Source organism: Rutilus rutilus, assembly GCF_951802725.1.
Source record: "Rutilus rutilus genome assembly, chromosome: 9".
In the NCBI taxonomy this organism is placed as follows: domain Eukaryota; kingdom Metazoa; phylum Chordata; class Actinopteri; order Cypriniformes; family Leuciscidae; genus Rutilus; species Rutilus rutilus.
In genome coordinates, this window is record NC_140223.1 from 22,364,167 (window position 1) to 22,425,944 (window position 61,778).

At 37.4% G+C, this 61,778-nt stretch overlaps 3 protein-coding genes and 1 long non-coding RNA gene across 7 annotated transcripts in view; 1 reads left to right on the plus strand and 3 right to left on the minus strand.

Annotated features, from left to right (window-relative positions):
* Positions 1 to 10,438, minus strand: part of ssh2a (slingshot protein phosphatase 2a) — a 27,231-nt gene extending 16,793 nt beyond the window's left edge. Inside the window, exons 1-2 of the mRNA XM_084420206.1 lie at positions 10,250 to 10,438; positions 5,326 to 5,369 (exon numbers count right to left, since the gene is read on the minus strand). Coding sequence (XP_084276332.1) covers positions 5,326 to 5,369; positions 10,250 to 10,312 — 107 coding nt within the window. The 5' untranslated portion in view covers positions 10,313 to 10,438. The remainder of the gene's footprint in view (positions 1 to 5,325; positions 5,370 to 10,249) is intronic.
* An 11,012-nt stretch (positions 10,439 to 21,450) lies between these two features.
* slc6a4a (solute carrier family 6 member 4a) lies at positions 21,451 to 37,068 on the minus strand. Of its 4 annotated transcripts, XM_084419510.1 has the most exons (15): positions 36,963 to 37,068; positions 35,596 to 35,616; positions 31,934 to 32,520; positions 31,150 to 31,284; positions 30,601 to 30,823; positions 28,204 to 28,342; positions 27,955 to 28,089; positions 27,685 to 27,788; positions 26,768 to 26,895; positions 26,457 to 26,569; positions 25,927 to 26,058; positions 25,667 to 25,766; positions 25,036 to 25,136; positions 24,318 to 24,485; positions 21,451 to 23,755 (listed from the first exon to the last, which is right to left on the minus strand). In XM_084419510.1, the coding sequence occupies exons 3-15, from the start codon at positions 32,310 to 32,312 to the stop codon at positions 23,672 to 23,674; spliced, it is 1,941 nt and encodes a 646-aa protein (XP_084275636.1). In that variant the 5' UTR covers positions 32,313 to 32,520; positions 35,596 to 35,616; positions 36,963 to 37,068; the 3' UTR covers positions 21,451 to 23,671. The 4 variants fall into 4 exon arrangements, with proteins under 4 accessions (XP_084275636.1, XP_084275635.1, XP_084275638.1 ...); XM_084419509.1 differs by lacking the exons at positions 35,596 to 35,616; positions 36,963 to 37,068 and adding an exon at positions 34,596 to 34,627; XM_084419512.1 differs by lacking the exons at positions 35,596 to 35,616; positions 36,963 to 37,068 and adding an exon at positions 34,474 to 34,492.
* LOC311297281 lies at positions 27,969 to 29,335 on the plus strand. The gene is made up of 3 exons (XR_014628793.1): positions 27,969 to 28,059; positions 28,232 to 28,359; positions 28,956 to 29,335. It is a non-coding gene; the product is annotated as an uncharacterized lncRNA (long non-coding RNA).
* A 3,093-nt stretch (positions 37,069 to 40,161) lies between the features above and the next one.
* Positions 40,162 to 59,576, minus strand: blmh (bleomycin hydrolase). Its single transcript, XM_084418164.1, has 12 exons — positions 59,448 to 59,576; positions 58,658 to 58,855; positions 57,750 to 57,859; positions 57,319 to 57,460; positions 57,034 to 57,122; positions 56,148 to 56,240; positions 47,153 to 47,308; positions 46,901 to 47,059; positions 45,845 to 45,912; positions 45,641 to 45,758; positions 44,364 to 44,433; positions 40,162 to 40,448 (listed from the first exon to the last, which is right to left on the minus strand). The coding sequence occupies exons 1-12, from the start codon at positions 59,455 to 59,457 to the stop codon at positions 40,300 to 40,302; spliced, it is 1,362 nt and encodes a 453-aa protein (XP_084274290.1). The 5' UTR covers positions 59,458 to 59,576; the 3' UTR covers positions 40,162 to 40,299.
* Between the last annotated feature and the right edge of the window lie 2,202 nt (positions 59,577 to 61,778).

Below are 61,778 nucleotides of genomic sequence, written 5' to 3' on the forward strand. Positions count from 1 at the left end.
TTAAAAAGGCACAACGAGACAAACACTGTAAATCTCTCATCCAAATATCCGAGTGAGTTCATATGCACGACAAGTTTTACATACCGTCATATTATTTGATTCAAGGATATTTTTCATCTTTGGAGACTTAAAAGCAAGGTAAGGTGTAAACTAAACACACACCACTGCGATTTCAAAGAAGATCTCACAATAAAAGCCTTATACGACTTAACATCATCAAGACATTTGCATGATGGCTTGAAAGAGGAACCTGGGTAGTTTGACACAGAACAGTAAGACAAGATGTCTGGGTTTGACAGATAGACATCAGTCAGTGCAGAGAAAGACTTTAGATCAACAAAATCGGACAGCTGGGAATCAATAATGAGATACTAGTTGATCGTTCACTTAAACCCATTAAGACTGCTTGTTTAGAGCTCGCTATTCTACATGTCTGAGTGAATTTTATGTAAACAGTAAACCTCTAAATCTAAGACAGAACTGGCACACACGTGAATGCATGACGTAGGTTCTACGTGCTTAAGGTTGATGGGATCAACACACCCATCTCCTTGCGTGAAAACACATCACATTCCGCGTTGCAATGCATTTGTTCTCGTGACGGTATAACATCTGAAGCCTTTTCACAAACATCTCCAGGCTGTTAACCACAGTCAGGGTTGAGTAAGCTGTGTTTATATCAGAGTTTTCCCATTTGACTCCCTTGGCTGGTAATTTGAGATGTTGCTGTTGTCATGTCGTGTTTACAAAATTTTGAGTCCGTGTTGTGCAACGGCTGCCGTCTTGCATGCAATGTCCTGGAAAAGGTCACTAGTGCTTCCAAGATAATGGATGCTCCCTTGATTACCCCCATTCCATGACCGCAGTGTTCTTAAGAGCCAGCTGTTTCCTGGAGCTGGGAACGTGTCTGATACCAATTCTTTACTACACTCTATAAAAAAATGGTCAGCCACATGGGAAATCCTGTGGGCGGTATGACCAAAATCTTATATTGCGGCATGAGTCATTTTATTACGGTGACAGGAAGTCACAATTCAGTTGTTGTTGCTGGAAATTCAACCCAGATTCTTAACAAATGAAAAAATAAATAATCTAAATGATTGTTTATTTTAATGATATATTAAATGATATGATATAAATATGTATGTGTGTGGGTGTGGGTGTGTGGGTGCGGGTGTGTAAAAGACAAAGATCCGATTATAAAATGAGAAGTCTGATATCAAGTGCAAAAACAGCTTCACATTGTGTAACACAAGTTAAAAACAAAACACAAAAATGCTAAATGTCTTTACTGTAACTTTTGATCAATTGAATGCGTTGAATAAAAGTGTTCATTTCTTTCCAAAAAAGACTTTTGTCTATTATTATTATAAATGTATATCTCAAAAAGTCTAAACATGAATACGTTTAAAATATCACTGGGTGAGATATGTTCAAAGCCACCGTAAATAAATATAAGCCAATAAATGCACACCTGTGACTAAACATCTATTGAATTCAAAATGTGCAAAGTTTTGATGAGTTTGAGGTTTTTTGAGGAACCAAAAACTGGCTCTTGGTCCTATCCTGATCCCACATCCCACTCACTTTTGCGGTTCTCTCTCCAACTGTACTATCTGAACAAAAATGGCAAATTATATAAATGAAGAATAAATAAATTACTCCCATTATAAACAAAGCTATCTACTATGAAAGCACTCGTTTGCAATGAATTACACCACAGATATACCACGTTATATAGTGTAGCAGAAGCACCGGTTGACGCATGATTACACGTGACCTTGTAAATAAACTAGGTGAAATGAGAGAAACTCAGGCATGAATAAACTTGCTCTGCCCAGCCCAGTGACAAACGGTCAGCCAACCGAATCCATATACACGTACTCATAAACATATATCTGTAAGTGGTCCAGAAAAACCTGTTCGGCCACACTGCTGCGACACCTTAATATCTCTGAAATTTTCTATTTTTCTATTCTGTTTCCTGGTGCCTGTATCTCCTGCTTTCTCTCTTAACCACCCCCTTCTCCAGCCCCAAGACTAATTTGAGTAGCTGGAATGAGGCCGGTGCACAAAGCAAATGTATTGCAGGCCTGCTAAGACCGAATAGTTCCATAAAAAACACACAATAACTGCACTGCAGGCCTGCTATGACTTAATAGTCCCATAAAAAGAACAATAAATGCAAACGCTGATGATGACAGTCTTGCTAATACATATAACTCAGACATACTGATTCTGAAATCTCTTTAGCAGCTACAACTTTTGTTGTAGATCTTATGTATTTTAATACATTTGATTTGTTTTAACCATGTTTTATTCATCAACCACATCCTTCTCTGACCACATTGGGTTTTACAAGCACCGAGTCCATTTTAAAATTCCTCCAAGATACACACCACATGTTGTAGTGATTGTGAGTCATTTTAGTTTCAAAAGTTGATAGGCCTAACCATTTCTGAGATGTGAAATTATGACAAGTCGTTGACAAAAGTCCATGTTGTTGTTTTTGTTTAAAGAAATTAATACATTTATTATGCATTAAATTAATCAAAAGTTACAGTAAAGACATGTACTGTAGCAGCACAATTGTTTTCAACATTAATAATAATAAGAGATCTTTCCTGAGCACCAAATCAGCAGAATGATGTCTGAAGGATCATGTCACACTAAGTAATGGCTGATGAATATTCAGCTTTGCCATCACATATCTTTTAAGATACAAAACAGTTGGAATAATATTTCATAATATTACAGTTTTTACTGTATTTTTGATCAAATAAATGTTATCTTAGAGAGCATAAGATACTTACCATATCTGCCATATCTTACTTACTTACTCACATACATACTTACCAATATCTTACCAACGAACCCCAAACTTTTGAAAGGTAGTGTACATGGAAGCAATACTGCTAAATTAAAAAGCAATTATTTTTGTGTTCCAGAGTGCACTGGAGATTCCCTCCTCATCTGTTGAAATCATACGTTATCATGCACAGCAAGATATATTTAATTCAGGCCAAATGTTATGTCATCGAGGGTCAGGTTGTTGCACGGTGCCAGTGGGAAAAGGCAAATGAAAACACACACACAGCGCTCAGAGATATGAGAATAACGCAAGGAAATGACATCATAGCCATCATAGGATTACCTAACATGCCGTGTAATTGAGGACATGTGTGGCACGGCATTGAAAGTGCCAAGTTTTGGGGTCCCATTCAAGCTTGACCTGGGGGTTCTAGTTTTTGTCTTGGATACTACACAAACAAAAGTCTGATGTCATGTAAGACCCTCCCAGACGATTCCAACTGGTGGTGGGAAGCCAAACAGCGTTGCATAACTAAGACTGAATAGTTATCATGCACCAGGATACTTATGATTCAAATTAGACTGGAGTCTGAATCCTGTCCAGACCTTCTAATGAAAGCCCTATGCTGCCAACCATGTAATGCAGTCCTCCACAAGTTTGTACTTTAATGTCCTATAGGCAGGCTCAGGCATAACCTTTAATAAACCTTTAATATACTATTATTCATTTAATATTTTATTATATATATTTAAAATGATGTAATATATTTTGATGGACGATAGAAGAGCTATGATTATTCATAATTGAATAACAAGTCTGGCATCAGTTCAAAAACAGCTTCACAGTATGTAATACCGTCAAAAGCAAAAAAAAAAGTCTAAACATGAATTAATTACAAATATGACTGCATGAGCTATGTTCAAAATATTTATAAATATAAGCTGATTAAGGCACACCTATGACTAAAAGTCAAATTTTTTTGACATTTTCCCCATTTCCCAATCACTAATTTTGGAGGAAATATATATATATACACAGTGCAATGCATAAGTTAATACACCCATGCTAAAGTTGACTAAAAAGAGGAATAAAAAATCATATTTTGGAAATTGAACTTAATGCCTTAATTAGCATTGAGAGCAATGCAAATCAAACTAGCTTTTAGGCTAACTGAAATAAAACCATGCCAATCTCTAGGTATGGTGAAGGCTATGTGATGATGTGGGGCTATTTTAATTCCTATTTTAAAGGCCAAGGGAACTTTATCAGGATGCATAGTATCCTGGATCCATGAAGTAACTGGCCTTTAAAAATAAAAATCTGCCTGCCTCTATGGGAATTTAACATAGGGGTGTACTAACTTATGCACCATGTATTTTAAGGAAGAACATTTATTTATTTACGATACATTATTCATTCACAAAGAAAGTTGGTGTCCTTAAAGGTTGGATTTTTCCTAATTTTTTAAATTAAGGCATTAAGTTCAATTTCCAAAATATGATTTTTTATTCCTCTTTTTAGTCAACTTTAGCATGGGTGTATTAACTTATGCATTGCACTCTATATATATATATATATATATATATATATATATATATATAGTTAATATATATAATGTTTAATATTATAAATATTATATAATATTATAGCTAAATATAATAAAATGTAGAACTCACCGACTACTACAAGTTTATTAGCTTATAGTATCATTATTATTTATATAAAATATTTAAATAATAATTTGTTTAAAACATTTAAATAATCAAAATAAAAACGCAAGTGGTGGGGAATGCGTAGAAGTTTTTTTTGGAATGATTCTGCAAAAAACAAATTGCGAGCTAGCCTATGTATAGGTTTTCATGTGAAGTCCGATTTAGCACAAACCACAACGGGGATGTTGTGAACAAGAGACGGATACAAAAGAAGCAAGTCTGATGTCACTTACATACGTGCGTACTCTAAAATACACAAATATTGCTGACCTCAGATCCAGCAAACTGATAATCATGCAAATATTTTACTGGCAAATACTGTAGTGTACTGGATTGCATAGTCACGTACATAAGGCAGTCAAAATTCAGGTCGTCATCTTCCTGCTTTCACTCTAATAATAATGAACTAATTTCAAATTTTCAGTTCCTTCCTTAGACACAGATATTTATTGTTACATCGTCTGAAATCACAGATCGGCCTCCACTATGACTTTAGTTCAATTTCTTCACTAGTCCTATCGTTTAGCCGAAACAGGCAGATCAAACAATGCAGTTACCCATTCTGAATATGACCCAACCAAACAATAATAAAAACTCAGGTTTGAATATTAGTCATGCACCGTTCAGAATACTCCCCCTGGTGGAGAGATACTGTATAAGATGGATCGAAACTAAAGTGAATGTTTTTCTCAAAAACAAAATGATGGTCCAGTCAAGTGTAGCTATATATGAGAGATAAATGTGGATTTTAGCATGCTGGTGGATGAACAGATGAGGTTAAATGCAGGCCTGTGGACGTACCTTCTGGGCTGAGAGCGCCGGTCATCGTCAGCACTGCCTGCCTCCTATAGGAAGAGAATGAGAGAAAAAGAGATACAATGGTCAGACCTGGAGTACACTCGAGCAGATTACAGTGGTCCAGCATGAAATCCAACCCACTCAACTTACAGTAATTGTACTCCTACCTGAACCTCTATCTGCAACGATAGGCTGATAAAGCGCTAATTTTTCCCATCAAACTTTAGCATCAGCCAACAAGTGACAGGAAACTACAGAAATTACATACAAATTATATTACCCAGTGTTAGAAATACAATGCTTCTCCACTTTTTAATAGATTTTGTATGCTTTTTCCTATAATTCATCAATAATTCATAATTATTTTCAAGTTTAGCAAAAACAAACTGTGACCTGCCGCATGAAAAGAAAGACACCAAGTTCCTATGATATGACTACTAGAAAATAATGTAAAAAATATAATAATAATAGTCATTGATATTCAATTCATATTACTTTTCAGATCATATCAATCACAAGCCCCATACGTTTAGCTACCAGCGGAGCTAACTAGTTAAAACAGCAAAAACGCCATTCTTGCAAAGGAACGATTGGAGCGCCGTCTTCTGTTCCTCTTTTAGATAAAAGGCCAAGTCTAACTCGTTCATTGTAGCGGCCAAAGCAGTTTCAAACAACTGGTGTTCATCCATAGCCATCTTGCAATGTTTACTAATGACTTTGACGCATAGGCGTAATTCTATGGGGGGACAGGGGGACACGTCCCCCCCAATATTCAAAGAAGGACAATTTGTCCCCCCCAATATTTGATCATACTGTATGATTATGCGGGCAATATCGATGTGATTGCAAATACGTCTTTCTTTCCAGCTCCGAAAATATAAAATCCCGGCCGGTCCATTTCCCAAATCCATTCGACTGGCCTTACACTATACATTAACAAAACCTATTTCTCCTGAAATCCATGTCATGTTTTCCCTATACCTTTAGTAGCTCGTGCACCGTCAGTGAGTTAGGAAAAACCAAACAGAAGAAGAATTAGGAGCGCGAAATCTGACAGACATTTGGCCATACCTGTCAACACTCCCGTTTTTCCCGGGTTTCTCCCGTTTTTTAGCCCTATCTCCCGGACCCCTCCCGGTTTGTTATTTCTCCCGGGAAACTCCCATAATTTGCATGGCCCAAACTGAGTAAAGCCTCTGTTTAGGCTATTAAGGAAATATAATTTTGGCAAAAGAAGAACTTTTATTTTAAATAAATGTTCATTTTAAATCAGCCTATGTCAGTGTGATATGTTACCATATTATCATGCTTAACACTAAGAATTTGAATAATTGTAATGTGATGATCAGATGCAGATATCTAAATCAGAGAATATCATAGGTTCGGGCGGTTTGCGGGTGGATTATTTATTTTTAACAGTGGATTCGGGTGACTCAAAGTGCACCAGATTAATGAATTTACCTTTAAAATGTACAAATTTTTCTTCCGGGGGAGCATGCCCCCGGAGCCCCCTAGAGGTACCAAGTACACTTAACAGCATGACTGTTGTATGCTGTTAAGTGTTCAGACTATGACTTTTATTTTATTTTGATTAAAAAAATGTGTGCATGCGCCAACACAAAAAAGTCCCACAGCTGTACCCCCCCCATGTGTGATTGACAATTTCGCCCTTGCTTTGACGTCACAGCGCTGTCGTCATATGTTTAGCGTCATATGTGATTGGTGCAGCTCGGATACAAGGGCATATTTAATGAGTATCATTACTCGACGCCAGAGTAACTCGCTGAGCAAATTCAACTTGTGCTCTCGCGAGAAGTCTGGATTTCCAGGGTACACCAATGCTGCATTTATTTGAACAAAAATTCAGTAAAACTGTGAAATATTATAATTTAAAAACAGTTTTCTTTTTTAACATATTTTAAAATCTTTATAGTTAACATGGTGTGAGAGGGCCTTTAAACTATATTCAGAATTATGTACTACCATACTTGTACTATTTTTCACTATGCAGTATATGTACACTGTGCAAAATATGAATTTATCGTGAGGCTTGACAATAAACAAACTATTTGAGGTTAATTAAATGTTATTTTTAAAACAGCACATTATTCATATAATTTTTGTAGTATGCAGGATGTTTCCTAAACAATATCAACCACAATTTGAACATTTGAACAAATGTAAATGTGATGCAAAGCTGAATTTCAGGATCATTACTCCAGTCTTCAATGTCACATGATCACTGTGTTGACATGTTGATTTGCTGCTCAAGTAACATTTCTTATTATTATCAAGGTTGAAAACAGTTGTGCTGCTTAATATTTTTGTGGAAACCATGATACATTTATTCCCCCAGTATTCTTTGATTAATAGAAAATTCAAAAGAACAGCATTTATCTGAAATAGAAATCTTAAACATGATACATGGCTTAACTGTCACTTTTGATCAATTTAATGCATACTTGCTTAATAAAAGTATTAATTTCTTAAAAAAAAAAATATATATATATATATATATATATATTACTGACCACAAACTTTTGAACAGTAGTGTAGATTAACTTAATTGTGAATACAATCAGGGCCATTATAAAGATGAGGATAGGCACTCAACACACATCATTACCCAGCAAAATAGAGGGGGATGTTTATTCAAAACACCTTCTCCATCTGCAGTCTCATTAAGAAAGATAATCTTTTGTCTACTATAATGACGCGTCAAGGCTGCTTATCAAGCGGCTCGCACATCCCCGTCTTCCAGTGATTGATATCTTGCTAAACTAAACCTTCTCACCCATACACACACACACACACACACACACACACACACTCACTCACTCAAGCAGACGTGTGATTACTGCAAAGCTTCAGGCTTCCTCTGCCAACAACGGCCTAGGCTATGTTTAATCCATGCTGCCTGTTTCAGTAATCCCAATCCCAGAGCACTTTCTCTCTGGGATCAGGCAACCCATGCTGCATACGGACATCACAACCCAGTGCTTCTTAACAGCACTGTTTACGGTAAATAAGAAGTAGTCAGGCACAATTCAGACTACAATAACCATATGCTAAATGCAAAAATATGCTTCACCAGCAAACAACAGTGTGACATACGCGGCACTGCAGGGCCATGAACTAAGGTGTCTGTGATTGCTTTAGTAATATGAGAATGTATGTACAACAATGTAACTCTTGACTTCCAATTTATTTCAATACATTTGAGAAAGTGGCTAATTTGCTTATCCAATACCAGCTCTCGGCAAGTAAAGTTTGCATGCGGACATGTATCACAACTGGCGTCAAGCATGGCGTACTAATAAGGCTCGGTGGGATAGGTTCACTGAGGACTTTGTCTGGAAAACCTTGAGGCATCTCACAAGATGACTCACATGGATGCCTCAATGGGGTCACATGACGGGCAGCTGGTAATGGGGGGGGGGGACCTATTATTTGATCAGACCGCCAACTTTTTTAAATGAAGCTTTTATTTATGAGATGATAACCAGATAGCACTCACTGAATTGAATGTGCAACTTATAATAAATATGGTCAAGCAACATGAAAGTAGCACAAGCAAAGTAATATTTTAAGTGTTTATTGTTGCATCTTATATTGTTTCAAATATGTACAATGTGAAGAAAAATATATATAATGTGCAGTACATACTGCGTACGTAACCAGTTTCAGATCAATCAGATTCTCTCATATTTAAATACTCATTCCAATTGAAAATGAAAAGGATGGATTGGGGTACAGGAACAGATTTCACAGTTTAAATATTGGAATTTCATGGTGAGAGTCTTACTGTCACTGAAAATGATTTCTTGTGGACCGTAAGACACAACAAATCATGACGTGAGCTTTACAGAACTAACCCACTTTTCATGCACCATCACCCCCTTGTCATCAACAAACGCATTCATCTCAAGTAAAGCTGTGTTGTCCAGATCTCATAATAGTGGCTAGACATATGGGCATATATGTTCAGAATAGTATACAACTATACTACGCTTAATATTTCTGCAGTATACAATGTGAATACATACACAAATAATTACAGCCACAGTTTTACCATCTCTTACTTTGACGCTTCATTTAGCATTTTTTTTAATGTGCATTAAAGCACATTAAAGAGAGAGTTGTCAACAGGCACAAGTAAAACATGAGAAAATCCATGATCAGTCTGTGCAACACAGGCAAACATTACAGATGTATGAGATATGCCTGCTGAAACACAAATCATGCACTGATGGTAATTTGTGAGAAAACATTCAGAGAAACTGGAAAGTGGTGTGAACACACAGGGCTGTCTGTGCTACTTTATCAAATTGCAACAGTTGTTGAGACAAATAGCCTAGTCACTGCACTACTGTATCAGGCCAAAGCTTCCACAAATTCACACAGATTCTAACCAGTATTTGTGACACCTAGATATAGTTTTTTTAACACAGTAACATACAAATGTTTGTGTGTGTCCTTTTGCCATATTTCAGGTATAACTAAAACATTTCCTCCAAAAACAGAATTTATAGTATTGATCTGTGTGTATAAATTGAATGCAACAGAATGACAGGGTAACGTACATAGATTGTCGCTGTACACGTACTACAGATCAGCAGCTAGCAACTAGCTCAACTAGCTCACAAAACTATAATAATAAAAAATACCGCTTTGCTCACTAATAGTTGGCCAACCTTAATGGAGTGTTGTTTTAGTGATTTTAAAATAACATTCAAAAATCAAACATGCAACTATACGAACGCTTGTACAGAACAAAGCGTGACCGGCTAGTTGCATGTCTACCACTGATAAGCTCAGTATAGTTCTACGCATGCGCAGTGAACACTCAAACTGCCGCTACAGCTCGGACATGGATAAAATCATTTAATAAGTAGAGAAAAACTGGTGAAATAGATAAGAAACTCACCGACACGCACGGACTGGAGGTTGTACTAGGGGTTGGCGACCGTTGAACGATGACCAGCGCCATTAAGGTCCAGGAACACAAGATGTAAAAGAAGGTAACGGCGAAACTCACATCATTTGGTGCCGTCGCACATAGGAAGATGTGCAACGTCTTTGAGCTCGCTCAGTTCTGTTCGCTCTGCGCATGCGCGATGCGTTCCAGCTGTCAAACCACTAACAGTACTAAACAGTAACTTAATAAGGCCTGAGGCGTCATACTGATCGCTCTCTAAATCCTTTAAATGATGCGTTGCCATGGAAATAACGTCATAGTTGAAAGGTTTGTGGATGCCAGCTGAATATAACTATTTGAAACAATTTTCTTCTCATTCTTTTATAATTGTTAAATGGGGAACAGGGAGTGTTGTAAAAATTGAGCAAGCTGTAGCATAATCGTCTAAACAAGCTTTAAAAGACAAAAAGATTAAATAAGAATGTAGCCTATAATGTGACGTAAATAAGCTTTATTTTGTTAGTTGAATTTGTTTCCAATTTTCCCAGTTTTGAGGCAAAGCGCTTAATTTAATGCTTTTTTATTTTTTCTATTTTAAATGTTTCAAATGAAATGTGGGGGGTGGCGTAGATGGTGGATGGCACAATACAGGCCTATTTTTTTATATATAATCTTATATAATCTTTATTTTCTTATAATTTTTTTTTATTCTTTCAATGCACCTGGTAGAATACGGTATTTCTATAGGCTACTTTTATTTAAAGTATTTCTGAACTACTTTACTTTACAGAAGACAAATATGTGAAATATTAAATCAAAGTTTGAGATATGCAGCTTAAATATACATTTTCCATTAACAGTAATAACCTAAAATAACCTAAACTTGTCATGTCCATATTACCGATCAGCTGCTCTACAACAGAATACCTTCATAATGAATGTGTGATCTCATTTCACAGCTTCATTTAAAACCTTTGGACACTTAAGCTATACATGATTACCTTCAATGCAACATTAAGGAAGCTGTGTTCAAGGTGACAGTAAACACTCCACACCTAGATGACTGATGCTAAGGTCATGTTTCAAAGGGAGCTGTAGTCTGTAGTCCCTAACCATCCTCATTAAGACAGAGAACCTGTTTCCCACAGTCACAACAACCTGATGACAAACACCACAGAATTAAGAGGATGGCAGTTTGCTGTCACAGTTTTCTGGGCTCTGAGCCTGAAGACAGAGCCTGGCAATTTCACAAATAAAGAATAAAAATAAAACCAGCTCTCGAAACACCACAAAGACTTGCCGTCGTCACAGATGAGTCAGCGTGACGCATCAACAATTTGTCCTTTTTCGAACTCTATGTCTCCCATTATGTTGTGTGGGTTGCAATATTTTATGTACAGCTGTGCTATTCCACCCTTCACACTCTGCTCTTACTGATGGAATGTAAAATCAGTAAAGACTGGCCACCATGGCCGAGAATATACAGTATAGGTGTGAACCGTCCAACACTATTCAATTCATTGTCCAACCCCTGTATAATCAAATATAGTAAAGAGTATGCATATTTGGCTTGCTGTCTGAAGGACCAATGAGTGGATTATCTGAACGTGCTCCTCCCGAACTTTGTTAATAATAAATAAATGATGTGATGAAGTGTGTAAGCAGTCAGAAAACAATGCAGCACAGAAAAAACACTATCATGTGGGAGTTTTAAACAACATTCTGAACATGGAGCATCCGTGAAACCCCTGGTTGAAACGAGTAAAGAATTCCACAGACAGACGGCAGCGGGTGGGAGTGCTCCCGTCACCCATGTGTCATGCATATGTACGGAGGAGGGTGCTATTTCCAGGGCCTTGATCATCAGTCTAGAGCTGATTGTTTTATCCACAGCTTTCTTTATTTTATTTAGAAAAACGAGCCTAATGCACACCAATTCAGCTGAGATTTTCACAGAATATTTTCATCTATGGTGGAGCGTATATAGGAAAATTTCATAAATCCGTTACGATTTATAGCTGGGCTACAGATTATTAAACCCACCCATTCAATCTGAGCTCCATCCCCCATTTCATCCCAGCAGATGTAACATCAGTATGCTGGTGTTTTAGAGAGCTTGTGGCAAAAGACCACAGCCAACAATCAATGCAGACTCATTCTGTCAGAGAAAACAAGCAGTCAGCCGGAGACACAACACATATCGATTAGAAATGAGACACCACATTAAGAAATTATTTTCCTGGGTGTTGTGACAGTGATTTATGGGTTCATTTCTCTGGGTTATTACTTTCAGTGGTCGAATGTCTTATTGGTTGTTTAATGCATTACTATTCCTCATATTTTCTCAATACAGTTAAAATCCCATACCATGATTTCTTTTATTATTAGTAGTATTATTGTCAAACAGTAAAAGAACAACCACAACAATACATAAGGAAATGAAGAAGCATTGTCTGCTACTTCATGATGTCTTTTATGCTCAAATGTTGTTTTGCCACATGGGCACGTCTCACATTTTGTCTGTTATCACATGCTGTCTGCATCTGTCAGTGACCGTATCTCTGTCTCCCCGTGTGGATTAGCAGGAAGAGCAGGGAAAATAAGATTGAGATTAGGGAACACTGACTATCAGGGTTTAAGACAGACAGACAACAGCAGTCATGGCTTTTAATTAAAGTTCGACTCAGAGGGCTTGGCTCGGTGACAGTGAAAGGGGGGATGAGAGGGCTGGAGTAAGAGAAATTGCTCCTTGGGGATTCGCAAAAATTCGAATACTCCCTTTCAGACGACAAAAAATATCTTAAATGAGTGAATGAAATTCAAATGAAGCAGAACTACTTCAGATGCAGTGGACATATTCACACTGGAGTTGCATCAAGAACCACTTCATTATTTTTGTGATATCAGTCCTCCTAGTGTTAAATCCTGTTTAATCTAATTTGAGATGTCTCATATAACAGCAGCATTTCTGATGCAATGGAATATGAAACATCATCAGGATGCACTCTCATCCTTTCCACAGAGCACTAGTCCTTCTAGTGGTGATATACTGGAATTGCAGCCTGTCTAAAGTCCTGCCATTAAACAGATAAGATTTCTTGAGTGTATTTGAGTTATAAAAACATTAAATCCACGTGATAGAGAATACAAAAGTCTCAAATATTGCAATTACAGTTAGGGAAAGCATATAAAGCTCTAATTTAATATCTTTAATGCATATTGTCAGCCCCCTTATTTTCTGGCCAATGTATTTCCATGATTTTCTGCTTGCTCCTGATTATTGCACATATTTGTTTAATATCATAATATTACAGAGGTTACAGGTTAGGATTTCCATTAGTACCAGAATTGAGAGATTTTCCACGATACTTATTTGTGTACAAAGCATCCAAAAATACAAAAACATCCTCTTAATTGATATCAACACAACACTTTAAGTTTTTCCATGACATTCAACATGTTATTAAACTTCCACGAGTTTGGAAACTTGCTTGGAAGTCACTTTTAATAAACCACTATTTAAAGGGGTAAAAAAAAATTCCCCCTATTAATGGTTGAACAGCTGTGGGTCCAACACAGAGATCCATAAAGTTCATGTTTCTTTTTCTGTCAGCAGCAGTCATGAAATCCTGTTAGAAGTCAGGGAGAGGTGTTCTTCACTCCTGTTTCTTCTCAAGCAGCGAGCTGTAGCGCCCGGGGGAGTGTAAACAACAGCCGCGAGGACGACTATCACAACGATGATCATCAAACTCAATCCCACCGTCAGACCTGTGAAGGCATTTACTCTTTTAATATTATAAGATAAGCTTTCAGAACCATATAGAGTGAATATAAGTTGTTAGAACGTTCATTCTAGTTAGAACGCAAAGCAACTGACACGCGAGGAGTCACGAGAATGACAAACGACAAAGATGTGCCCACGTCTCTGATTATCTTTTTTTTTTTTTTTTTTTTTTTTATGACAACAAAGCACGGTGTGTGCTTTTCTTTACCTATATGTTGTTGTCCGATGACATTCGCAATTCGGTCCATGATTTTTTTCAGGAGATTTCACGATCCAGTTCGATGGATCCAAGAAAACTCTTGTTCTAAAGACACGCAGACACGTGACTGTTGACACAAGACACAGTTGGTCGTCACGTGATTGTTAAAGTTTAGCTACAGATTCGATTCAGATTGAGCAAAATGATACAATTAGATTGCAAGCTTTGTACTTTGTAATCATTTGTTATGTATTTATTTTTTGGTACTTTTTTATATTTTAATTATTTCTGTAAACGTCATCAGCAGGAGTGCAGACGTAAAGATAGATGGCAGCACTGTATGAATTTTGTTAATGAGTTTGATTGATTGCTCTGACATAGTAGAAATCTCATCAGATCGTCTTTAAAAAAATGTTAAAAAATAATAATTGTCCAGTTTATTTTTTAAGCCGTTTTTTCTTCTAAAATTTTTCCCTAAATGATCAACTATAATTTTCACTGTTTAGGATAATCTGTAATGTGAGCCCTCCACTGGAACTCTTGCACATCATCTTGTGAAGGAAGAAGATAATCCATTTCACTTGTCAGAATGAAATTAGATAGATAGATAGATAGATAGATAGATAGATAGATAGATAGATAGATAGATAGATAGATAGATAGATAGATAGATAGACATTTGAGTTCGGAAGATTAACGAAAGTTTTACGGGTTTGGAACGACATGATGTTGAGTGATTAATGACTATAGAAGTTTTATTTTTGGGTGAACTAACCCTTTAACATGAAAAAGGTAATAGGTAACAAGTACTAATATTAAATGTAGGCCTATGGCCATTCCCAGGATATAAATTGTTAATATCAAGAATTATAGTTTTTACTAGTTGAAATTCAATTGTTAATATCAAGAATTATAGTTTTTACTAGTTAAAATTCAATTGTTGATATCAATAATGAACATTTTTACTAGTTGAAATGTAATTTCTGATATCAAAAATAGTTATTTTTACTAGTAGAAATCTAATTCCTGATATCAATAACTATAATTTGAACTAGTGAAAACTGAATTGTTGATATCAAGGATTCATATCCTGGAAATGAATAAAAGTTAAAACGGCTTGCCATATGCCATAGTAGGCCTAGTATGTATGATGTATCTATCAAACAAACCTCTTGCACTCTGCAATCTCCATGAGATGGCGCCACCTCCTAGATGATGATAGTGCAACAGTTGTGAAATGCTGACCTGTAGTAGTAATTGCAAACTAACTAAAGGTATGTTCTAAAATTTATATTGATTTATAACTTAATCATCATATTTTCCAATTTATCCAGATTGTTCAGTGATATTTGAACTAATCCGAGACCTGATATTTTAACCTGAGTTCACCATCATCTCCCACCCTTTCATTTGTTGCCATATGTGTCTTTACTCTCAACACCTCAGTCTATAAAGGTGGATGGAAGTTAAAGTTCTGAGCCTTCTGAAAACAATTATAATACAGTGTATTGAGAATCGAGAGGGAAAGAAGGAGGTAGACGTGTGTGTGTGTGTGTGTGTGTGTGTGTGTGTGTGTGTGTGTGTGTGTGTGTGTGTGTGTGTGTGTGTGTGTGTGTATTTGTTGAGATAAGGAGGCATTCTTTGCGCACAAAATGAGTTCATTAGGCAGTTGCTTTTGATAAAGGGGCAGCAACTGGGGAGGAATGAAAGGTTTCATTTCCTGTCTTAGCAAGGCAATATCACCCAGATCTGTTAGTGGCAGGGCAAAAGCTGGGTGACAGACAGGAGAATAGAGGAAGAGGAGGAGAGAAATACCAGGATTCAAGGAGCTAATACAAACAGAGAGAGAAAAAAAACTGACTTATATGCAGAAAATACACACAGTTCACAGATCAAAGATAGGTTTCTATAAAAGGAAATATTGCAAATGTTTATAGGCCTATAACATGAAACATTAAAGTCACCATGAAATCAAAATTGGCAATTCTTATTTTTATGGAATATTGCAGGATTTATAATAATTTTTTTTATCCGTGCGGTGCACATTTTTTAAATTAATGTGCTCTTGTAATCTTTAATCAAATAACTTCCCCTCCCCCTTACAGTGTTTACTGGCGCGAGGGCGGGACAACCTGTCACTCACATGACATCACATTCATAGCACTAATGTTACATAATAAGCTTGTTCGACTTCATGCAGCTCTGCGCAGACCGATCGGTGGCTGAGTGATTTGAATGCATGCCGTGCATTAGAAATTTTGCCCGACTTTATACTTACTGTCTATGCTTTATACAGCGCCGACGCCAAGTGACTGTGTCAAAAAAATCAAAGTACCGCGAGAGCGATTCGAGAGCAGCCGGCTGATTCATTTCTCCAGAGGAGCTGCACGAGCTCTGATGACGACACAACTGTTCCACGATTGGCAACGGTCACGTGGGTTCCGTGTTTATTCGAAGTTCGAGCATCTTCAGTTCCACTAAGATAGATAGATCGCTCTAGATATGATAATGCGCACAGATCTGTTTTTCATAACAGTAAATTCTCTTTTCATGTAGTCGCGATGTTATATTGTGTCATGTTTATGACAATAAAACTGATTAAAAAAAACACAGACCCCACTACATTGGTATTTAAATAGTATATAGGCTTGTGTTGAACTTTTATTCTTGTACAAACAGACGCTGTTGCAGACAAAATTAAGTATTAAGACAATTAAGACAAAAAGTATTAAATGGAAACGTATTTGAAACGTGCGTATTTGACAAATATTGCATTAATTTCACTTCAGCTGTGGTAAAGTATGCAAACACCACGTGAGCGGTCTACGGGAAGCAGAAAGTGTCCGACTTCACGTCTCCGTTTGCAGCTCTTCCCCGCCTGCACGCGGCAACTGAACTCTCGCCGTTCGGTTACATCCGCAGCCGATGTCGAACACACCTTTTATTTTTTTTTAAGAACTTCCGTTTCAGGCCGTACACAAAAAGTCACATAACACAGACATAAAATGAGTTACAATCATTAAACACATGTTTAATGTGAAATGTCTGCTGTTTTTAATTTAAAAACAGTTTCAATATATTCATTCACCCACTACATGCAATCTGATTTCACTAATTAAACCTACATGTTGCTCTGACATTCTCTTGTGTTTCTTGTTTGCTGTTTATTTGTTGCACATTTGTAGCCTGTTTGGCACATGAGGCTATAACTGCCTGCCTGTGATGTTTATGAGGTATGATGTGATCTCACCATTAAATATTCCATGGCAACTTCGGCTTTCATATTCTGCCAACATTTGTAAGGGTCACTAACACACACAAAATAAAACAAGTATAAGTGGTTTAGAATGCAACCATTAAAACCAGCATCATAAATGTAACACGCATTTGCTGCCATTCGTTAAACAGGTTACAACACTTTGGCTACGTTTACACGTGGCCGGTTATTTTCATAAACGGACATTTCACCCTCTCCGTTTTCAGAAAAGTGTTCGTTTACACAAACCCGTGTATATGCCGTCAAGAGCATGCCAAACCTGTAGGTGGCAGTGTAACGAGAAGCTCAAGCCCATGTTAGCCAATCAGAATCCCGAAAATATAGGTCGCACCTTTGACGCAGTGCAAGTTCTGTCGCATACAGTGCCTAAAACTCAGTTTTTCTCAGTTTACATGCAAACGTGCAAAGAGAGTTTTCCAAAATCTCCACTCTGGCCGGAGTTTTTAGAAAGAATCGTTTTCAGAGGCGAATTCTCCGTTTGCGTGTAAACGAGGGGCACAACCGAAGGGAAATGTCTTGTACGTAAAATAACCATGTACGTGTAAACGGGCCTTTGTCTTGCGTAGAACATTTTTGAATAAATCTTTGATGACTGAATAAGTGAAATTCACCTTTATTCCACAAGGTGGCAATGTCTGATACACAATAATGAAGTGACGTTTCACTCATAGTTACAGCAGGCAGAAACAAAAGAATAGGAAGTATCATCAGCAAAACTTGAAATGGCTCAGCGATTTACTGCAGAGCAAGTACTGAACGCAATCAAATGTTAGTGTCACTGTCACTTGATGGTGGATCTGGTGAAGAAGCTGTCAGCGATCAAAATATTAATTCGTTACATTTTAATGTGTTGAAAATGATAGTTTTGAGAATATGTTTGAGTCAGATGCTGAATGTAGGCCTACCTGGAAATGAGCTCTGACGAGGACAGTGATGATGGTATAAAACATTTGCTCAAACTGAACCTGTCCAAGCTCCAAAAGGTAACAAAATATGATTTATTTTATTCTTCTGTAATAGTCTAATATCAGGAGAGTTTTACATTATTGCGGCAGGTAGAGAATAGAGATCCATCCGTGTTAGATATAGATGTCGTTGTCGCTAAAGACCCGAATATGTAATTGCTAATGATTGGCGAAACATTCATGCTATAACATTAAAAGCGATAGGTTTATATTTATTTTTGTTTTGAATTGCTTTTAAGTTTTGTCAACATTCCATCCATAATGATCGATAACTAAAAATATCTGTTGCTACGGTTACATTCTCAGGTGAACGCGATTTCTATTTGTTGTTTTTTTCTGTCAGTATGTAAATGTAAATAGTAAATTTACTGGTAGGTAAAAACTCTTGCAGTTGAACATGCTCCCTGCTTTTAATGGTTAAGTGACCTGTGGTTAAGTGACCACAAGAGAACAGTGATGATGGGTTAAGGGGTTAACAGATGATGGGTTAACAGTGATTAACACTTAAGGGGTTAAGTGACCTGTGACAAGTGTAGTCAGTATAAAACTGAGGAAAGTAACTTTTTTGAGCTAATATCAGTAAGAAAGGTCAAAATGATAGGCTTACAAAATCACAGAACAAAAACATTAAAGCAAAAATATGAGCAGAGTGGGTGTGTGAGAGCAGCCGGACAGATAAAGAGATGGTGTGATCGTTGCAGGGGAGAGAGGGAGATGTGACGGCGTTTAATATAGATCCTCCAGTCTGATAAAACTGACAGGAGGTTCCCATTCCCAGAAGCTACTCATAGGAAATTGCCAGAATGAAAAACAGAGAGAGAAAAAGAGAGAGAAGGGTTACGTGACTGACATCCCTCATTACTCTGTATTTCTTCGCTCTCTCTCTCTCTTTTATTTAGAATTCTCTAGAATTTGTTACTTTGAAAGTATTCACATATGGTTTTTGTCAAAAAACATGCTTGATATGGTTGTAGAACTTGTGAAAGCTGTAACTCAACAACACTGTGTGTATGTATCTGAGTTCAGTTTGTGTGAAAGCAGAGGAGTATTTATTCAGTCTCTGGGGTCAGAGGCCCAGGCTTCACATACAATGTATAAATTAGTCCCTGATGACAGAAACTCATTCTGTCATTCAGAATTTGAGATGCATGTGACTCTCAGTGAACCCGAAAACAGAAATTTGAATCACGAGTTCTTGCCCAGTATCGTTCAAGAGTCTCAATGCAGTTCATAAATTATCATGAATTATATAATCATTTTACAAAAAAAAAGAAAAAAAAATATATATTTTTTTCTATTTGAATATATTTACAGAATAATTACTCCAGTCTTCCTGATCCTTCAGAAATCATTTGAATATAATATTGGTGCACAAGTACATTTCTCATTATTATCAATGTTGAAAACAGTTGTGCTGCTTTATATTTTGTGGAAACATGATTTTGTTTGACCATAGAATTTCCTGATGAACAGAAAGTTCAACAGAATAATATATATTTGAAATAGAAATAGTTTGTAACATTATAAATGTCATACTGTAACTTTCGATCAATTGAACGTGTCATTGATGAAATATATAACAAAACAAATGAGTAACTATTAATTTTCATAAATTATTATTATTATGAAAGATAAATAAATCTGAATGGACCCTATTAACTTGGTAATCTTTAATAGTATGTTTAAAGTTTATTAACACATGTAGTCCTTTAAGAATAATATAACCATTTAAAACACACCAAAATGAAGTAATTTCAGCATACAACATATTTGTACTCCGGTATGAAAATTTGATTTATCATTTAAGACGTTAATGCAGCCGGATTATTTCTATTGGTTTGATAATGTATCTCTTAAAGCAGAAAATGATCTTGTGGTTCACTTTGTGGAGTGTCTCCTTCAGGGAATTAGGAAGATGACTGATAGCCCATGTCAGTACGAGGAGAAGCTCTGAGTCCTCTGTGACTTGTGGTGGAGAGTAGAAGCGTGTGTATATGTGTGTAATCTGCTCCTTAGAATGTCTGTGAGCAAAACCTAATTTATCTGTGTCCAAACCCACCTGATAACAGGCTCTTAGGGTGGAGTGTGGGATAAGTGGGTTTTCCAAAGATGGGATAGAGTGAATCATGAATTAGCTCAAGTTAGACGTGATTCAGATGCAATCGATTTAATGAGTTATCTTGTTTGTTTTTTTCATGACCACTACTGTTGGAAAGTGTGGGGGTCAGTTTTTGAATTCTCTTATGGCTGCATTTATTTATTCAGAAATACAGTAAAAAAATAATATTGTGAAATTAGGTTAAAATAAAAATGTATTAATTAAATGTAAAATATTCCTGTGATGGCGAAGCTGAATTGTCAGCATCATTATTCCAGTCTTCAGTGTCACATGATCCTTTTGAAATCATTCTAACATTATGATTTGATGCATAAGAATTTTTTTTTATTATTATTATGTTGAAAACAGTTGTGATGTTTAATATTTATTTTTATTCTTTGATCAATAAAGTTCAAAAGGACAGCATTTTTTTTAAAATTGTAACATTTTGTAAACATTATTAATGCCTTTACTGTCACTTTTGACCATTTTAAATGTATAAATTTTTTTTAAAAAACATCTTACTGACCCCGAACTTTTGAACTGTATTTTTATGATTTACTGGTTAAATATTTAAAAAGAAAAGACAAATAGAAGAATTTTTTTTTTTTTTTTACATTTTAAAAGAAATGGTTAAACAAATGATTTGACTTTTTTCACTTTGTTAGAAAACATTAAAAAATGTACCATGATAATTCCATGCATGCTTGCAGTACCTTAAAGAAAATAACATTACATATGAATATGGTAATTATTCAGTACCATGTAACTTCTTGTACATTTTCTTCTGTGTAAGCAACAAATTCTTTGAAGTAAAAATACACGATAGGAACGGCAGTCAAATACCTCCACATTTGTATTATAAACACAATAAAGACACACATCCATTATACATATACCTTTATTTTATATCTCTTAATAATTCATATATGTCTTTGTCCTATACATATTTTCTCTTAACAGTCTTGGAGACATACATAGATCATAGTTAGTACTATAGATTTTCAATACTTTGATAGACAGAATATTAAATTCTGTTGAGAAAGAAGAGGAAAAGTCAGCACTGGACTGAAGCACACACACATACACACACACACACACCCACCCACACACACAGATGCACAATATAGACTCACGTCTACGGCATGCACACACACACACACTGACGGAACTGACCGTGACTTATTACTTTTCTACCTCAATGTACAGCTCAAACATGTCAGTTCGACAGAGAAATCGACGTCCTCACATTTTTCCCACTCTACGAAATCAACGAGTAACAGAACGTCGGACCGCACAAACAGCAAGACTCACAAATTACACATGCATGATGCACATACTTAGATGTCCAGTCACATGTTTCTTTTCTCATGAAAAAAAAAAGTCTGAATCAAGGCTGAAGCGTCTGAAACAAGCACATTAGTTTTTGGTTTCTGCTACTTTGTGTAACTCACATAAAGAAATATGTAAAAAAAAAGAAGAAATGCTCAGAGCCCTCTGTTGATATTGAGGAGCATGCTAGTGGTCGATCAATATGGGTTTTTCAATAAACGAGTCTTAAGACTTATACATTTGATTTCCCCAGGCCTGAATATTTGGTCCCATCCTTGTAAATGCTACATGTAAATGGAAACTGGAATAGGCAGACAAAGAGTTCCAGTTGTAAATAAACAAAATAAGCATTATGTGAATGAAATGCGCCACAAATAAATACACATATGTCTAACAGTTGATACATATCCACAAAAAGTAGGCTAAACACTTAATAACTGTTTCATACTGTATACGGGATTGGTGGACAAAGACACACACATAAACACTCACTCAAACACACAAACACACCTGTGCAAAAAAGAAACAAATACATCTGGACCTAAATAAAAATGATTTGGGCTCTTGCTTCTCTCATTTAAAACCTACAACCGTAACCTACATTTACCCTTACCACACCTGAAATGAAAAATAAAATTAACATATTTTTTTTTAAGTAAGAAAAAAAAGACAAAATATCCATGATTAGTGATGACCAAAACCAAAAACAGATTCATTGAAGTCATACTTACTGTACAAATTCCTCTAATAACAAAGAATATGGCCTTATGTAAATGTGTGTACATGTAAAATATACCTGAAATTGGTCACAAAACCATAATATAGCAATCTTTATGTATTTAGTTAGTATTTAAAAAACAAATTATTGTAGAAAAACAATATATATATATATGTATGTTATATCTTCATAAAGTAAATTGAACCTTTTGTGCGTCCATTCCTGTTCCTATCCCAAACTTCACTGAACAGATATACCAGCATTCAAAAGTTTGGGAACAGTAAGATTTTTTTTATGTTCACGAAGGCTGCATTTATTTACTAAAAAAAAAAAAACATTGTGAAATATTATTACAATTTAAAATAACTGTTTTCTATTTTAATGAATTGTAAAAATGCTGAATTTTCAGCATAATTACTGCAGTCTTCAGTGTCACATGATCCTTCAGAAAATCATTCTAATATGATGATTTGATGCTCAAAAAACATTTCTTATTATTATCTATGTTGAAAAAAAAAAACAGTTGTGCTGCACAGTATTTTTGTGGAAACCGTGATATACTTTTCCCAGGATTCTATGATGAATAGAAAGATAAAAACAGCATTTATATGAAACAATGTAAAAGTATTTACTGTCACCTTTGATGCGTTTAATGCATCCTTGCTAAATAAAAGTAGTAATTATCTTTAAAAAACAAACAAAAAAAGCAATTCTTACTGACCCCAAACTTTTGAATGGTAGTGTACATATAGTCATGAGCCACACACACACATATTTTTATATATATATATATATAAAAAATGAACAATGGAAGGACAAAAACACAATCTCAAGAACTTTCCACGTCGGTCAGTAACTCATATGAGCGATGACTGGTAACACATGGACGGCAAGAATACAATAAACAACGGCTGTATTCGGAGGCCTGGCCCCACCGTCACACAATACAGGTAGCAGACTCCTCTGGGGTGAGGTGTGAAGGGAGGTCGGCCGGGGCCCTTACAGGAGCCACGGGCCCGCCGCGTTTGTGCTACATGTCCAGCAGAGGACGATATGTGTCACACGGCATTGGTGATGACAATTGTGTCTCTCTGGGGGCCGCTGGACCCAGAAGCCTCAGGGGTAATGCTTTTTAACAGACGCTATGGGGGTAAGCAGTGAGAGTGGCACAAAGGTTTTACATCATGAACTGTGAAAACATTCAAGCAATGGAAAAAACTACAGCAAGTGAAGACAGTTACAGCTCAACTTCAAAGAAATGTCTTCGAGACTGCTTATAAATTAAAGGATTGCACAATGCACTAAGTGATGCGTTGCAATTCTTTAGCAGTTAAATAGTGAACAGCTGTGGGCTAAAACTCTCCTCTGTGAGAGACATAATTACTCACCCAAAACCTGACATGCTAAAAGCACTGGTAGTTATATCACAGGAGCAACAAAGATTAACCTTGTGTCATTTTTCACCATCTGCCAAACACACATCCTGTGACTAAACACACACTATTAAAGTCACTGTATGGATGCATGTAGTGACTGACAGCCATGAGGCCCTTTGATGTCTATCTTCACGCCTCAAACAAAGAAAGTTTACAGATGCATTGCGGCATAATTGTGTTTGTGCTGCTGTAATGTGTTTAAATGTTACCTGATCAGACCAGATACAGTCATGTACGTGTTTTGATGTTTTAGTCTGTCTAGGCTCACCTGTTTGAAGGTTCCTTTGGTGGTGATCAGATAGTAGACCATGTAGGAAGGCACACAGATGAAGGAGGAGACTCCAATGCAGTAGCCGAGCACTGTGGTCCAGAAAGGGTAGAGGTAGTCAAACAGCTTCACCTCGGGAGGGAATGCCAGGAAACTCACAATAATGAACTACAGGCATGAAACAATGAGGAAAAAAGGAAAAAAAAACTGTGTTTGTTTTTATTTCAAAACTGTATTTGCATATCTGACATGCTGGGACCTGTCTGTCATTTACCCACTGTCATGTTGGTCCAAACCTGTATGACTTACCTTCTTTTTTTTTCTTTTTTTTTTTAAGTCATAAGTTTATTTTGGACCTCATTGACTTTCATTGTAAGGGCAAAAACAGTTCCTTAACAACAAAGTTCCAACAAATCCTTAACAACAACTAAAAAATCTTAATTTGTGTTCTGCAGAAGAAAGTCATACATGTTTGGAATGACATGAGGGTGAGTAAATAATGACAGAATTTGGGCCAACAATCTATTTTAATGTATTTGTAAGTGAATGCAGTCCTTTCTGGACTGGATTTACATAGCCCAAGCAGCATAGCACATGCCAAAATTATGGGTATGATGAAACCTAGGGAATGCATAAACTGATACAATGTATTCATTGAAAGCAATATAAGTTGCTTAGGCAAGTCACCAGATGCATAAATGTTCTGTAATGGACTGACCAATAGGAAGCAGGGACAGATGGCTACCCAGCAGACCCTCCAGAAAATACCAGGGGCAAAGCCAAGCATCAGCTGCACGTCGTTGCAGAAACGTGTCGTCCCTGCAAGTATTTCACAAACACACTTAGTGCACATTGCCTGAAGCGACATATCGGATTACGAAACTATTGAGGTGCATGATAACATTTTGGGACTTATAAATGGTAGGTGGATGAGAAAGAACAGATGGACAACAGCAGAGAATAAAGTGATAGAATGACTAAACAGTTTTATAGTTTGACATTACGACTTCTCTCCCTGTAGCAGTGACTAAAATGAGATTTTCATAGACTCTCATAGGAAAGGGTACACAGTCCAAAAATAAGAAATACAAATGACACAAGCTAGGAGGTTTAACAGCAATGCTCAGACAGTCTTGAAGAGTTCTGAGGGAGTTGAGGAACTGTAATACAAAAATTGTTACATGTCAAAAGTATACCTTTTCTGGCTCCAGCTTAAAAGCCTCTAGGGATGATCTTGTCTAGACAATTCATTAAGAAACTACGTAAGAGTTTGTTCGCACTTAGTTGCGTCAAACTGACACTGAATTAGAGGGGTGTTTTGAATGATTTAGCTGGAATCCAATACTTACCATAGAACCAGGAAACAGCAATGACCTCGAGGAAGACTACGGTGATAACAGCAGGGCCCGTGGCATACTCCTCAAATAGTTTAACAACAAACGCACCTCCCTAAAAAAACACATTCCGCCAGTATTAAAAGGAATAATGAATGTGCACACTTCGGAAAATGACATGTTGTTTTGGCAAAATTCCAAATTTGGTCTCTGGACAATGTTTAAAGACCTCCAATGCAAAACAAGATTTTTGTTAGCTGTGCTGTTAGACTCACGTAGGTGAGAGTCGAGAGGGCGCCCAAATAACAGACACACACCAGGCCGAGAACAAACCATTCTCTTCTTTTGGCCAACAGGTGGGGGAACTCGTCCAACATGGCTGTAATTACACCTTCCAGACCAGCAAACTGTAGTGAAAAGCAAGAAAAGCAGGGGATGATAGAAAAGTAGGTCAAGGACCCATTGAACCTGTACAGGCATTAATCCAAATAATGCTCGTTACGGTGAATATAGCACTAACTCAGTGGTTTTTGACAGGGACAAACATTATAATGAAAGAAAATTAGACTACATATGGAGTTATTTAATTAGCAGACTGTAATAAGCCATGCCTAACATGACTTCATTGTGAGTGCGATCACTATAAGGACAGGAACGGGTTAACTATGCGCACTAAAGACCTAATGTAATGAAACACTGTTGACAATACATCATACTAAATTCAGAGACAATAAGCTGAGTAAACAGGGAAAAAAGCTAATTCATTAAGATAAAATTGTCTCGAAAGAAAGAAAGAAAGACTGACCGTGCTATCCAGCCCCAGCATAATTATCATGAGGAAGAATATGATGGCGAAGAACGTAGCAGCAGGCATATTGGCAATAGCCTCAGCATAGATGATGAAGAGCAGACTGGGACCTTTGAACACATGCATTTAATCAGCACAGGTACATCAAATGTAATTTTAATGTTAACAGCCATATCACATTGTATGGCTTCTCACAAACTTTCATATGCAATGATTTATTGGCATTATGGTTTAAATAATTACAAATTCTCTAATTCATACTTATTTGAATGGAAATGGGAGCAAACATAAAGAAACGTGGTGCTCACCAGCATCCTTAGCTACAGTCTCCACACCTTGGTGGCGCATCTCTGCCATGTAGCCTAGCACTGTGAAGATCACAAAGCCTGACAGGAAACTGGTCAAACAGTTCACTGAGCTTGTGATCAATGCATCTCTGAAAATCAAAGAGAGATATGAAGATTTGAGCTAAAAGAAAAGGGACGAATAAAAAGAGTTCAAACAGGGAGCAGAAAAACAGAAAAAAAGGGTTCTAGAAAACAAAACTAGAATTTCTGGGTGGTGAACACGAAAAGGTGTTGTGGCTGTTTGTCAGGGCGTTATATAAACCTGCACAGAAACACGTGCAACAAGTTGCAGGGGGAATATGGTGCAAGGAATGGTGCAAGGGAATGGCTGTTCACTGTTTACTTTATGAGAGAAGCACCTAAAACCTATATTTACTCTTCTAGCTGACCCTGTTAGCCTGTCACTGAGGTCACTCAGGCCTGTTGCCTTTACTCTTTATCTTTAATCATAAGAGAATAATGACAAACATTGTCTGAACCACTTCCTGAGAGAAAAAATATCTTATCAGTGTGTTTTGGGAAAGTTTCCTGGTCAGAGCTAGAACTCGACCAACTCCAACCTTGAAGAAGCGTTGTATCTGTGTGTGTGTGTGTTTCAGTACACTTTTACTGGCAGGAAGGAGAGCTGAAATTACCATCTGCAGACATACTGGAGCCTAGAACCTCAGATTGGTGACCTCAGCAGGTCGCTTTGTGCCTAAACCGGGATTTTGACTGACATCCAAATAATAAATAGAGATAGGCTTCTGACAAGCAGTGCCTTAATCAATCGGAATCATTCAACCTGACGTGATGACGTAGTTAGTGACCTGTGTTAGTGTGTAATTGCTGTATTTCCCCTACAATAGAAAATGACGGTATGAATGTGAGGTATGTACTTGTAGCAGTTGTTATGAAAAGGATTGTAGCTGGCAAAGGCCAGGAGAACACCAAAGCCTGGACCCAGAGAGAAGAAGATCTGTGCAGCTGCATCAAGCCAAACCTGAAAAAACACAGATGGAGTGATTTGTCAGTAAAGATTTTCATTCATCCATATCATATCTGACAGATGGCAAGAAGTATGTGTTTAGGAGGAAGACAGACACAGCAACCAACACAGATTGTGCAATATCTAAGTATTCAAAACGGTTGAATTAGTTTCCACTCACTGTAGTGGTTAGAAGTTTGCTCCAATCAGGTTTCAGGAAGAAGATCACTCCTCTCCATGCTCCTGGCAGGGTGGCCCCTCTTACCAACAGGATCAGCAACACCAGGTATGGAAAGGTAGCCGTCACCCACACTACCTACCAGAGAGAGTCATGAAGAAGCTGCTAAACAAAGGGTGCAACTTTTGAACAACACTCTAAAGTCAAGGTTGCTATTTTTCCCCTTGCCTTGAGGTTTTCTGTATATCTTACCTTGCCAGATGTCTTGACCCCTTTCCAGATGCTGAAGTAGACAACAGTGAAGATGAACAACAGACAGAGGGCTAGCTGCCAGCTCACCCAGCCCAGCTGATGAAGACCAGGGGACAGATGAACCTGCAACACCTGCCGTCTAAGGACATGAGAGAAGTTGGTTGACGGTTTATAAAGGCATTCCCGTAGAAGCTACTATTGTGAGATTAAGGTGCCACAGAATAATAAAACAAAAATCGGAACACTGTAAAACATTATATGATCAATAAGTTAGGACAACGTATGTTTTTACATCGCTTTAACTCGTTAAAATAAGTCAAGCAACTTTTTCAAGATTCAATACAAGATTCAACTTGTTTTTTAGCGCAATTTTCCACCGGACAAAATTGCGATTAACAACTCATGATTTCTGTTCTGTTCTGTCTGTGCGCACCAATCTTGCACTTCTATCTATTTTCGGCATTATGTTAAGGAAGGTCTAATCTCGGGAACGCACAAAAAAAATCCAGGAAAAGATTTTGGATTTCCTGGAAATTCCAGAAAAAATTCAGTTTTTTGCAAATTTCTCGGCAACCATAATAGCTATCGAGTTGAAACAAATTGCAATCGATAGCTTCTAAAATTTACAATAATATTAGAAAAAAGAATTGATCAAAAATATTTCCTTTATGCTTCAAAAATTAATTAAAACTTTATATGAAGGGAAATAAGAAAAATATTGCCTTTTCACCTATAAAACTATTGTTCCACAGAAATACGTAAGGAAGGTATTCACAAGAGTCATGAGCACAATTAATTCCACTGAATTACGGCAAGAAATCAATGAAGGTATCGATCAAGATTTGGAGAAGGAGCAAGAATATATGAGAAAACGACAAGAGGTTGTTGCAAAATAAATGGAAGAACGTTCAGCAAAGCGACAAAAGATGGCGACATCCACACCAACGGCTTCCTCATCAGGCGTATCTGATTTCTACGATGACTCGTGGCTTTCAGAGGATGTTTTGGCAAATATCTCGAAAGCAGAAGAAGAGTTTACAAAGTCACAAGCCAATAGTCAAGCAGAAAAGAAGGAAGAATCTGAAGAGGACAAAGCAGAAAAGGAAGCTGATACAGAGAAAATCGAGGATATTGAGTGAACACAAGATGTAAAAAATAATGAGCTAATAAAATAAATGATGCTCAACTAGTCAAGTGATTGTGCCTTTTTTATTATCCATTGCTGATTTGATTTCAGAAAGTTCATTTGAATTTCAAGAGAAAGTTATATTCTCGAGCAACTTATTTTCTCTTTCATTTACTATCTCTTAGTGTTGTGATCCCATGACGTGAGAAAATTGCGCTAAAACACTCACTGAGTTTTTATTACTTGTTTTTAAGTCAGGTTAATGTAATTTAAAGGGGTGGTTGATTATGATTTCACTTTTTTAACATTAGTTAGTGTGTAATGCTGTTTGAGCATAAATAACATCTGCAAAGTTACAATGCTCGAAGTTCAAAGCAAAGGGAGATATTTGCTTTTAAAGAAATCCCTTTTTAAGGACTACAACAAACGGCTGGTTGGGACTACACAACATTCCTCCCGGGTTAGTGACATCACTAACCCTAAAATTTACATAAACCCCACCCCCGGGATGCGATTTACAGATTATCAAGACAGAATATGCTAATCAATGACTAGAAGATAACTACACATAAGCTACATAAATTCATCAACTAACCATTCAGAAATGTCCTGTTGCATTCTACATGTTGTCACCTTTTCTTGAGTCTCTCCATCATTGTCTGAATCCGGTTTTAACATAAAAGGCTAAAAGTTTTAAAAATTTTCAGTGCATGTCTGTGTGAGTGCAAGCTGTTGTAGCTCCACCCTCTGGAGCAGCAGCTCATTTGCATTTAAAGGAACAGAGACAAAACGGTGCATTTTTGCTCACCCTCAAAAATTTAAAATTTTTACATACACACTCTGGGGACATCAGAGATTTATTTTACATCTTGTGAAAAGGGCATTATACCACCCCTTTAAGTTGAAATCACTTAAACATTTAACACTTAAAGTTGATTGTACTTAAAAAATTTAAGGCAGCAACTTTTTTTTTTCTTCCAGGAAAGGACTGATGAGTGCAGGACAGTTACATAAGAACGGAGCAACATTTATATGGAAAACAGGAAATTCCGGCATCACATAAAACATATGGGAGCAATCAACAAAATAAAGTCTCTAAATCTCTCGTGAAGCAGAGGATACAACACCCAATCCCGCCTGCATCTTTCGGGATCTTCCTCTTTCAAACACAAAAGTCTCTGGATGGTACATGAAGCCTGGTGAAGGCAAAGTTCTTAGTTTCTATCCCTTTACACCTGGACTTGCACTTACATGCACTTACATGCACTTACATATAGAACTCCTCAGCAGGAGAGATGGAGTTTTCGGTCCAGGAGACATTCAAGTCGGTGGACAGGTAGTGGGTGCAGTTGGGAGTGTTCCACCGGTTGTTGCAGGTGGTCCAGGGCAGTGTGGTGTGAAAGGAGGACAGGAGGTAGTAGAGAGCCCAGGCCATTATGGTATTGTAGTAGAAGGCAATGTAGAGTGCAATGATGCAGATGGCAAAGCCTATACCTGGAAAAGAACAGGAAAAACAAATGTCTAACTCGGTTTCAAGCACCTTCCACTTTAGGGGAGTGGGTGACATTTAGGACCAAGTTCCATTTACATATAATTAAGTTTCTTGAACAGCTGGCATTTTACCAGGTAAATGTGACAATTTCCATAACAGAGTCCTGGCTATCAACAAAGAGAGAGTGAAATCCGTAAGAAGTTTAGAAGAATGTCAAGGGAGAGTGTACTATCAGCCCAGCACATGTCAATCTGCCACTATCTGTCTGAGTGTTAACCCGGGTCCTCTGTCTCAGAAGTCTGAATCTTGTGAAGCGAACCCTTCTTACCCTTGAAGATGGGGCAAATGTGTTTCCAGATGGAGATACACCCACTGCGGTGAAACTGGCCCAAAGCCAGTTCCATGTAGAACAGAGGCACGCCACCAAAGACAGCCATCAGCAGGTACGGCAGGAGAAAGGCACCTGTGAAGCACAAGGATTTAAACAGGAAGTGCAACTTGATCTTCACGGTTCCAGTGCATTGGTCTAAACACATCCTGAAAGCACTATTATACTAACAATAACAGCATAAAAGGCGCTAACATACACAAAAAGTTCCTGTTCAGACAAGCCCTCTGTGCTTGATTAAAGCTTTATACGTGAGCTTTTGACGTGAACGCTAGATAGCTGTTGATTGAGTAGCATTGAGCCAGATTATTAAACAATATGAGAAAGTCCCACCCACGAGAGCCACAATTATTGGCGTTGGATGCGATGAGTGTCTCCTTGCCCACTCTATCTCTCATGCACTCCCCTTGCATGGTGAAACAGGAAATTACAAAGATTTTATTACTTCAAATTCAATGAAAGGAGACTAAAGCCTGTTTGCACTGAAGATGCGAGCTGGATCGCACAAAGAGCAGAGACAACCGCAGAATTCCCCATTGTCTATTTGTTATTTTTAAGCAAACAGTACCTCGTTGATCTTGTCTTTAAGACGGAAATCTTTCTTTTAATGGGATGCAACACAATATTTGTTTAACTCCTCTAGAGTGCATCACACTTATCTGTCTCAGTATTGCCTGCAGCTTCAGTCGCACTATTGCCTAATGTTCCTAACTTTTGACCTTACCCCCTCCGTTTTGGTAGCAGATGTAGGGAAAGCGCCACACATTGCCCAGGTCCACTGCATACCCGATTACCGACAGCAGGAAGTCCATCTTTTTGCTCCAGGTCTCCCTAGGTGGATCCAGGCTGGTCTGCTGGACCACCAGAGTCCTGAATGTTCCAGGGGTGCTGCCCCTGTCCGTCCCAGCGCCTGCACCTTCCCTGGGACTTTGTGGGGATGTGCTGGGATAACCGTTGGAGACCTGCCCAGACCCGGAGCAGGATTTCGGACCCTTCTCCGCAACGCTGTCCGCAACCAGCCTGCCATTCTCTTGCGACTCCAGTTCTTTCTCCTGCTTTCCCCCGTCCTCTTGATCCATCATCATTGGTTGTTTCACCTCCATGGTGAGGACTGCTGTTAGGGCTGAGAAGGTGGTCCTCTTGCACTGGCTAATATCGTGCCCATGAGGGGATAGAGAGCCTGTAGAAGAGGGGCTGGGTGTGGAACAGAGCGGGCTGGGATGGAGACAGCAAGGAGAGGGTGACTGGTCCTTAACCTGTATGCTTTAACAAGCTCAGGTGGGAAAACAAGGAAGGACTGCTCAGGCCCAGCTGCAGAACAAAAAGAGGGGAATTTAACATGGATTTTCCCCCTGTCATTCTCATAAAAAGTGTTCTTAAGAAGTCACACATCATCTTTGACAGAAAAAACATATGTTGTTTTGCAAGGTTTCTGAAGATTTTGATCAAATATACCCTTAAAACACGGCTGTAAAACGCTAAGTGAACTCTGTACATGCCACAGCAACTTTAAGCCTTAGGGAGATGCCAAAACACATATTTATTCTCACTATGCCTGATACTTATGATACTCATGATACTCAAATTACAAGAGACTGTACCCAATGTTACACACAGATAAACCAAAAACATGCACTTAACCCAACCTTGACACTAATTTAAACAGATATTATATACATTGGTACGTAAACATTTAACAGTGCAACATGTGAGAGTTAAGGAATACTGAACATTACAACATGTTAAACTCATGTAAAAGATAGACTAATTACAACTATTTTTATTTGTATTTAAGGTCAGAAATAAAGGGTCAAACAAGTTTAACACTTGTTGATCAATACCAATCAATCCATCACTATTTAATACAAATATATTATATTGCATTTTAATAAAAGTGTGATTCAACATCTAAAATTGGCTGGAGGGCAACTGCATTTCTTTCCGCCTAGCGTTCTCTAAAAGCTGTTTGTAATTACTAGTTGAGGAGTAGTGAGGCAGGTGGGCGCAACGACCAGAGTGAGAAGATATTAACCAATACATCAAAACATAATGATTAAAATAATGTCAGGAATAATTGAAAGGGGAATACAAAAAAATTCCCTGCTTGCCTTTTCCTCATACTATTGCCTAATTATAAACAGCATTTCATTTAGTTTCCATCAGGGGATCTTTTTTTCTTGCCAAAAATGTTTATTATTTATTCAAAGTGAATAATTTGTTCCGCTAAAACACATTTTGAAAAAAAGACAAATGCTATTAATGATTTTATGATGGCTGTGGAGAAGGTGGAAAGAGTTCTGCACTATTAAAATCAGACAAAAAGTGAAATGTTAAAATGTTTGCGCATATCCAGCATGGCAACTTATCAATACAATTAATTTGAATGTAAAAGTTGAATCGTCAAACATGAGTACGTACGCGTACAGGAAAATTACACTTTTTTTATGTGGAATAATAAAATAAAAAAAAGACAAGCAAAAGTTACATTTTCATGCCATAGTATCAATCATCTAATTAAAACATAATGACAATGTAAAACTAAATTTCATTTTTTTCAGCTGCCTCCACTCATCCTCCTCATTCAAGTGTCACAAGATAAAATGATAAATAACACTTATTTAATAGTTTTACCTAGGATGGTTTTCTTGACAAAGATTATCTGATTGGCAGACTGCCTGATTTTTATTATTTACAGCTGTATCTCTTTGCTACTTTCCGCCCGCTCTTCTTTGCACACACTAAATCAACCCACAAATCGGCTCTCTTTTACAAACCCTAAATCAACCCTCTTAATGCTGAACGTCTAGGACACCTCGTCTCATTTTTTCTTTCTTTCCATAATTCATAAATATAGATAATATGCAAGGTCAAGATCGGTGCAGCTTTGTTATGGTAGGAGTTTGTTCGGTTACCAGGATCACAAGATTACCAGGACCTCAAGCCAGATGTGTGTAAAATAACCCATTACTCCACTATCTTCATTATTACACATCTGATACTGTATGCGCATAAATGCCAAATGAAATAAAGTTAATACGAACAGTTTTACAACCACTAGATATTGAGATAAAACACTTCCAGTCCCATTGTAGCATCATTAGACCTAATAAAATGAGTTATTCTTGGTTCTCAAAAACCTCCACTACAGCAGAACTAGACTTCCACATTTTAATGAACTTAAAATGTCTGTTAACGTACAACTTGACGATTTCAGAGCACTACATAAATCAACATAAAACTTTGGACAAAGAATCAACGGCATACACAGAAACATCAAAATGCCTCCTGTTACACATGCAGGCGCGTACAGACACACACAAGCAAAGACTTGCCACCCCAAATCGCTTCGTTAAAACACACAAACACCATGCACAGTGCAACCCTACCGTGCTGCGGTTGAGCAGTTCTGTGGGGGTCTGTGTTAGGGTGGTGACCAAAACCATCCCTGGGAGCCCAGCACTCAAGACACACCCCCTTCACCCCTGCTCGCTCTCTTTCTCTCACTCACTCTGTCTTCCTCTACTTTTTCTGCTGCCAAACTTGCTTTGTGGTAGTCACCTTAAGGCACTTCAGATGTAGTCACATAGAATTAAGCTCAATGATATAATTATGACCCCTGCTACCAAGCATCTGTTCATGCAAAACACAAAAGGCATGAATGGAGAACTCCAGTCCTCATCACATGCGTATCCACATAGTATTTATTTGTGTCAAAAGAACCCTGACCTACATTCTCAAAATCCCACTAAGATATTTGACTTACTTAATTGACGTCAGGTTTAAGAGGGACTGCCTATTAGTTTAAACGAATCGCTGATATCTTTATACACATGCAGGTCAAAAGTTTGGACACACTTACTGATACACTTCATCACTATTTTATTATTACATATTTTCGAATAATAGTAAAGTCATAAAAATTATGAAAACAAAAATTAATTGAATGAGTTTCTATGGTGGGCACTTGTTGCCCGTTTTTCCTTTATTATCCGGTCCAACACACACACATATATATAATTTATATGTATTTTACATAATATGATTTTATAATATATGTAGACACAAGAGAAATGTAAAATCTAGTCAAGTGTGTCTAGACTTTTGACTGACTGTATATAGGATCTTGTTGAGAAGCTCACTGTGCAAATAGACTAAAAACAGTTAAAATATAGGCCTTGTTTTTTCAATTAATCTTCTAAGTGCCATGGCAAATAAGTGAATTACGCACACAGTTGGGAGTCTAATTGTAAACAAGATTTTAGAGATAAATATGAACACGCAACATGGTTTCCACATTGACTTTTTAGCTGTACATAATGTAACAACTACATATCAGACGTAAAAAAATAAGGAATGAATCAACAGGGAAAGATAAATATACATTACCCTTCTGTTCTCCTGAATGATCTGCAATCCAGAAATAACACACAACTTAGTGATGGACACAAAACATATCTATTACCTTTTGAAAATTAAACGCAACGCACTACAACACAACTGACTCTTCAGCTTCATCAGCAGACTATGAACCTTTCCAATACAGCAAGTTGTTATTTTCTTAGCATAGCTTATTCAAATGCATTGTATACTTGAATAAAAGCCATCACCTCGGGCAAACATACAACCAAACCACACACATACACTCATGTTGTGTTTTCATGTTTTATGGGGACTTTCCATAGACAGAATGATTTTTATACTAGTATACAAACTGTATATTCTATACCCTTAATATACCCTGTATATTCTATACCTCTATTACACTAACCTTACCCCTAAACCTACCCATCACACAAAACTTTCTGAATTTTTACATTTTCAAAAAACACCCACACCCACACGGACAAGGATTTTGGATATTGCCATATTTGTGGGGACATTTTGTCCCCATAATGTAGGGTTTTCCAGGACTAGTCCTGGAAAACCCTACATTATGGGGACACACACACACACACACACACACACACACAACAAATAATGTAAGATGTTAACTGAAGATTTGCATTTTCGAACACAGAGAAAGTAGGTCAAGCACAGCTTGATCCAGTCCTATAAGTGTGAAGTAATTTATGCAGATTTGTTTTTAAAAAGTAAAAAAGAAGAAATTCAAACCGTTTGCTGCATTATTAAATGAAAGTAAAAGTGTTTTTCGACGTGCAATCTGTCAAAATGCACTTTGAGCCATGGAAATTGTAACCATTAGCACCAGAAGTTGTGATATGAAAATCAATATAAAACGTTAGAAAAAGACAGTATGCTACAATGCTTCATCAACATAAAATGATCACACTGACCACCCGAAACTGATCAGATGATTCTAAGGTGATTTTAAGTATCAAGTCCACAGGTGTCTACGTAAAAGTGTAGCCTACTGCGTCACATGAATATTCCACTATGTTCAACAAAGTTGGAAATACTTTTAAACAGCATACTATGTTGTTGTAGCTATCATTCAAAATCGTAGGCCAACTAGCATCTTTTTGTGTCAATGTATGCCATAATCTGAGCAGAAAACAAGACAGTTAGCACCTTTACTTAATCTCTTATTGTTGTGATTGTCCGACCATAGATCGTACAGAAGACGGGACAGAGGGATCAGGACAGAAGAAGGGGTGCTGGCTGATGACAGCACAAACGGACCGAAGGAGACAGGACGTTTAATCTGTATAATAACCTTAACCAGAGAAAAGTGCAGAGAACCACCTCAGGTGAACCGCATCACAGATCTTATTATTATTATTTTTTATATTTACCTCGATAAAACCGTTCTGAGGTGTTTTCCAGTTTCTTCCATGCTATTCAATTAATGTCAAATCGTTTACTTTTTCTATATTTATCTGTGAGTTCCTTCTATCTGCTATCTTATTGAAAGAAATGCTCTCTGGACATGTGTTGGGGAGAAACAGCGTCCTCTACAGAGCAGTGAATAAAATTATCCACGCCGGTTTGACCAGAAGGGTCTGTCTGCGTCCCGCTGTACTACAAACCACGCCCCTGCAAATTACGCCTACTACAACAAGTTACGCCTACCGCGAAGAAACAAGCGTGGTGGTCATTATCTAAAACAAACCGCCGGACACACTTGGATTTTACAGGTACAAATAATATCTTCACATATGAAAGGTAGATGTAATTTATTATTAGTCAATAACCCCTTAAAGTACAAAAACGGTGACCTACCTTACAGATGTCAAGTTGAGTTCTGCAGCTCATGCTAATTTGATGTTTTTGGAGCATCTCTCAGGGTCCACGGTGAGGGGACAATTCAAACTATTTTCCCCACTTTTAAGCACTCACACACTGTTAAGCACATAAATAATGTAAAGTACCAAGAACATTTGCTGAGGATCCATTACATCATCCAGTTTTTCTTTAGATTCCCATCTAAAGATTCTGATCATAATTGTGTCTCAAACGTTCCCAAGAATCCGTCTTCTTATAGCTAGATGTAATAGATGCTACAAACCTGTTTTAAATCCCCAAAGACAAACACATACAAGGCACACAGACAGCTCTTCTTGAAGAACCGAACTTCTCTGACAGACATATTACAAACACACTTACAGTGTGGAGAACACAGAGTCTTTCCAATCTGTCTGAGCTAGTAGGATAATCCGCAACAAGTCCAATGAACTGAAAAGCAGCAGGGTAACAGAGGGGTGGGTGGATGTATCTAAACTAGGTGAAACAGATTTTTAAGGAGAGAAATAAGAAGCTTAGGTTGTGTCTGTGACAAATGCACTCCCCTTTAACTTTCCCCTCTAACAGTGGCAGATTGGGATGTGAAAGAATTAAGGGCACAAATATCCAGTCAAGAGTATCTTCCCATTTCAACACCAAAAGAGTTCTTGGAATCACTCTTTGTTAGGATGAGGACTCGGAGGTATAATTGTTCCATGGAACGGCCAACAAAAAGGTACCGTTCCTCAGAGGTCTTTTAAACCCCTTCCACGCTTTTTAATCTTTTGTGAGGCCCTGGTATTTCCACAGTCTTCGCAAAGTTCAAAAAGATACCATCTCTGCACGGTAGTGGAAAAATTGTATTAAATCCATACAAAATAGTCTGATAATATCATTTTATGTTGTTGGAAGGCATTTAGTTTAAGAGTCTTAAAGAGACACTTTGCCGTTTTGAGGCATTTCAATTGGAAAAATCTTAAATCACATGGAGGACAAATTGGTTTGGCAAAATAAAAACAATACATTTAATTAAATAAATACAATTATTAAGAAATTTCCTAGCAAAATATATTATTTTTTTTTCAGTCAGGTATCTGCTGTGTGATATAACCTGGTGAACAGCCTAAAATGTGCAGGTCTTTAATTAAGACATCAGCCTAATCCTCAACAGACCATAGTTTATGTGAATTTAAATACATTTTAATATCTGAAATGCCTATATTAAGGGTCTTCTAAGATAAAATGTGTTGTTATTGCGAATGAAAAAGTCAATTAAAACATATTTGTTCTTGTTTAGATTGAAATAAATGCTAAAAATATTGAATAAAGACTTAAAAATAAACAAAAATATTAGCGATATGACCATGAATTCATTTTAGTTTTTGATACTCAGTATATTATAACATTTTAAAACTTTACAACCTGCCTGCATTATACATACAATTTCTACTATAGTGAAGACACTGTGGACAGCCCTGAAAACTTAATGTATTAACTTAGCCAAATGTATTTTATATATTTAAATAATATATTATAGATATGAAATATTTTAATACAATCTTATTTTAAAAAATATGTATATATATTAAATAAATATATTTACTATATATATATATATATATATATATATATATATATATATATATGCGCTCAACTCAACAATGAATTAGTTTATATTGAAAGGGTAGGTGCATGATTACAAAACTGTAATTGTTTATAACCTTATATCCTCATGTTTATTTCCTTCTTTCTATGTGGGTGTAATTAAGAGCCATTAACTCCTCTTAATTAGATTTAACACACAGATGCTGACTCAACTCAATTTGTTCAAGTTTAATTACAAATCGATCTGCAGTAATCAACATTTGAACTGGATCAAAACCTTTCATCAAAGTTATACATGAATTTTGAACAATACCCGTTCTTGTCTTAGGACAACTTTAATGAACTTTTTTGATCCACTTCAAATGTTGACTACTGTATTATATGTCCCTTAAAACTGGCTGATTTTTTAAACTCAGACTTGAATAAAAAGTGCAGCATACTGTATGTGAGGCTTTAAATTAAGAACATTAGGAGTTCATATGAACCCATATTCTAATGTGAACTCCAGCATATAATATCATAGATATCAGCCACGATTTAACATATGCTGCACAGCCTGTACTGAGTCTTCCGATGGGATCTGAAATAATCCTGTCTGTTGGTGGTGCCCTTTGCACTTAGGATGCTGTTGTAGGGAAATTGTAAGCATGACTAGTACATAACCCAATTATTCATAGCATTTCTCTATTGATGGCCATTCAAAAACATATACACTACTGTTTGGGTTTGGTAAGATTTTTAAAAATGTTTTTGAAAAAAGTCTCTTATGCTTATTACCCCAGGCTGCATACATTAGATCAAAAATACTGTAAAAACAGTAACATTGTGAAATATTGTTACAATAATTTTCTTTTTCTATTTTAATAGATTTTAAAATCAATGTAATTTCTTCCTGTGATGGCAAAGCAGAATTTTCAGCATTATTACTCCAGTCTTTAGTGTCACATACTCCTTCAGAATCCATTCTAATATGCTGCTCAAGAAACATTTCTTATTATTATCAATGCTGAAATTTAACTATAAAAACAGAAAACTTACTGACCTCAACCTTTTGAACAGTAGTGTAATATATCATCTGAAAGAGGCCGGAATAAAATAGGGGAATGCTAGCAGGTGACCACTAAGCAAACGCCGCATTGAAATGACTCGTGACTCAGACTCCAGAGATAATAAAAAAAGACAAAAAAACTTTATTTTTTTTTTATCTAGATCAGGCTTTTTGTGAGAGATGATGGGAGGGGTAAAAACCAGCTGGAGGCTGAGTCAAGGAGACCAGGCTAAAACTGGTGCCTTTGGCTCCAGTGGTTAAGCCAGGGCTCCCATGGGGTCCCAGGCCGGGAGGATGACGGGGTCTTGCTGCATGACGTCCAGCACTTCAGGTGGGATGAAACTCTTATCCACCACCACCTCATATACATACTCGGTGAACCACTCGTCTGTCATGATCAGATATCCTGCAGGAAGAAGCAGAGATGAGGCACGGCCAGACAGAGATAAACGGGAAATTTAAGAGAGGAGCAAAAGAAGGGGAACACTATTTAATTTGCAGCAGCAGAAGCTCTTTTGAGAAACTTCAGATTGCCCAGCTCACTAGGTTTGGACAAAACTCAGTCGGCTAATTAAACTTGTAATTAAGCAATATATGACACTATAAAGTCCAGGCCTGAGAGATGTCCGATTAAGTGCCCGCCTCGTGAGACGGGATTTTTCGTCACACTCTGAAAGCCGATTAGGCTTGTGAGTAAAACTTAAACCGCAAACAGTGTTTAACCAAATCTGATGTCAAATGAAATCCTGATCCCATTAGCACGGCATGTTCTTCATTGTTCCTCACAGAGGGAAAGAGCCACACCCTGTCTTAATCGCCCGTCTGTTCTCACCTCTCGAAACTGACAAGGTTTGATTTTAAAACAAGCAAACACACACATTTGAACATTATTTTTTATTCAGAATGTGTCTGACAGTGGCTCCCAATAAAGCCAGTGCCTTTCTTAATTGACCTATGGCTAAGCCACGCCCCCTCCACTCACTCGGACAAACAGTCAACATTCGGTAACAGGCGCTAGCTGTCACAGTGTCAAGAGACATTTCACAGGAGGCAATTGATGATTTTTGGAGACAGAAAGATTATATATCATCTCGAAGTCACCAAAGGGGCCTTAACTATGCATTGGAGGGTTATATTAATAATTTTATTGTTGAGAAGGTCGATAAGCTTCAGCTCCAGACAAAGATTTACAGTTCACAGTGAAAACGTTATAGTTTGGTGCTATTTCGCTTCAAACGCTCGCTTTATACGCGCGTCCTATTCGCTTTGGACGCGCGAATGGATTAAAAATGTTGAACTAGACGCGAATTTGACGCTCTATTCGCGTTTGGTGTGAACGCAGCATAATGAACAGGCTGCGATGTCAAGATTGCAATGCTGTAATGTGTGTGTGTGTGTGTGTGTGTCAGATAGAAAGGCGCGGGCGCGATCGAACAGTGGAAACATAAAAACATACTCCATTTTGTTCATACAGGACATCATTAAAACTGCAAAGTGTTTAGCCTACTTATATTTGTGTAAAACACAACATTGTGCTTTTGTCAAACTGTAAACCCTTGTCAAACTGTAACCTACAACTGTCACCCAACCAAAATCACACACACGCTGTTTAAAAGCAAAAATGACAAGAAAAAACATAAAAACGAATGAAAACTGACTAACTGCAATGCATTTCAATGGACGTGGAAGCAGAGAATGTCCGAGTGTATTGGGTTAGCTATGCGCACTGTGATTGGCTCATCGCGTTTGGGGGCGTGGCTTATCCATAGGCCGCTTAAAGAAAGCAACAAGTCTTGAGAACAGGAAAGTTTTCCCTTGCTAAAAGCAGGAAGTAAATGTCGATAAGGATTATTTTAAGTTATTCTTGAGCCATGTCCGGTTGACTAAGACGTATCAACCGGGCAATCAAACAGAAGAAAAACACTTAGAGAAACAGAGCAGAACACGTACTAGAACAAATAGAACAGTAGAGCTTGAATTTCCATGTTGGATTTCTATGCATCGGTACCTCAGCTCAATGCTTTGGTAATTAAAGTGTGATTTATTTCCCCCCTCCAAAATACTTATAATGTGTGTGAATGGAGCTTCATTTTTGGACTTTTAATGAGCCCGAGCCGAGCCTCAGTGACAAATTGTTCTAAATCTGAAGAACAAACAGGTTTTTTCAAACATCATATTTATTTATGAAGCAAGCAGTCTTTGTGTTTGCAACAGAATTCATCCATTCCTAGGGGACATAAAGCATCTGAAAGAATATTTATCTCTCTATTCATCACTCCACTTTTACACCCATAAAATCTACAAGCTTCAGGGCCCCCAGTGAGCCACAGAACACATTATAAATATTCGGTCAAAATCAGTTACACAAATACCCCTCTTCAAACTCTTGTTCGTGCCACAGTATGTAAACAGGCAAAAAAAAGGTAGGAATGAGGCAGAAATACAGCCCAAAGTCTGTATTCCCCCTGAAATGTCAACCCAGCCCCCCTGAGTATATCATGTTATTGTTTAATCTTCAGGGGAAACAACTGTTATGACCAATTTGAGAGCCCTTAACCCCTTCAACCTCAACAACACATTTTTTCAATTCCCCCTTCTCGTCTAACTGTCAAACAATATTGCTCGAAAACCACAAAAAGTCCTGATTTATGTGCAGCTGTGATTTCTGAGTTCATAAACAGCTGTGATTAGGTGCTATTTGTCATGTATTATTAATCGAGGTGTGCTGTAAGACTGCTGTTTTATAAGACATTGGCAGGTGTTTCTATGAAAGTCAGTGAGTTAAAGGAGAAGCGTGTAAATTCTGCACTACTACCGGGATGTTGGAGTTGGCACTGCTAGAGTGTTCTAATGGTTGTCAGGGTGTTGCTAGGCGGTTGTTTAGGCAGTTGCTTACTGTGCAGAATATTACAATTTGATAACATTGTATAAATTAAAAATAATAAAAAACTAAAATCAAATGCTACAAGTGAATTTCAGCATCACAACATCATTTAGCATGAAAACTGAATATTCGTTTTGATATTTGTTAAAGAATTTAACAGTTATTTTATTATTATTATTATTTTAAGATTAACAAAGTTATCATTAGGTAATTTAAATGATAAAAATATTGGGCATATCGGCCAAAATATTGCACATCCCAAAACCCTTTCCTCAAGTATATCACCTTTCAAAACTTTGGGGTCAGTAAAATGTTTTTGAAAGAAGTCTCATACTCGTCAAGGATGCATTTACTTGATCAAAAATACAGTAATTTTGTGAAATATTATTACATTATTACTGGGAGGAGACCCCGGGGAAGACCTAGGACACGCTGGAGAGACTATGTCTCCCGGCTGGCCTGGGAACGCCTTGGTGTCCCCCCAGAAGAGCTAGAGGAAGTGTCTAGGGAGAGGGAGGTCTGGGGATCTCTGCTTAGACTGCTGCCCCCGCGACCCGGCCCCGGATAAGCGGTGGCATAAGATGGATGGATGGATGGATTATTACAATTTAAAATAACTTTTCTATTTTAATACATTTTAAAATGCATTTGATTCCTGTCATGACACACCTGAATTTTGGGTATTTATTATAGTATTAATTACTTATTGAGCAATTCTTATTGATCCCAAACTTTTGAATGACATAAAAGTGAAATTAAAAATAGCAATACTTGCCTAAACACCACAAAGCCATGGCGATTACACTCTTTGAGAAAGTCATCCAATGAAAACTTTCATTTAATTGTCTCCTCACATTAAATCACCATAGGAAAAAGTATTTTAACATAGAAAAAAAAAGGACATGTTTCATCTTTAAGGCAAACTTTGAACTTTTTAAATGCAGAGATGAAGCAATCTGCAAGGAATCATTTTCTACGATAAACGAGCAGGCCAAAAAAACCTTTATAATCTTCTGAGGAATGCAGGTCTAAGGAAGCAGAAATAAAACGGCCATGTATGCGTGTGCAAACACTCTTTCTCTCTCCAGGCCGCCAGATCTAATTAAACAGCCCCTCGATGTAGCGTCTGTTTTAAATAAGAAAGTGGGTATGGACATTTGGTCCAGCTGTGAGCGGGTCTACAGATGTGCCTGACAAGACTAGCGCACACAGCGTGCTATAAACCTCTGAAATCAGAAAGGCCCAGCACAGACCCCATGCTAAATCAAATATCCGACTCCCAGTGTTCTCAGACAAGAGTTAAATTAAGTCATTGAAGAGTGTACTAAGGAGCCCCAAGAGCTAATCCTGCTGCAAATTGAATTATTCAATGTCAAAAGCCAAATATCTGTAAATTAGGAAGCACGTGTAATCGTCAGACAGATGGCGACCCCTCACCTTTATTCCCACGATCGTCTCCCCACGAGTTCTCTACGCGCCACTTCTCATAGCATTCCTCCTTCCCATTCTGAGGACGAGAGACAAAGGTGAAGAAACAGAGAGAAAAAGACCATCCCATTCACATGACAGTTTTATTGGTTGGTTAAGCATAATGGATAGATGTGGGCTTGAAATGAAAAGGTTTTAGGTTTGTAACGGTTGAACTGTGAACTATTACAAATGTGACCTTGGGCAAAGCGCTAAAGGACCTAACCAACCGGCCGGGGTAAATAGAGATGACGTGGAAGGGCCACAATCAGAACCTCTGTTTTACTCTCATTTAATTGAAGGAAATTATTAGTCAGCCAAAGCTTAATGTCATTATAGCATTCACAAACACGGGCTGAAGAAGATTTCTTTGCTAAACCTACTGGAGAATAAAACTGAAAAATAGAATTCAAAAGGATCCCAAAAATATATATGGACAATAAAAGTGGTCCCAAAATCGACCCCTGAGGGATGCCACATACTAAAGGGGCCGATTTAAGTAACATTTCTTATCATCAATGTTGAAAACAGTTGAAAACCATGATTCATTTTTTTCGGGATGATAAATAGAAAGTTTGAAATAACAGCATTTATTTGAAATTTTATTTTTTTGCAACATTATAAATATATTTACTGTCACTTTTGATCAATTTAATGTTTTCTTGCTGAACAAAAGCATTCATTTATTTTACAAAAAAAACTTAATGACTTTGGGGTCAGTAAAATGTTTTTGAAAGAAGTCTCATACTCGTCAAGGATGCATTTACTTGATCAAAAATACAGTAATTTTGTGAAATATTATTACAATTTAAAATAACTTTTCTATTTTAATACAGTAGTGTTAACTTTTGAACAGTAGTGTATATTTCACACAGTGTAACATCTAGCTGCACTTTAAACCTGGGCTATCTTTCACTGATTGATAGACAGGCTGAAGAAGCCCTTTGTTTTATAGCACATGTACACTGAGGCTGCATACCGGCTGCTGAGAAGAGAATAGTGAACTCTGGATATGCATATGGCAACTAATGAGGGGAAAACAGACAAACTGTTGGTAATTAAAACAGGCCGGATGTCTGCAGAAAGGGAGAAAAAAAAATCTTCAGGACACTGTCTGTCAGAGCTGTTAATGAGCAGACAGGGTCATAATCCATGCGATATACTGGCCGTTAAATAACTTGCTCAAATTCCTGTACTATCCAACCCCAGTGCGTGTTGGGTTTTTGAGCATGCTGTTCTCTCAGTACCTTGTCAGTAACGGCAGTAAGGATCATGGCATGGGTCATCATGGAGTCTCCATAGATCAACCTTTCCGCCTTAGATAGGTTTTTCACTGAGATGCCAAACACCAGGTCATGGTTAAACCTACAAAAATATACAGAGAATCCTTAGTCACAAACACATTCAGAAATAAGTCTTACTATTTAACTAAAGGAAAAGGCAATACTCACACATTCATGTCATTGATGCCCAGTTTGCTATGGAAATGTTTGCCTACATCACAGCCAAACCACACCGCCTGATGCCAGAAAGACATCAATTAATACAGACATACAAAAATCCACTTTCAGCTGCTCAGTTATTAAAATCACCATCCTAAAGCCCTAGCTAAACAACAGCATCACCGTTCTAAATCCCAACAATAACTTTGTCAAGACAAACCTGTACAACAAGACTTTCAAACAAAACTCCAGATAGAGAGCAAGATATTGCAACTGCAAAAAAAATGGGGATTTCTAAATTGTTTGAATGGCAAAAAAAAACACTTAAGCATGTAAACCTCAGCACATTACTATGGAAATAATGGATACTCTCTGTGAATAATTTAGTGGGATCAAACTTGGTGTAAACAGACTCATTATGTCTCATGTAGACAGAATATGCGGTTGAAAATAGGGATGGGACAATGATTGATGATAGGGATGGGACTATTTGGTTAGTGAGGTTTTTTTTCTCTCTTTTTTTCAATGGTAGTGCTTTAAAGATGGCGCTTTTTTCAATGTATCTGTACTACAACCATCAAAACATTTCTTTTGTAACAGATTCACCACCTTCAAGAATATATTTTAGTCTCTTCTGCTCCCCAAGGCTACATTTATTTGATAAAAAAAAATAATAATACAGTAAAAACAGTACTATTGTGAAATATTGTTACAATTAAAAAGAATAGTTTTCTATTTTAATATATTTTAAAATGTAATTTATTCCTGTTATGGCAAAGCTGAATTTTCAGCAGCCATTACTCCAGTCTTCAGTGTCACATGATCCTTCAGAAATTATGTTAATATACTGATTTCTCATTATTACAAATGTTGAAAACAGTTGTGCTAGATACAATTTTTGTGGAAACTGAAACCTTCTGTAATATTATGTATGTCTTTTAATGAATAAAAAGCTAACAAAAACAAAATACAAAAACACTTTTGCAAGGATGATCACATGACCCTAAATCAGCCTTATTATAATGGCCTAGTTGTTCAAACAACCTATCGAATAGTTGATTTTACCTCTCCACTCTTGATGGAATTTGCAGCAGCTTGCTTGAGCAGCTCGATGGGCTGGTTGTTGTAAAGTGTTCTGCGGCCGCCCACCATGTTGCCCAGAAACTCCACACTGTACAGCTTCCCATAGGGGTTTTGGGGCCGAGGGTCATTAACGAGGCAGACCTGTATAGAAATTACACAACCTGTGAGTGAGGACTACAACACACTGAAGGCAACTAATGCGCCTGTAGCTGAGGTAGTCTGTGCTGCTTGTACCTTGTCCTGGAGATTATAGAGTGGTTTGACGTGCTGTGTGTAGAACTCCAGAGGAGTTAAAGGGCCCATGCGGTGAAAGTTCTTGTCCTTGTCCCGGTATTCCCAACAGAAGGTGTCTGGAGGACTGCCCAGACATACACTGGCCACTCGAAACACCTGAACACATTAAATGAAAAAAAAAAAAAAAAAAGACACATGAAATCAAAATTAGCCACTATTCACACAATCAATGGATTTCATCCATGGATTAAAATAATTCTGATTGATTCCCTAATGCTAAAAACAGTAATATCGTGAAATATTATTACAATTTAAAACTGACAGGGTTTTTTTCAGGATTGTTTTAGAAAGAAATCTTATGTAACATTATAAATGTCTTTCCCAATACTTTTGATCAATTTAATGCATTCTTGCAGAATAAAACTACTAATAACTTTTAAATAAAAAAACAACAACAACATACTGATCCCAAACTTTTTAGTGTACAAAATATTAGAGTACATTTTAAACGCTCTCAAGCTTTACGGCATCTAACAAGCATCCAAAATTCTAAAATGGTTGATTGAAAGCTCACGTTAAGTTTGAAATCTAAAGACGGATGACATATGGATGTGATATCTTAAATAAGACCTGGGAAAACAAACCACATTATAGAGAAAACTCTGGCTTTGACTGAATGTAGCTGAGATGAGCACTAAGAACACAAACACTGTGTGTGAGGCGTCTAATGTTTGATTATAGTACCCTTTTATTCTGAACTCAAACTGTTTTTAGTTCTCAGAACTTAGCCTTTGTTACTCCAATCCCAGGCATTTCCTGGCCTCTCCTGACCGCGGCCTCGGCTTTACATATTGGAACGCGGATTTCTCTTAGCCAAGATTAACTTGACCTTGATAATACGCGCTTCTTGGTCAATCACAAATGCGCAGGCAGGAAGGCAAGAAAAATGGACAGATAAGATGCACCTGTCTTTTTTCTTTTGGCATACACAAGTAAGTGGATTGAGGAAAAACATGCGCCACACGAACTGAAGTTTACAGAGACTTCTGGTCGACACTATTCACACTACGTGAGATTTCATTTGTCTGGACTTTACAGGAAGTAAATAGAAAATAATAATATGTTAATATATATATATAACTTTTGGGTTTTTAAGGCATTCTTTACTTCGCTCACAAATTAATACCACAGTTATTTACTCACCCTCACAAGAAGATATTTTGCAGAATGTACAGTTTTAAAGTCAAACTAAAAAAAAAAAAAAAAAAAAAACACACTGTAGAAGTACAATAGAGCCTAAGTCCCTCCACTTCCGGTTGACCACCATGGGACCTTATTTCGGAAAAATATTGTATGGTAGTCAATGGCGAGAGACAACAAATATTTTGATCTCGTTTGAATTGTGCCCTGAATTACACATATGATATTTGTCAATTTAAAAGATACATTTTAAAGTCAAGAAAGTCGCAGTTTGATGTAAAACTGTTGAGGTATAAGACTGTGAAAATACGTAATTACAAAGACTACAAACCCAAAAGGTTTGCCTCATACCTTTTCTCTCAATGAATGAAGCTAATTTTACTGAAGCTAACGTCTGTCATTTTTTCTATAGTCTTACGTTATAATCGTAACGTTACGCTGTCATTCCTGAGTGTTTTGTACCAGACTGCACGCATACGAGCAACGGACGGTGACGTACATATAGTGCGAGACGAGAGATGTAGTTCATTGAGCGATTTTCACATAAAACTAAATGTTACTCTTCTGTTTTATGACAAACTGCGACTTTCTTGACTTTCATAATTATCTTTTAAATTGACAAACATCATATGTATAATTCAGGGCACAGTTCAGACGGAATAAAAAGATAAGTTGTCTCTCGCCATTGACTACCATACATATTTTTAAGGTCCCATGAGCCGGAAACGGAGGGGCGGGACTTAGGCTCTCTATAGTACAATAAAAGCAATTCAGAACACATAAGATGTTCAGTCATGAGATGTTTGTTCAATGCCATGTAGGCTTGTACGAGATTTTAAAGGGAAAATTGGGAGAATAATAGCTTACATTTTTTAGAAGTTCTAGGAAAACTTTAGCATTTATTCCAAAGGGTCAGAGCCATGGCTTTTGACATATTTGTCATTTTTCTTTTAATTAACTGTAGGAAATAAAACTAAACAAAAAAAATCCTAAACTAAAAGAAAAATCAAATATGATCAAAATGACAACTTTTAGTGGTGCTTTTTTGTCCTATTGGGAGTTTGACAGTATAAATCATCCACAAAATATCATTTGGCTTCCACAGAAGGCTTTGGATGAACACAAGGGTGAATAAACCAAAGATGTCTCAATTTACTGTACTCTTTAGATGCTCTTCAGAAAAAAAGGTTCTCTCTACCCAACCTTCTCTGTTCTCTCTTACCCTATTCCAGCCCTATCCTGGAAAGAAAACCATTTAGCATTACAGTTTGTTTTCTCTATCCAGTCTTCCAAGAGGGAGAGTAAATACCGGCGGCGCCCCGGCCCTCTTTCCTCCCTGTTGACCCGGCGTTGGACCCAGATACACCAACCGCACAAACAGCCTCTGCATCGCACGCTCTCACATCCTCTCTCCTTGGCAGGTTACATAAACATAAAGGACCGTCCAAACAACACGGGCGCCTGTATTTTATTATTTTTTTGCCTGTTGAAAAGTGCCGCTTGCACAAAACAATGGCTGGGGCTCACTGACGTCAGTACAGAACCAACGAGTCAATATTGAAACACCTGTCTGAGGATGGGTGGCCACAGGGCAGCAGGAAGAGCCGAGAGGCACAACCAGGGAAGAGCAGCTGGCTCACAGGCCAGGAAGATGAGCACGACACAGCAAAATACTACATTTAAAAAAAACAACAGAAAAAAACCCCCACACAATACAGACAATAAACAACACACACTAAAAAAAAAAAAAATTATGTAAAACTAATAAAACCAAAAAAAGTTTATGGAGTGGAGTGGGACTGGCATGAGGAAGGCTCAGGCCACCCACGGTCAGACTCATCCAATGCCACACACGTCACCTCTCAGTCTAGTGGGTTGAGATACTGGCTTATCTAGGATTACAAGCACCTGCTCCTGACTTAAAAAAAACATGCCCTCAATGTGGGCACGAGGCGCTCCAGGTATGGTTAAGGCATAAAGGTGTTTGTTGACAAGGAAAGGAAAGGCTGGCTGTTTCACATCAAAGCAAACGATGTGCAAGCAATCAGCCATGCAAATTGCTGGATGTATGAAAACACAACACGATTCCAGTGGCCTGTGTGAAGGTAAGTATATCTGTTTACAAGCTCTTTATCAAAAACATTGTACCATGCTGCCAGACTCTGGTACTGAGAACACAGCGCTGATCCTGTCATTCGTGTTGTTTGCATCTGCTTCTCAAACACAGCTTTGCAAGGAAGTAACAGTATGGAGTTCAACGAGGGATAGTGTCAAAAATTTGCCTTTCTGCTTTTATCACATGGCAGATATGACACAACGCAAGCCAAAATATAATTTAGAGTATGACCGTGAACAGCTGATAAATACATTTGATAGATTTACTTTTCCTGTAAACTTGAAACATTTGGCCCTTACAAACAAACAAATTCCTCAAGGGAATTTCAGTAAATCTTTGCAGAGAATTATGCATCACAGTAATGAACCAGAGCTCAACCCACAAAAAAATAAATAATAATACTGCACATTCCTCTATCATAGCTAGAATATGACAGAAAATGGAATGTTTATACAACACAATTGTAATACACACAAAGTATGATTCCAATTGTATGTTTTCCTCAGTATTGTTATTGACTGATTGTGTTGCTTTATTTCCTTTATGCAGCGTTGCAAATAAGCAAATGTCTATTAAACTATATGGACAAAATGAAAAATGCCTCTTATTTTGTCATTCCAGGGAGTTGCAAGCAGAACAGCGAACTGCACATGCTTCCTCATATCCGCAGAGAAGCTGTGAAAGACCAGCAGCTGAGGATCAAGGTATGAGTTAACTCTGTGAAAGACCAGCAGAGTTAACTGTTGTCTCCTGAGCCAGGGCCTGCAACAGATTTTTGGGGGCTAGTCCGGGAGCCACTCCATGTGATGCTAGGAGGATGCAAAGATTCCAGGACCGTGGGAAAAGGTAGCGCAGGGGCTAGAGGCCGGCGGCTGCTGTGTCAACGGTGACAACGAGAGTATGAGACGATACAGAGGGTTGAACAGACGGCTGTCTTCATCCTGAGGTTAAGGCGGTTTCAGGAAGGACAACTGAGAGCAATGGCATGGCAGATCGTACGAGGAAACGCTTGGTGTGGGACATCAGAAAAGACCTGATCAGACTGCCTGCTGATGAACTATTCCACATTGCAAAGTACAAGTTAAAGACTCATCAGAGCTGGACCTGGAGGATACTGAGTGTTGTTTCGAGTACATCAGTGCCTTCAAGTCAAGTAAATCCTTGCTTGAGACTGAGGATCAAGGTATGAGTTAACTGTTGTCATTGCAAGAGACTGTAAAATCAGCAAAACAGATTTGCACTACTACATCTGATGTTGATACAAACACACATCTTGCACATGCGTTACATCCACCCACCACTGACAACACCTATCTGACACCACCACATGTCACACCTTACTCTAGGGGTGTTAAGGGGGCCAATACCTGAAACAAACACAGACATACGTAAAATGCTTGAAGAATATGAACAAATTGGCAGACAAATCCACCAGTACATGACACCTACCCAGAACACGAACTTGACTAGCTTGACTCACACTGTAGCATGGGGGGTGGGGGCACCACTACAGCACACGTGAACCAGACTGAGCAGCCTAAACGTGTAGATCATGACTTTGCGTTTCCTATGGGAGGGTTTTCATATATACAGTCCAGTGAGCTCAAGATACATGGAGGCCAGATTGGGGATCACTCATCAGACATCACGTACAACAATGTATGCTGATAAACAAAGAAGACATGACTGTAGCTAAGCTAAAAGGGTTACAATCACACTTGGGGGACCGAAAAAGCACAGAACTGTTCCAAGAACTGATGTGCACCAAGCAAAGTGAACACGAAACCCCTCAGCAATTCCTATAGAGTCATGGGATTGAAACAAGAAAATACTCTTTGCAGCAAAACAAGCCGATTCAGACAGAAAGTACAGTGCAGTTACTGTGCAGGATGTGTTCTTACACACGGTTTACCAGGGCCAAAGTCACCGGTGTAAAGATAGTGATGTAACTGACGACGCTATCCTCAGGCACGTTATGAAAATCACAAGTGACGAGAATGAGAGGCTGCGCCGACTGGGCCCACCAACCAGTGCAAAACCATCCATGACGAGTAGTGCCCAAGTTAGCGATGAAACAGACAGAGATGTGAAAGCTGCAAAAGGGTCTGGTGCACAAAAAGGACAGGCCTAGGGAGGGAGAAGTGCTAGGACCAAAACACACCCATCAGAGACAAAAGATCAAAGATACTTAAGAGGTGAAGTACAGTAGTCAAGGAGAAAGCATTCTGGATGCATTCTGGAAGACCAAAAACGACAACAATAAAATTGATAGGCAGCAAGGCACTGACCCAGTGCAACTTGACAGTGAGGGCACTGCTCGACACAGGTGCCCAAGTTAGTATGGTGGATCACGCATTGAAGAAAAAAAACCCTGTTTTTTGAAAAAAGTGTTGAGGTGAGGCCGCTTCGGGAGCTTCTTGGGTATGAAGATGATCTGAAAGTCTACACTGTAAACGGACACCTCCCATTTAATGGCTGGGCAGTTATCACAGTCAACCTGCTAGGAAATGAGGACCCGTGTCTATCTATTAATGTCCCATTCCTGTTGAGTAAGATGCCAATTGAGAGACCACTCCTGGGTTTCAACTTAGTTGAAGAACTGATTCAGGGTCAGTCTGAGAAACTGATGCCAACACTTACCTCACTACTGGCAGGAGCCATTGATATCCCTTGCGAAAAAGGCACAAACTTTAGTCAAGGTGGTCCGAGCTGCTGAAGATGATGATGGAGACGAGCACTTGAAGGTTGGTCCGAGAGGGGTAGTTATTTGGGCTGGGCAGGTGACTTGGGTGAAGTGCCGAATCCCTTCAAAGATGGCACAGTCTGATTCTGTGTTCTTGTCTGAGCCTCATGAAAGTATTGATCATTTAAGATACTTGGACATTGGAGAGGGACTCTTAGAGATACAACCCCAAAGTGACCCTTCTGAGAGGATGACAAAGATGACATTGGGTGCATACCCAGCTTGCAGATGCCGATCACACTTAAGGATGACAACATCCCAGTTCAGAGAGTGTATTCATCAGTACCAAAACCCTTGTTCAACGAGGTGAAGAGCTACATACAGGACCTCCTGGCAAAAGGATGGAGTGTCAAATCAAAGTCACCATATGCCGCACTGGGTCTCTGTCGGGGAATCGAACCCCGGTCTCCTGCGTGACAGGCGGGGATACTTACCACTATATATATGATGAATTGATTGTGATTAAAGCGCTTATATCAGCATATTTCCCTTGAATTTTGATGTAATATAAAAACATATTGTTACTTTACTTACACACACCCCTGTCCCGGGTGTGTGTATGTATATATGTATAAGAAATGCTGGAAACCTCCGATTGCACCAAGCTTCTTGGGTATACTGAAATTAGACTTGACAGGGAGGTGTTCTGAAAACAAAACAAATATTTTTAAATGGTTAAGTTCTAAAGTCTCCATCTGTGCGTGATCGCATTATAAGGAGGCATTGTGTGTTTGAGCCACTTTCAGGTGTGTTCTGCTGCACTGAGATCTGTCAGAGACAGTCCTGATAGTGTAAAGAGTGACACTGTCCAGTCCAGCACTGCCAACACATCAGTTAAACAAGGGCACCTTTGAACTACTAGTGATTATGAATGGAACGACAGATAAAAGAAAAAGAAACATGATGCAGGCTGATTATGAAACTATGACTCTCATACAAGTTCAAAGTGCAAGACCACTGCTCCGATTTCATGCGTAATGCTCTTTCATCTATGCTGTACTAGCATTCAATCTTAATTACATAAATAATATGTACTTATTTATGTACATATATAAAAAGTATATTATTATATTACCCCCCCCCCACCACCACGTGATCTCATCCATTGTAACTCACCATTTTGATAAAAGCAACATCTCTCCCACGTCCCTGTTAAATACACAAACACACTTCCCAACAACTCCTCTGCCAGTGAAGTGTTACAAAAAAAACAAACCAACACCAGGTGGACAAACAAACATCCCATCAAATACAGGAAAACATACAAGAGGAGATTTACAGGGAAGCAGATCGTACTCAGGCATATGTTTGTCCTGTGAAAGAAACGCAGAGCACGAGCTTAGAGATATTAACTTGGACGTGCGCGCTGTGCGTCGTCCCTTCACAGATGGTGGAGGTATAGTAATAATGCCACTGAGATTGCCTTTGCCACTCAACGACAGGCACCGGGCGATAGCAATCATGTTTGTGGAACATTCTGTCATCAAGTCCTGCAGGCACTTGTTCTTTCTTTCTCTCTGTCTAGCTCGCTTTTTCCTCACTCAGTCACACCCACAAAAATGCATGCAAACATATAAAAGATACGTTCAAACACACATCCGCAGGTATTCACAAAACCAGGGCATGCTTTGTATGTGCTCATTTTGTGCCACAGGTGGTTGACAATGTTATTGTTCAGGTTAGCGCTAAATGATTTTTAATTATTGATGTCCATGTTTTGTCAGATCAAGTTCTAACGTCACTACTGTACATCACTTACAGTCTGACATACAGAAGGTTCCAAAAGAATAAGAATATTTCAAATTTAATAGGCTACTATTTATTCGTTCAATCCTCAATATTAGCAGCATAGTACATTTGCTTAACTCGAAGTATTGCAGAATCTTAAATATTTCAAATTCTTTACATTTTATTTCCAATTTGTTTTTGAATGACATTTGCAATGAAGTTTCAGATTTTTGGACCTCATTACATGTGTATTTGAAGAAAAAAACGTTTTTTTTCCTCTCTTTTTTTAAAGTGAAATTTATAATACTGTTTTATATTATATATATTTATTTTACTTTGTGCACTGTATTATATATATTTCATGTAAAATATTACCCCAGGTATATGCTGATCTTTAAAAAAAAAAAAAGACCTTTACCTTTAAGTTAGCATCAATTTTATAGACTATTGAATTGAATTTTTATTTTTTTATTAAAGTGTCTTGCACTTACATGCAATATATAAACAAACACAACACTGTCAATTTAGGTCAGGATATAAATTCCTTTGCCTAAGTTTCCACACCTTTTTAAATTATGAAACTGATCATCATACTGCCTGTCTGTTTGTTGATTCTGGAAACGTGTCTAAGAAAAGCTTTTATGTTTCTGAGAGCTGATATGTCAGGGACATTCTCAGAGCTGGCAACTGCTGATAAGGAACAAACAGTTGCAAATCCTATAATTATAAAAAGTAAACTCGACAGTCCTCATACAGTTTCACAGTTTATGCGAAACATGCGAGAGTTTGCAGCCAGCCAAGCCTGTGAAGGATAACCTTGCAATATTGTCTGGCAACCTCAAGTGGTGGTTTCATCAGCAGTGAAACAGCGCCATCAACAGCCATAAAAGAAATGCAGTAAGGAATATTTCACCCAAAAATAGTAATGATCACTCTTTTACTCAGCCTCATGTCACAACAATCTATCAACCATATGGTGCTATCTTTTTATGTTGAACACAAAAGAATTATTATTAAAAATTAAACCAGTATGTTGCCAGGATCTTTAATGACGTCACTGACGTGCACATGCATGAAACAAGATTCAGGTTTAGAACAACATGAGGGTGAGTAAATAATGACAGAATGACAGTTTTAAGCTGAACCATCTCATTGTGGCGGTAAAACAGATAAAACAGAGGGCGTGTTAGCTCCGAAATTGAACTCACCTCCTCAATCATGGTGTCTATAGTGTCAGCCAGCTCAGTTTTAGTGGCTTCACTGGCCACCATGTTCCTCAGCCTTAGACAATATTCCCTCAACTGCAAACAAACAAATGCAAATCATAAAAGCGATATATATGTTAATATATAAGAATATATTAAATTCTATAAGACCATTCTAGGGATACAACGGATCACAAAACAAATTTTTGGATCATATTACGTTTTTTGAGTCATGGATTGTTTTTTGGATCTGCTTTCAGCCTTTCAATCTTTTCAGGTTGCAAGCGTTGCCTTCAATATTGTTATAGTTAACTAAAACTATTTAAAATCATTTTGGGTGATTCAATTAAAACTTAAATAAAATAAAATATACACAGAGGAAAAACAAACTTAAAAAAAAAATGTAATTAAAAATGTTGCCTTTTAAATACTTCAACTTAAAAATAAGTTTAAGTACTAAAATTGAAAATTAAAGTAATGCTAAACAGAAATATAATTTAAAAAAACTAATAAAAAGGACAAAAGCAGAGAAAACTTGAAAACTAAAAATATAAACATAAAAACTAATAAAAAATGTTTATAGTATATAAATAATACTTAAATAAAAATGAGCCTTTGATTCATCTTTTCTGGCACACTATTTCATATTTGTTTTAGTTCTTTATTAAATGTCACACTGGCCAAAACTGCCATCTTCCTCAATTATCTAAGGGAAGTGACCTTAGTGACATTCCCCTCTGCTCATCCGGTGAGTCAAAGAGTGCTCAGTCACCAGCTCATACACAGCCACTAAATCCTCATTCGGTAAATGTCAACATGAAAGCTTGAGGGGACACAACACTGCTGACTGAGAGCAGCTTTCAAGGGTTGAGCGTAACTTCGAACCCACCTTGTGATTGAGGATATCGTTCATTCTACGGGAAGCCTCTGAGCTGTGAGACTCGGGGAAGCACTTCTTAGGGACGACACCGTATTTTTCTGAAAAACACATAGGAGTTTAAACGCACCTCGACAGTGAAGAATTTCAATTCATATTTTTAAACCAATTTCGGTCTGAACAGAAGTGAACGATATGGATATCAATGATCACTTATCAGTTGAGAATAATTCCTTCCTCTGAACAAATGCGAGTTTAGTTGCAACAGTTGCATCAATGCAACAGAGCTAAACTGACCAATAAGGTTAACCAGCATATCCCACTGTCCACCATCATTGGTAGGATTTGATAGCAGGAACTGAACCAATCTGCCATCTACTGACTCCTTCCGCTGGGCTGTCTCCACACAGGCATGCAGAAAATAATAGCACCTCTCCACCTGAGACAAAAACAGAAACACACATAATCAGGGGGTGGAGTACACACAATCAAGGTGAAGGGGCAAAGAGTGGACACAGTGGGCCACAAACATCCAGGGAACACAATACATCTCACACAAAAAGAGGATTTACTGGCCCGTTACCATTAACACAATGAGAGAAGGCGATACACAGCAAAAACAACACACAGCAGAATGATAACCTTAGAGCCTGGTGCCAATAAGTAGTTAATTCACAAATGTAACATTGTTTTTGTGATGCAAACAAGGCATGGTAACGCTGACTTACCTTATCCCAGAAAAAAAGATAAGACTGACTGAATTCAAATTCTTCAATGTTAAACTTCTTCATGAATGGAAGGCGCATGACATTGAGGCATGAGAAGATCCAACATCTCCCTGATGGAAAAAAACAAGCATAGACAGTGAGGTCAGGTCAAACCTGACAAGGAAGCATTTAAACTGTATTTTCAGCCATATGGACCATTTTCATAGACGTGGTGGTGGTGGATTTATGCAACAATTAACATTAACTGAGGTTTTTTTTATATATATATATATATATATATATTCATTTTTTTATATTAATAAAAAAGATACACTATCAGTTAAAATATTTGGGGTCGATATAATGGTTTTGAAACATTATGCTTACCAAGTCTCTTATGCTTATGATCAAAACAGTATTATTATTAAATATTATTACTCTTTAAAATATCTGTGTTCTATTTGAACATATTTTGATCACCATTATTTGATGCTTAAGAAACATTTCTTTTTATTATCAGTGTTGAAAACAGTTGTGCTGCTTTATAATTTTGTGTAAGCATGCTAAAAAAATTCTCAGGACTCTTTGATGAATAGAACGTTTTTTTAATATACATTTATCATGTACTTCTATAAAAGTTTATCCTGCTATAGTTTACTTCCATGTTCCAAATCTACTACATGTGAAATATGTCTTTTGAAAGTGTTGCACCAAGAAATTGCTGTTGTTTTGGTGATTCTTAAGAAAAAGTTAAGCAGCAGTTTTGGACTTCACGTCATGCAAAAACACAAGTTTTCGGTTACTATTACCATTTAATTGATTTACGTAGCTTTTTCTAGACTTGATATGACTGACACTTCCCACTCAAGTGGGTCTACATCTTTTTAAACATATGTCAGATGCACAAAACTTTATTTTAGTGTTGGTACCTGAGTTTTTCTGGTTGGTGACAGGTTTGCCCTCTGTGGGAATGCTGTGCTGGAAGATGTGTACGGTGTCCTGGACTGTCTGCCGATGCAGACACACTTCTAAAGGATCAATGCAAGTCGAGACGTTCTGGGCGAGCAGATATCGAGGCTCCGACCGGAACCGCTTGACAAAAGCTGATGCTTTCTCCAGACTCAGGCCTGGGCAACAAACAAGGACACAAACACAAAACAAGGGCTCACAGTTTACAGTCCAGCAGGGACTGTGACAGAGTGTGACACTGCCCATTTACTTCCACATAACATTCACTAGCATTTTCATTGAATGAATAAATTGCAAAATCATGAATGGTGAGAAGAAATGTTGATCTATATGACTCCTCCTCCCCCCCCCCCCCCCGGGACATAAAATAGGTTAGACATAATGACAGTGTCAGATTCTGCCTGAAATTATTGACAGCCAGCTCTCTTGACTTGAGTTTGACTCCCTTCATTGTTTATGGACTTTGCCGGTGTTTAGCTTATCTTTCACTCTACAAACCTTTCCATTTTAAATAATTACACGTAAACACCAATTTTAACCCATACAAAGTGTCACTCCAGTGATTTAACTCGAGCAAAAGCCAAGAGTTTAAAGTCACATCTTTGCTTAGTCACTTTCAGCTGTAGTAGTAAACAGCTCTGGCTAGTAGTTAGCCACACAATGCTACTGCATTCACATCAACATTTGTGAAGCTCTGAGCCCTCAGCCCGCACCAACGATCCGCGAGAGACAATATTTACACATACGCACCAGTGTCCATGTTTGCAGGTGAGGAGAGGAGGTGTTGGAGTCTGATTTGTAAGTCTTTGTTTATTTCATTCGCCGACAGCCAGTCAGTCCGTGCGGAATTCCGGAAACAGGAAATTCAGTGAAGTCGCGTGTCTCTCTATCGAGGTTGCCATATCTGGGGGAAACCCTCCTTTCTGGAGCTTCAGGAGGGCACATATATTGATGAATACCGAGGTATTTGCGTTGTACTCCAGGTTCATTTCCACGAATAAACTTAAACTATTAAGTAACGTTACTTACTTCGTTTTTTCTTTTCCAATGTTAGTTAGCGAGTTAAAAAATAATAATAAAAAAAAATAACATAATTAAACCTTTTCAAATAACAAACTGGCATTTTCTTTGGTAAACACGCTCGCAAAATAATCCAAGCAGCATTCACTGAAACAATAAAAAAATTATATATATAAAATTTACACAAAATAAATACCTAAATATATAAACGCAAATTATACCTTTTCAGTTGCTTAAGGATTACTTTTTAAAAAAACATTAATTATTTAAATTATATATATATAAAAAATAAAAAAAATAAAAAACACACAAAAAAATAAAAAAAATCTACATTTGTTTAAATAAATGTTGCCTTTGGCTTGCTCAGTTGGGGATATTTTGGGGATATTTAATTTTATATTTAATTTTATCTATCAATAAATTCCACTAGAAACAAACCTTTGTTGTATTATTTTAATTTAATACTGTGAAGCTGCTTTGATACAATCTGTATTGTGCGCTATACAAATATACTTGACTTGACTCGACTTTAAATAAACTATAATCAAAATGTTATTACACAAAAATTAAACATGAGGTTCCTAACAGCTTCTGTCAAACAAAACTATAAATCAGCTGTAGCAAAATATTCTGCTCATTTTACATGTTTTTTTTTTTTTTTTTTTTGGCAATTTTGATATTGCAACCTTTGAATTAGCTAGTTTGGGATAACATTTTAGTTTGTAGTGTTTAATAAACTTAAAGAACAACATTTAAATAATAATAAAAATAATAGTTTCATTATTTTCTCTGAGCTACAACAACACGAGTCACAGACTGTAGTTGTTTTATTATGTGGACTCTTGTTTTGTAGTATGTTGTTATTCCTGTTCTTCCTTTCTGTTTCCTGGTTGTTCCCCAGGTATGTTACTGATTTCCCATTCTGGATTCTTGTCTTGCTTTGTTTAATAAAAAAAAAAGAAGCTTCAACCATATTCTCAAACTTTGCTCTCTGAAATTCCAATTTGTGACATCATAGTGGTTATACGTGATAGTGCTGCCATGGTCCTTGTTTTTTTTTTTTTTTTTTTATGCAATGAGAAATGTTTTAGCATTTTTCCAACTGCTATGACTACTACAGGCCTACTTTCTTTGATGGCTTTGCCCAATAACCTTTCAGACTTTGCCCTGAAAGTCTAACTTCTTTTTAACTTTGGAATTGTAAAAAGGGTGTGTGCCACTTAAGTCTGAAGTATAGTCAATCTTATTTCAGTAAAGCCAACGTAACAAGGTTGAAGTCCATTACAAGGTAACACATTTGCAACATATCTGATTCTGCACACAGCAATAGTAGTTACCTTAATGGACTTCAACCTTGTTGGCTTTGCTTTACTGAAATAAGATTTACTATATATATATATATATATATATATATATATATATATATACATACACATATATATACATAGACATAAGTATATATATAAGTATATGATAGTAAAGTATATATAATACTATCATAATATTTACTATTATACACTCTAAAAAATGCTGGGTTGTTTTAACCCAATTTTGGGTCAAATATGGACTAACCCAACGTTGGGTTAAAAATGCTATTTAAAAATTGACAAACCCAGCCGTTGGGTTATATTTTTAATGTAACCAATGCAATTTGTCCATTTTTAAATTACATTTTTGTCCATTTTTGATTTTGTTCAAAATGCAATTTGTCCATTTTTTAAATTGCATTTTTAACCCAACATTGGGTTAGTCCATATTTGACCCAAAATTGGATTAAAACAACCCAGCATTTTTTAGAGTGAATAATCATGAACACTAAGGGAAGATTTTAAAGCAAAAAAAGAAAAGAAAAATATGTTGTGCAACATCTGCCCTCTTGTGGCTGTAAATTTTACTGTCACATGAAAACTACAATGAAATGTGACTATCCTTTTGCCACAAGAGGACAGTAACCTTGCGTAACCTCCACAGCTGCACTGACTTGAGTAAATACAATGTTTCTTAATAGCTTATTATCAATTCCAAGAACGTTGTTTTTTTTTATAGTGTGGATGCTTTTAC

Coding starts and splice junctions, on each gene's coding strand:
- blmh (XM_084418164.1), bottom strand. Junction 57,123..57,318: donor TATGCTGGTTAACCTTATTG/GTCAGTTTAGCT, acceptor TGTGTTTTTCAG/AAAAATACGGTGTCGTCCCT. Junction 56,241..57,033: donor ACGATATCCTCAATCACAAG/GTGGGTTCGAAG, acceptor GTTTGTTTGCAG/TTGAGGGAATATTGTCTAAG.
- slc6a4a (XM_084419510.1), bottom strand. CDS start 32,312: ATGGAGGTGAAACAACCAATGATGATGGATCAAGAGGACGGGGGAAAG. Junction 25,767..25,926: donor CCCTCTCGACTCTCACCTAC/GTGAGTCTAACA, acceptor GTGTTTTTTTAG/GGAGGTGCGTTTGTTGTTAA. Junction 23,756..24,317: donor CCAAAGGAACCTTCAAACAG/GTGAGCCTAGAC, acceptor TTACCCCCATAG/CGTCTGTTAAAAAGCATTAC.